The sequence below is a fragment of the Puma concolor genome, chromosome D4 (genome assembly GCF_028749965.1).
Source record: "Puma concolor isolate L17-30 chromosome D4, mPumCon1.1.hap2, whole genome shotgun sequence".
Classification (NCBI taxonomy): Eukaryota; Metazoa; Chordata; class Mammalia; order Carnivora; family Felidae; genus Puma; species Puma concolor.
In genome coordinates, this window is record NC_141679.1 from 38603551 (window position 1) to 38675639 (window position 72089).

General features: G+C 38.0%; 1 protein-coding gene across 2 annotated transcripts; it reads left to right on the forward strand.

Annotated features, from left to right (window-relative positions):
• Positions 1-9381: 9381 nt before the first annotated feature.
• TYRP1 (tyrosinase related protein 1) lies at positions 9382-29612 on the forward strand. 2 transcript variants are annotated; one of them, XM_086685290.1, is made up of 8 exons: positions 9382-9414; positions 9983-10445; positions 11550-11872; positions 14949-15153; positions 19000-19167; positions 22039-22218; positions 26950-27096; positions 28167-29612. In XM_086685290.1, exons 2-8 carry the CDS (start codon positions 10061-10063, stop codon positions 28370-28372), a joined length of 1614 nt encoding a protein of 537 aa, XP_086541416.1. In that variant the 5' UTR covers positions 9382-9414; positions 9983-10060; the 3' UTR covers positions 28373-29612. The 2 variants fall into 2 exon arrangements, with proteins under 2 accessions (XP_086541416.1, XP_025784242.1); XM_025928457.2 differs by lacking the exon at positions 9382-9414 and adding an exon at positions 9438-9546.
• The last annotated feature ends 42477 nt before the right edge of the window (positions 29613-72089 follow it).

Sequence of the window (72089 nt, forward strand, 5' to 3'; positions counted from 1 at the left end):
ATTGGTAAGGACAGCGTGGTAGAGCACTCCCCACACAGAGGCTTTAACTGATAAAACTCACTCGGTTTTAGACACAAGTCATTTTAACCGCCTGCTTAATCCAAATTTACGTGATGTTTCTCAACCATACGAAGTCCGCGGGGTGGCAAGAATTGACGATGCCTTCTCCAGGGTACAACGTGTGTCTCAGCCCCATCACTGTACACGGAGGACCCTCACCATCTTGACTCAGTCCTCCAAGGTCACCGTGCACAACCTTAAACACCCTTCCCCTGCAGCCCTCTAGTCTGACCCCAGTACTCCAGCGTGGCCAACTTTTTCATTCCCTCCCCTTGTGGTGTTAACTTCTGAGGTCCAGCCTCTGTGGAGGATTATCAGAGGGAGTATGGAGGGGAAAGAGGGTATCTTTCATTCTGGAGAAGTAGAAAGGGCAGGGGAGTCTCCACCATTGTCTGACATGACATAAGGGAAGCTGCGGGCAAAGTACAAGCTAGCACACCCCCCACCCCAAGATGGGATATGTACGATATTCCTCACGTACTCCTGGCCTGATAGAGTCTTCATCAGTTTACCAATATCTTAGTAAATTATGAGAAAAAAGGCAATCATATCAATTAGTCTAATGTCTAGAAACCTATAGACTCAGTTTCCTGGAGCCCCAACATCACCTTCCCCTCCATAGTGATATGGGGAACAAAGACAAATAACAGGTAAAATTAAATTTCTTTATAACCTGAATCCCATTGACAGATACTTGAGGCAAATATAGAGTGTAACATTTGTCCAGGGACCCCCTACTATCCCAATATTAATGCCTTACTGGAGGAAAAAATCCTTAGCTTGACAATAGCAAGGCCTCAGGTATCTTAAGAGTCTTCTTTAGTATATCAAAGTCCTTCTGGAGGCCACCCTTTTGACTTTACCCCCCTCCCACAACTCCATAGTATATAACCAGTTGCTCTTCACAACCCCAGTGCAGCTCTTTCTACCCCCCTGGGTCCTGTCCCCGTGCTTTAATAAAATTCTGCACCAAAGATGCCTCAAGAATTCTTTCTTGGCTGTCAGCTCTGAACCCCCACCATTTCAAAACCTCATCATCAAAATTATCTCAAAATTCAAGGAATTTCTTTAATGTGAGTATTAAGCAAATATTAGCTGTCTCTTTCAAACTTTTTATAGTAAAAAACAAAATAACAGAAACCTGTCTTCTTATCTAAATTTGATTTACATCATTAAAGGCCCCTCAGACCATATAAGTTTCAGGGTAAGAAAAGTGTGTGTGTGTGTGTGTGTGTGTGTGTGTGTGTGTGTGTGTGTGTAGTGTGTAGAAAGGGAGAAAAGGAGGAGTGATAACCCTTCAAAACATATCGAAACAACTTATAAGAAGCAATAATCACACATGCACACAAATCCCTCGATGTTGACAATGCTTTTCATGTATCTCTCTGAATCCCCTAATTTTAACTTTTTACATGTTTCATTTTCCCATTCTATAAATAGGAAAATTATAACGTTAATTCAATGAAAAATTTTATTTCAAATGCAGATAAGCTAGTTTCATCCTCCTCACTTCATTACTGTATATGGATTTCATCCTATTTCCTTAGTAAATTGGACACTGATTATGATAAACCTTTCCACAGCTCACTTCTGCATCTGCATATTTCAAAGTCGAGGTTTAATTTTTAAGGGTATGACTTTAAAAAAAATAATTTAACCTCTTACAGGATTTCAAAGACTTTTTTTCAAAGGAGGGTTGTCTTTTGGCCAACAGGCAGTAAACAGCCCGTCCCTAAAGGCAGTGAACTCCCCACTCCAAATTCTTCCTTGTTACCTACTCCTGAGTAAACTACTTTCACTTTATCAGTAAATTCTGAGCTGCTCCCTCTCTGTTTGAATGTTTGTCTGACAGTTCCCAAAGCTCATAGTTTTTTCCAGCCTCAGAATTCTCTGATGTCCTTTAGCAGAAGGGATGTTTCTACAAAAGTCCCGTAAATAAATAAATAAATAAATAAATAAATAACCAATTGTCCTTCAAATGGTTATTTTGAAGGAAGGAGGAGTTGAATCCAAAACTTTGGATGTCTCCTTTGGGTAGCAGAATTTAATTTCTGGTAGCACTGACTTTATTGCATTTTATTGAAGATACTTCTAAAAATCAATGCCCTAGTCTGGTCAATGTTCCCAAGAGAACAACCACAACCTTTTGCATATCTTTTAATGCTTGTCACTGCATTATTTGTGAATGGGGACCAGGAGTATTCTGAAGTAGGAAAGTGATTTTTGCCACCACTGAGAAGTCTCATCCATCTCCGGGCTTCCTGGTTTGGTAGGGGTAACTAAGAGATGATAATTGATTTCTCACAGTAGATAATGTCCCTGGTTTCTCTAACCCATGTAATCCACCCCCCCCCCCCCAATTTTACAGACTAGACCAGCATTTGAATTTCCATTTTTTAGTCAACATCCATTTGTCCAATGGGTCACTGAGTTCCTCACTTCTCCCTGGGCTGCTTCTTCAGTGGGGACGGTTATCACAGAGCCATTAATGTAGCGTGCTACCAGACGATGTTACAAGTACATGATATCCATTCTATTTAAGTAACAGCAATATAAGCAGAGAATATTATCTTGGCACGACAGCAGCACTACAATCCCCAGGCATCAGTACTGTTTTCTTCAGACTCCGCCCAGAAAAAGAATGCCAACCATGCATCAATCCATAATGATCTTACTGTTTGCCAAATTTCCACTTCTCATGAGTAATTATCAGGTATTTCAGCAAATGTATTTTGGGGATCGTAATTCTCTCAGCTAGATGTAAGCTCATTGATGAAGAGGGCCAGTCCCTACTTTTCTTTTATGGTTGAGACATTGGCTGGTATATGAAGAATTTTACCCATGAGATAAATCCACCGATTTAGAAATTCTGTCAGACAACTTCTAATGAGTAGCATGAGCATAAGTCAAAGAAAAAAATGATCAAACATTTCAAAAATATGAATCAGCAGCTTAATAAATATGTATTTATAATTGTTATGCTGGCTATTTTGGAACCTTAAAAATACTTCATGGCTGGTCAGTGTAATGGAGACCACTAGCTATGGGTATTTCCTCTTTTTCATTGGCATATAGCTTGACTATATTCCCCAACCTTCCTTGTGCTACTGGGCCACTGAATAATGACTAATTTCTAACCAATAGAATTTTGCAGGAAGTGGTGAGGCTCCTTTCAGGTCTTGCCCATAAAAAAAATCTCCCATATAATAGTCCATATTCCTTCCCTTTTCACTATATTGATGCCAATATCCATTGTGATCTTTGAAGCCATTGTGTTGAAGACGGAAGACTCACACCTGGAAGGAACAGAAGTTCTCTCACTTAAAGGGGAACCACTGTGATTAGGACCATCCATTTCACACTTCGCATGAGGAGGAAATTATGATAGATTACTGAGTGTCTGAAATTTGTCTGTAACTATAACTGGAATTAGAAAAAAATATATGGCACAAGTAATCCCATTGAAAGAAGAGAAAGAAGAAATGTCACCTCCAGCCTCACCCTCGTCCACGGTGCCAGATTTGTATATCACAGATGTTACGGTGCTCTGTTATGTAAGATAGATCTCGGAAAAAGCCTCAATGTCCATTTTACATGTGCATCAAATTACATACAGAGACTCATTTCCAGAGCAGTCACTTCCACTAATTATATATGTATACATATATTTATATCCTGCATATTATATTATATATAGATATTATGTAACAGACATCTATATGTGAAACTATTATAAATAGTACGCTGTGTGTATACATACACATATATATATCTCAAAATTATAACATACATATACATTAGATTTTTGAAGTAGTGAGCAAGAAAAAAATGGTTCAGTGTTCATTATGTATACATTGACATCTTTTTCACTATGTGCCTTCTTAAATATTTCTTTCACTAGTAAAATTTATCACTATCCCTTTACCTTACATTATGAATAATATAATAGAAGTTAAAGCAGAAACAAGTGTCAACAATGTTGATATAGATTATATAAGCTTGATATTTTGCTCTTTCCCACATAATTTCAAAATATGGTTAAAAAGGAATAAATGAGCCAATGTGTGCTCTCGCTCGCTTGCTCTTGTGCACGTGCATGCTCTCTCTCTACATATATATATGTGTGTGTGTTCTTACACAACATTACATAGATGTACAGTTAATTAACTACTTTATAAGCACTTGACGTATAATGACTAGACTGCCCATCATTTTCAAAGCCTCAGCCTTGGTTCAGCCCCTTGCACACAGTACACGTTGAATAAGAGGAAGGTGACTATTTTGACCACAGAAGAAATAGGTTTAGAAATGTCAAGGCCACAGAGACTGTATATTTTACCAATATTGTCGTGCAGACATAATCTTTGGAAACGAGCATTCTAATCATAACTACAGAACAAACGCGCTACGTAATTTGATTCCAGACATAAGTACATCTGCTTGTTTTGACTCTGATGCCTAACATGAGTATTTAGAAATTTTTCTGCAGGGAAATCTTATAATATCATTGGCTGAAACAAGAAGAATGTAAATCATCAGTAAAAAGAAATTCTTTAATTGCTTTAAAACTTTTTTTTTTTACTGTTTATTTATTTTTGAGAGACAGAGAGAGAGAGAGAGAGAGAGATAATGGGAGAGGGGCAGAGAGAGAGGGAGACACAGAATCCGAAGCAGGCTCCAGGCTCTGAGCTGTCAGTACAGAGCCCGATGCGGGGCTCGAACTCACCAACTGTGAGATCGTGACCTGAGCCGAAGGCAGACGTTTAACCGACTGAGTCACCCAGGCGCCCCTAATTGCTTTAAAATTAACTTAGCCAGAAAGAATTTCACTAGACAGAAATCAAATTATTGCTAATTGTCCCATACCAGTATTTGCAATGTCGTGTAAAGATCTGCAAACTCAAATAAGAAATTAATGGCAAGTCTCGTCAGAGACTTCAACTTCAACCTGAGACCTCAACTTCAAATGTTCTGCCCTAAAACAGAAACGTTACGTTTCACTGAAACTCTGCTTAGTGACACAAAAACACAGGCCTAACATTCTTCCCCATTGCTTTCACTGAATTTAAGCTTCTCCATGAGGTAAAAGCACATGACTGGTTCAACAGACGACTTTGAGTTGCCTTAATGCCTTTGGAATTCTAGCCATTAATCTAAGCTTAGTACAAGTAAGCACATAATTTAATAACATGTGAACCAATTGGACAATGAATACGTTCAGTGTCATTTGCCACAAATGATCACTAAAGACATTAATATTCATTAATAAGTCTTCTGACAAAATTAAGATGCTCCTGAAACTTTTTTTCTTCTCCTCAATTTGACCTTAATTCCTGGTCCTTATCATTTAGATTTCTGGTAACTTCTTTTATAAATGATGTTGATAAGTCTTGAAAGGAAAAAATAGGAAGTAGGGATCGGTTCCTTTTCCCCAAGAGGTGATTTTCACATCCGGTTTGAATGTATCTCACACACCAACGGTGATTCCTGACAAGTCTTCTTATGCTGCCAACGTGTGTCTGTTGCATATGTGTTTTAAAATTCATTTCTGAACTATGCTGTGAATAACTTTGCCGGATTATGGCATGCTAACCAGTCCACAGTGTTCAGTGAAAGAGGAAAGGCGTAAGTACATTTTTCTTTTTACACTTTGCACCAGCCTCCCACATTAGAACACATGAGAAAGCTAAGAAATGATGTCAGCGTATGTGGTACAATATACTACTTGTCATCTACTTCCAGGTTTTTACAAATAGTAGACACTGCCATTTCAGCTTTTCGCCTCTCTTCAGTGTTTAAAATTCTTGCTCCACAGGACTCCTCGTAGAACTGATTGGATATTTAGTAATAATAAAGACACGGCATACAATGCATTCTAGGCTACGAAGTTAGTTATGAATATGGTTTTAATTTCAGTATTTTTCATCTACTTTAAGATTTCTTTTATTCATTTACTTATCACACTATTTTTTTTTTTAATTTTTAACGTTTATTTATTTTTGGGACAGAGAGAAACAGGGCATGAACAGGGGGAGGGGCAGAGAGAGGGAGACACAGAATCGGAAACAGGCTCCAGGCTCTGAGCTGTCACCACAGAGCCCGACCGAGGGCTCGAACTCACAGACCACGAGATCATGACCTGAGCCGAAGTCGGATGCTCAACAGACTGAGGCACCCAGGTGCCCCATACTACTATTGATTGACAGTCTGCATTCTGCTGGCTATTTTTATTTGAGTTTTTCGCCCCAACAATATTTCTTTATTACATATGACTTACAGATGAGGGACTGAGACTCAGAGAAATGAAGGCCCTTGTTTACCAAGGCAAAGCTGGTATATTTTATGACTCAAAATACAGCACTTTTTCCATTCTCTGGTTTTCTTTTTTTAGAATGGGAGCAGTACTTGCAAAGCACAGTTAGTCTTGGAAACAAACTAAGTTGAGTTCAAAACCTGAAACTGAAAATTACATGAATTTTAAAGAATTTTTGATCTCCATAAACTTCTGTGTCTTCATCTGCAACACAGGCATAAAAGTAATATTTTAATAATATTTTTGAAGAAGGGTATATAGTGTATGTATAACATTTAGGAAATTATAGATGTTCATTAATAGTAACTAATAAAAATACTGGAGGTAGGTTGTATTTTTTCTTTTAGTGGGAATACTGATGAATCTTTAGATTAGGAGTAAGTCAGATGTCTAGCCCAACTTCACTGAAAACAAACAAACAACAAAAAAAAAAATGGCTAGGGATGCCTGGCCTGGCTGACTTAGTCGACTGAGTGTCTGACTCCTGATTTCGGCTCAGGTCATGATCCCAGAGTCCTGGGATCGAGCCCCACATCTGACTCCAATTCTCTCTCTCTCCCTCTCACCCTATCCCCTACTTGTACACTCTCTCTCTAAAATAATTTTTTTAATGCTTATATATTTTAGAGAGAGAGAGAGACAGAGAGACAGAGCATGAGTGGGGGAGGGGCAGAGAGAGAGGGAGACGCAGAATCTGAAACAAGCTCTAGGCTCTGAGCTGTCAGCACAGAGCTCAACAGGGGGCTGGAACTCACGGACAGTGAGATCATGACCTGAGCTGAAGTCGGACACCTAACTGACTGAGCCACCCAGGCACCCCAGAAAAAAAAAAAAAAAATTTTAATGGCTATGTGATTCTCTAATGATTTCTCAGGTCAGTATTGAAAAAGAAAGACAAAAACTTGCCTTACGATGAGTGAGAGAAACAATAAGTGAAAAATTAATATGGAACAAAAATTATAGTCAGTGTTTAGTACTTTAAAGAGTAAATCTTAAAAAGGAAGTAATAAATGATGAGGTTAGGAGCTGACAGGTGGGATCATCAGGCAAGACCACTCTGAAGAAATAACATTGGAATAGAAACCTGAATGAAGTGAAATAGAAAGTTGCACAAAGACTTGGGGACAAGGCCAATGGCCAGTTGGCCATTGAACAAAGGAGTAATGAGGAGGATGCTAGCACGTTGTAAGAGATAGGAGGGGCCTGATCATATAGTCTCCAGTAAGCATTTGGATTTTATTCTATGTGTATTTGGAAGACATTGAAGGGTTTTGTTGAGAGCAGTGGTGATCGGGTATCAGTAGTAAAAGTTCTTTCACACTGCTAAGTGGAGAATAAAATCTTCCGTGGAGAATACATTCCTGTGTGGTGAAGCATGGAAGGTGAAGAGATAAATGAGGTCATGGCCACAGGGCAGGTGTGAGCTAAGGACGGCTTCCAATTAGACCCTGTCGGTCCAATTGATGAGCGCAGTCTCTGTGAAACAAAGAAGAAAAAACAATGACTTTGGCGTGTTGTTTTTTTCCTAAGCAATGGGCTGAACAGTGATTCCTTTTACTGAGATGTGAAAGACAGAGGAACACATTTTATAAATGTCTGATGAATCTCCTAGGCGTCTAAATGGACTTAGCGAGTAGGCAGTTAGATATAGAAGTCAGGACCTCTGGGGAGACAGTGTTATTAGAGCTACTGACTTGAGATTCTCTAGCCCATAGATGAATTCCACGTGGTAGGATGAGATCACCCTTAGCAGTGATCTCCAGGGTGGGATTCTCACAGTCTCCTAAGGGGTCCAGAAAGAAAATATCAGAACATCATTTTACATTTATTCTTATATTTAATTACTATTAGGTGATTTGATACAGATGCCCCCACATTGTGCCTACCAGTCAGTTATGTATCACACTGCACTCAGGGTACCCTGAGGTAACTGTAAAAATTATATAACAAAGAGGTGTAATGGGCAAAGCCTCATTTTTTTTTCTTTCAACGTAATATAACACACTGTGGTATACTTATATCTGCACACATGAATATATATATGAATATGGATGAATAACTTATGATATATGAATATGGATGAATAATTTAAAACTGTTTTAAAGAGTTTTTTAAAATACATATTTTATTTTGTAATAATTTTAGATATACAGAAAAGTTACACAGATGTTAACATCCATGCCTTTAGTACCTTTGTCAAAATGAAGAAACCCACCAATGTTACATTAATACTACCTTTATTCCAGAGAGAAAAATGATAATCTACTTTGATCCAGTAAGAGGTCGGACTAAAAAAAGCAGAATGACCAAAAAGACTATCTAAATATCATTTTATATGCATTATTTTCCACAATTAAATTTGCCCTGAATGGATATGAAACCTTGAGATATCGATTAATGATTAATTAACACTATGGCAACATTTTAAAATTTAAAATTAGTGTGCCATTGGCACAAGGAAAGAAGAAGCCATTCAGCGGTCATCTTCTAAACAACAGAAGTAGTAGTGAGCCTGTGATGCTTGGCCACGTAGATGACACTACCCCAGTGGAGGTAAAGGAACTGGAGTACCCAACTCTCAACACCAGCGGGCGCCATGAAGGCCAATGCCATGTAACTCGGGGAAGTTGTATCTGATGGCTTTTCTACTTCAGTTATCCCCTATAGAAATTGTAAGAATGGCAACATCTGTTTTCAAGACCAAACACAACTCAAAGCTACCATCAGATACAAGTACTTGTCTAGCCCTTGTATCACTAAGGAAATGTAAGTAATCTCATTCATCTTCTAAAGATATAAGTCAAAGGAAAAAAAAAAAAAAAAGCACCTAAATCTCTACAACGCAAACAAAAGCTCTCTAGTTTCTCCGACTTGTGTTCCAAATTAGTGCCTCTGACCTTTTCTTAAAACTTTAAGCATCACAAGGAAATCAGTGGGAAGGGAATCATGTGCTAACAAAGTACTTAAAGGGCAGAAAAACGCACTGAAGTGAAAGGGGATTAGTAAAGGGTGGGGAAGAGGACCAGCCCCTCCCAGTTTGGGTGAGCAGATTTGGGATTAGTTATCAAGCAGAAACTCACATGCAATTAACAGCTCTGACATCAGGGGACAAGCAAATATAAAACACTCAGCTCTGAGAGGGGTTCATCAGAGAACCCGCTCTGGAGTTTAAGGTACTGGAGGGAAGCTCTATGGGGAGCAGGTGGATGCCCGCCAAAACTCCATTAGGATGGGAGATTTTAAGTCACGGAAATTAACTAGCAGGAAATCTGCTTCCAATTCTTTCAGCTTCATGGCTAAATGTAATTAATGGCCATGACCTGCTAACGAATGCTTTGGATAAGAGACATCTATGATAAGTATTTTTTTTTTTTTTCATAAATAGAAATTTAAAATAAAGAAAACTAAATGCTAGGGCAGGGGATTTAATTATGTAGTTATTATCCATGTCAAGTTTTTCCAGGTAAATTACTATTTTTACTATTTGCGAGAAATGTCATTTCACAGATATGAAAAGCATTTTGCGGGTGGCTAGGGAGGGCTCCTGCCTGTTTATAACAGCACAAAAAGAAAACTTGCACTAATGCCATTTTGCTTTCTCCTTTTCAGCCTGATTTTTATGTGTTTCAGTCTCTACACAAAGGGCTGCAAACCAGAGATCTGTTCTTCACTCTTGCTTCGAGCAGAATGAAAGCCCATAAATTCCTCTCTCTGGGATACATCATCTTGCCCCTGCTGTGTTCTCAACAGACCTGGGCTCAATTCCCAAGACAGTGTGCCACTGTTGAGGCTCTGAGAAATGGTGTGTGTTGCCCAGACCTGTCCCCACTGTCTGGGCCTGGGACTGACCGCTGTGGCTCCTCGTCAGGGCGGGGCAGGTGTGAGGCAGTGACTGCAGACTCACGACCCCACAGCCCCCATTACCCGCATGATGGCAGAGATGATCGGGAGGCTTGGCCCACGAGGTTCTTCAACAGGACATGCCGATGCAATGGCAATTTCTCAGGACACAACTGTGGGACTTGCCGTCCTGGATGGAAAGGAGCTGCCTGTGACCAGAGAGTTCTCATAGGTAAGTGGGGATCTGTGTGTATATACAGTTCTTCATGAGACTCTATGCATTTAATAGGAACCTAAATCAGTTGAGCTGGAAGCACATCTGAAAATCATACAACTCATTCTTCCCTCTTCACAGTTGAGGAAACTGAGGCTCAGAGAGGCTAATAAGTGTATTTAAAGAGTTGAGGTTAAGGCTCAGATCCTCTGACTGACAAGATCTCCTTCCAAAACATTTATGGAGCAACTGCTCCATGCAGGGAACCATGGTAGGTGTTCATGACTAGACCCTTCAGTGACTTCTCAAGGTAGTTATGTTAATTGTAGTAAGTGAGGTTCAGAAAGGTCAAATCCTTACAGCTGGTACTTGAAAAACCTCGAATTTGCCAGTGAGGTCGGTCTAGCTCTAAACCATGATCTACTTCTACTACACTTGCTAACCCACAAAGAAATTTCCCCTTGTGATGATCAAGTTCAGCCATTTCAGGTGACAAGCCTGGCCTTCACTCTACTAAATGGCAATAAATAATAAAGCTTTAAATAGTAAATCCAGCGATACATCGTTGTTTTCTATGTGCCAAGCATTGGGCCAAGGGTCTAACAGAATGTTTATTGAGTCTATTTTATGAGCCACGCTCTGATATAATTGCTTTTTATGTGTGTATTCTTTAACCTTTACGACTCTATGAAGCAGGTGTTATTTTTATATACACCCTTTCAGATGAGAAGGTGAGACTTAGAAACACGTGTACAGAGTCACAGAGTAAGTCCCTGGTATTAACCACTATGCCATGTTTTTTACGAGGCTTATGATTTTGAAAAGATAGAAAGTTCCAGAAAAATATACCAATGATGAGCAGAAATAAATACGAGATCACAGAATCATAAAGTCCACAGTCATAATAACGAAAACTAATGAAAACCCTAGAGTAAGTTGGCAGGCAGGGGGCGGGGGAAGGCAGAAAACAGGCCTAAAGAAGAGATTTGGGTGAGGGGAATTTTAAAGGAGTATAAACTTATTTAAGCATATATGCAAATTGCATTAATGGGTACATGGGACGCAGTGTTAAGACAATGCTCATGTGGCACATTTTCACGTTTGAATGTTGTATCCTTGAAGTCAGGAGAAATCTTCTGGACTTGAGTGCAGAAGAAAAGAACCACTTTGTCCAGGCCCTGCATCTGGCCAAGCGGACAATGCACCCTCAGTTTGTCATCGCCACCAGGAGATCAGAAGAAATATTGGGGCCAGATGGCAACACGCCACAATTTGAGAACATTTCCATTTACAACTACTTTGTTTGGACACACTACTATTCGGTCAAAAAGACTTTCCTTGGGCCGGGACAGGAAAGCTTTGGAGAAGTGGATTTCTCTCACGAGGGACCGGCTTTTCTCACATGGCACAGGTACCACCTTCTGCAATTGGAGAGAGACATGCAGGTATGTGTGACACGTTGCACTTTTCAGGTCCCCGACAGACAAGGTGGATTGTTTGGAAGCCGTTTTCATCCACTACGCTCTGAGTGATCAAAACATGTGATGGCAAAGCGATTTCATGATATTAATCTGTCTTTGACATTCTAAATTTCTCCCTATTAGTAAATTACTTACTCATTAATTAGTCTTCATCTTTTGTGAAGGGAAAAGAAAGTAATATCAATGGTGAGGGAGCCAGTTGAGACATCTCTAGGTGTGATGTAACGTGATGGACATATGCTGCAGCATAATTGAAAAAATGATCTTCATATAGCTTGCAACAAAAGAATCTCAGTTGATGGGCTGGCCTTCCCAAATGTAAATCGATACCCCCTCCTCCTGGTTTGGATAAAAAAAAAAAAAAAAAAAAAAAAAAGTGTGCATACAGTTCTCAGTCTACCAAGTCCCAAATATACACCTTGCTATGCCAGCAAATGATTCTGAGTTTATGGCACAAAATACAAATTATGAAAAACAATATCCTTTATACTGTCATATGTTGATTGAACTCTGTTTTGTTTCCATGCCTCCTACCTCAGAAACCTACTAAAAGTATCACACCATTCAGGTCTCATTTTTACTTAAAAGGCATCAACTTTTGGGGCATATAGTAGACCTCAGCCCAAACATAAGTATTTCCTGCTTATATTTTAAGCGGAGAACCTCAAACCACATTAAAGTATGTTAACATAGATACTTTTTTATCATTTATTTTACCAATTGCTTTTCTTGAGAAGAGTATTGTAATTTTAAAATGAAATTTGAGGGACGCCTGGATGGCTCAGTTGGTTAAGTGTTTGCCTCTTGGTTTTGGCTTAGGTCATGATCTCAGCGTTCATGAGTTCAAGCCCCACATCAGGCTCTGTGCTGTCAGCACAGAGATTGCTTGAGATTCTCTCTCTCTCACCTCCCCCCCACACACATACTTGCTCTTTCTCTCTCTCTCTCTCTCTCTCTCTCTCACAAAATAAATAAACATTAAAAAATAAAATGAAATTTTAAATTACTAGATCTCAACTAGGAAATCCACAAAATGAACGTGTTTTCTAGGTAAATGGATTCCTTCCCTCAAATTAAAATATAAAAGTTAATCTAAAAATATCTGAGGGTAAAAAAGGTGTTTAGATTCATTTATTGATTTGCAGTATGCTTGTGTCCAGCACTATCACAAGAAAATAAATGGTGAGGCGAGAGAGAATTAATGCACTAAAATACAGAATAAAGCATTGGTATAAAAGTGGTCCATCCATATTCAGTTTGAGAGTGATTAAGTTAATTCATCTGATACTCTGAACTTCATATTTTATAGCTCTTATTACAAGTAAGACATTTAGTAGATTATGAGTAGATAAATCTGTCATTTGTAATCAACTCCAGATCTCCATGCCTCCAAGTCATTTTCTCATGGGCACACCAAAATGAAAGGGCAGGTGGAAAGTATCTAAAAGCTTCGATTTTGCCTGTGTAAACTTCAACCTCTATGCCTTATATTTTTAAAACCCAACAGCACAAGGGATCCAAGGAATTACAGTCTAAATGTAATGCACAGTTGAAATGCCACATGAATATTCTCCAACTCCCAAATGTCAATTCTGAACTACAAACTGACTCTTAATGATCCCTTGGAAGCTGTCACTAATTTTTGTGAACCAGAACAATGGCTTCTAAACAAGGACTCTAAACCCCTGGAGATCAATAAAGGAGGATGCTTTGGAAAGCTTTTGGTTCTCTAAAATACCCTGGGGACCAGGAAATGCTTCCTAAAGGGTTTAAAGTGAAAAAGCAGAAATGTACGAAATGCTTAGGAGGTGAGGCACAATGATGGCAATCTCTACACTTAAATCTCACTCCCTAAATATAACTCCCCAAAGGTCTAAAGGAAATAGAACAAATACAATAAAAATATGTTTTAAGGAACTCAATAAAATAAGCATGTGACCTTGAGTCCATTACTTTTTCTTTTAAGGTTTTTGTTTGTTTGTTTTGTATTATTTTGTTTTTTGAGAGAGAAAGAGATCTCCACATTGTCAGCGCAGAGCTGAAGTGGGGCTTGATCTTACGAACCGTGAAATCACGGCCTGAGCCAAGATCAAGAGTAGGACACTTAAACCACTGAGCCACCTAGGCATCCCCTGAATCCAGTACTTTTAAAATTGTTGAGATCAGCTCTGAAAGGAAACTATGTCTCTGGTCTAAAGAACTGTGTGCACAAAGAAATACTCTGCTTCATTTCACATTTCCCGTTGGTATTAGTTTTTAAGCAGAAACCCAAGTCTTAACAGTTTAGATTCTGAAGCGGGGGTCTTTAAGTAAAACGCCTTCAGTATCCAGGCAGATACGGTGATGTGAAAGAGATTGTCTGTGTAGCCTGTGAAAAGTCGAATCCATATAGCTCATATTTGGAAAACCTGGAATTCACATGGGCTTCTTCCACTACCCTTGCTAACCCACAAATAAATTTTAAAAACCAGAATCTAAATGCCTGAAGTCATTCATGTTAAATGGAAAGAAAGAAAGAAAGAGAAAGAAAGAAAGAAAGAAAGAAAGAAAGAAAGAAAGAAAGAAAGAAAGAAAACAAAAAGCACTGCTCTACATAATATATTTAAAGACTGGATCTGGCTCCAGACCAAGACTCCATGATGCTTGAATTAGAGATATGGAAACAGGAGGTAAAATGTCAAGGAGCGAAAGCTATTATTGATATATATATTTTTTTGGTATCACTAATAGAACTTGAATTACCTACCTGAAAAAAAAGGGGGGGGGAGACTTCTTTCCCCAAAAATAGCATTTGTAGAAACTTCTGTATGATGAGTTGAGTTTCATTCTCTCTAGTGCCTCAATAACTCTTCATAGTATGTGATAAGCTTTGTTAAGTAAGATATTTAATTCCTCTGGCTACTCAGACACCACTGATACACTGACTGGTTCTAATTACCAAAAGAGAGTTGATAGAAACAGACAGCCAGGGAGAAAACCAAGCAAAGGGGGAGAATTTTAAACAAAAGCAGAGAACGCTAACAGAGTTTCTTTGATCTAGGAAATGTTGCAGGATCCTTCATTTTCCCTTCCTTACTGGAATTTTGCAACCGGGAAGAACATCTGTGACATTTGCACCGATGACCTCATGGGATCGAGAAGCAACTTTGACCCCACTCTTATAAGCCTGAACTCTGTCTTTTCTCAATGGCAAGTGGTCTGCGAGTCCTTGGAGGATTATGATACCCTGGGAACACTTTGTAATAGTAAGTTCCAAACCCATCTAGGATTCAGAATTCCCTATTACCTAAAGAGATTAAATGTGCTGTCTGAAAGCCCTCATTCTACTAAGGACTTCAGAATAAAATATTTTATTAGAGAGAATCGATGTACAGACGTTCATTGAACACCTACGCTACTCAAGGCACTCTATAAGGTTCCCGGGGGGAACAGAGAGTGTCTATACATTTTTACACTGCTTTTCTTGAGAAATTTGGCCAGTGCCTTGCTCACTCTCTTACTTTGGAAACGTATGGTTTTATAAGATTAATCCTCTTAGCACATACAGCACTCCTGAGTAGTCATGTGTCTTGAGTTGAAATTTCAGAGCAAATTGTTTCCCTAGGAAACCTGAAATATGCCGAAAGAGTTTGAAGTGACCTGAGAGTAAAGTTCTAGTCAGAGGGTCAAAAGCAAAAGGTGATATGCAGGGTATCTTTAAGAAAAGGAAGATACCTTATGCAAGATGTCTTCCAGCTAACTGCTTTGCACCTCTGTCAAAGCGAACACAAAAAGGGAATGCTAAACCAGCTGTCCCGGCGTCCTTTCTCCAGTGATGTATAGGCCACTGCTGCCTTAGATCAAGGTTCTGTGATATGTGGGTCTGTTCCTGAGTGTGTTGTTCTCTTCCTTGGATCACATTATTACCTCTCTCTGTGGCACCAACACAAGGTCTTAATTATTAGTCACCTACCCCATCCACTTTCCTTCTTCAGGCATGTTTGGTTATTTTAAACTTGTTCTTCAATGTAAAAACTGGATTCATGGGAATTTATTTTGTTAACGTCTTCAAAATATATTTATTTCCATATATACTTTTCAGCTGAAAATATGAAATTCCTATATCAACCTTAAAAAAAAAGAATATCCTTCAAAAAGAATATTCTAAATAGAACAATTCAGTAGATTTTTTTCAGCATTACAAGAATTTTTAGCTGCATATAGGAAAAAGAGAAGTGATAGTGTATGGATTTTTTTTTTTCGGTTGAAGTTTAAAAATTAGAATAAATTTTGTATTTGTTTAGCAAGCTGAGTGAGTGATCCCACCTTGAAATGACGTTGAGAATCAATATATCTTTAGATACGAAAGCATTAATCCCTTTCTGAGCAGGCTATTGTATTTTGTCCTAGGAATTTTTTTCCAGACCTTTTCTAACGATACTGGTGACTGGATGCCAAAATATAGCACAGTTTAAGTGGGTAAATAAAATTATGGCAGAGGAGAGAAGATTCTATTTTCATCACTTGTTCTTGTCAAGAGGTCTCATAACCAAGACACGTAGTTTCATGAAAAATTGAAGATTGTGTATTTTAGGGAAACACATTTGAGGAATACTTCTTTTCTTAGTTTGTGATATAAACACCAAGAATTTTCTTTATTAGGCCAGTGAAAGATGAAAGGAAACTAACAGTTTATTGAACACGTACTACGTGCCTGATATGGTACCAAATGCTTTCATATATCTTATTTAATTCTCCTAATTCCGTTCTTGGATGAAATTATCCATTCCTGTGGTTTCATTGATCATCTTTTACTGGACAGCCATGCGCGTACATTTTTAGAACAAACCTTCCTTACATATCCCAATCCTGTATTTTCATGTGTTTGTTGCACAATGCCTCTCCAGCGTCCCATTAAAGCGCCAAACTTGGTACATTGCAAGAATGAGTTATTGACACCTACGACTCTTCTAGCCACTAAAATATCATCTTGGATTCATCATATGAAGAATGTTGTTCCTTCTACACAGTATTTCTTAAATCTATTTTCTCCTTCATACACTCAGAACTTTTCATTCATTCCTGCATGGAAACTCCACAGGACTCCAATCCATATGAGGTTAAATCAGGTGCACTGGCAGAGGCTGTCCATGTGCAAACAAATCTAAAAAGACCCAGGTTAAATTTAACTCGTTTAAACTAGTTTCTTTACTATCAGAATTTTCCACTGTGAAACTCCATGAGGGCAGATTAGGGTGTGATGTTTTCAAAACCCATGTAATCTATCGTGTTTTTCTTGGAATGTATTGATAGCTCCTGAACAATAATCCTTAAAACACAAGCTTGGATTGATAGTTTTAGCCGGTGGAGTCTGAAAGTTTTAATAATAATGCATACCTAAAACAGTGTGCTATCTCCTTCCCAACCTCAAGAGTGGCATATGTTTTATTTTTATATTATATAAAGTTGCTATGCTAATTCATCAGGTACTAATCGTTACGTTAATTATAAACATTACAACATAGTAAGCTTTATGAATGAGGTAAAATGAATACAAATTGAGATTGTAATATCACCTCTCCCACCCCAGTGGATTATTCTGCATATCCTCTTAGGACACACACATGCTTCTCTCGAGATCATTGGAACAGAAAATCCAAAATATTCCTAACCGATCTCCTCTTTTCCCACCTACCTAAGACTTCTCTTCATTTCCTATTGAATTAAACATAATTTCTCCACAATATGAATCTGGTCTAGCTTTACATTGTTCCCACCGTCCCTCATCCTCTTGCATTGTCCTGTACTCCAGGCAAGCTATTCCCCAACCAGCCCTCTTTACAGCCCAAACGATCTTTCCATATATCAACATACACCAGACAACTATTTAGCATCTACTATTTGCCAGGCCCTGTACCAAGATTAAGGGATATACTGGTGAGCGAGAATAGGAAAAGTTCTTGTTCTGAGGGAGCTTATCTCATAGGATAAGGCATATCATCGTTCTTATTACCTCTGTCGAAAATGTTTGACTTGTAACATTTCCCCTATTTACCCTGAAAATTCTTCTCAGAGAATCAGGGTTCTTTGCAATATCTCTCTCTCTCTCTCCTCTCTCTCTCTCACATTTATTTGTTTTTGAGAGACAGAGCACAAGTGGTGGGGGGCGGGGCACAAAGAGAGAGGGAGACACAGAATCAGAAGCAGGTTCCAGGCTCTGAGCTGTCAGCACAGAGCCCAATGCAGAACTTGAACCCATGAACCATGAGATGATGACCTAAACCGAAGTCAGTTGCTTAACCAATTGAGCCACCAAGGCGCTCCTGCAAATCTCTTTTCTTCAATGACATCTTTCTGAAACCACACACCTGGAAAGGATTGATATTCTTTCTCAATCTCTGTCTTTCTGTCTCTCCCCTTCTCCTTTCCACTCTCCCTCTTCCTCTTTCTCTCCTTCCCTCCCTTCCTTCTTCCTTCTCTCCCTCCCTCCCTCAAGGCACCCATTCTATTATCCCTAGTATCACAGCTCTTTGCTTGCCTGTTTGTCTTAGTGCCTTTTAACAAGTGCCTTTTAACAAGTTTAATTATTTCTCACATTAATTGCTGAAAAAATATGTATGGATTGAAATATAGACCAGTTCCCAAAGAAATTGTAGATTGTTTTTCTTTATTTCTCTGAAGGCTTGAAACAAACAGTAATTGAATATGAAATTTCACACGTGTGAAATATAGATTTAGTGTGGGATTTAGGTTTATGAGACTATTTTGGCAAAATTCAATTTCCCATGGACTTTTGATGTTAATATATTTTCAGTAATGAGGTATACGTTGATTAAACAAATAACAGGACCTCTATCTGTTATTGTGATCATTTTTTTCTTCCAATGATTTTATGTATCACACATCTAACTCTGTTCACAGACATATCACAATGATATGAATGTGATAACTTAAATCTTCTCACTGTAATGCCCCTAAGTCTGCCTTTTCAAAATGTTCTCTTCTACCGGGGAGAACCTATCTTTCAGTGATCATGCTCTACATAAAAATGGAAGAGCAAAGAGATCTGTAAATATTCTGTAAGTGTTCCTATACCCTGTATTTTTTTCCAGGCACTGAGGGGGGGCCAATTAGGAGAAATCCAGCTGGAAATGTGGCGAGGCCAATGGTACAACGTCTTCCTGAACCACAGGATGTCGCCCAGTGTTTGGAAGTTGGTTTATTTGACACCCCTCCTTTTTATTCCAATTCTACAAACAGTTTCCGAAATACAGTAGAAGGTAAGTCAAAGAAGTCAGTGCTTTGTTTTTATCTAGTTGTCACAGTAAACTGAACTATTCACATTCAGATCTCCTTGAAACATCTTTGGAAGCCATATTGATCTTATGAATTTATATGAATGTTGCCTCCTATGATGATGTAGTCACAATTCCCTGCTCAAAAAAGAACTTCTTAAAGAAAAGTGTCAGGCCATGCAACTCTTTTAAATTATCATAGTAGAATCCTTGGGAAATTAGTCTTCAATCTCTAAAATACCTGAAAAGTATTAACTCAAATCTGTGAGGTGGCTAATCATTATAACTCTATCAAATTCTGGTAGAGGCAAATAATTTTCAAGACTTTGAGAGCCTAATTTTTTTTCTTAAAAAATAACAATAAAGTTTCTAAACAATTAGTTGACATCCAATAATGCCTGGCTGGGCCATATATTTCATTTAGGTTTGTATTATCCTATGAATGTTTTTAAGGACTATAAAAATTCAAACTACTACCTAATGATATTTAATGTGATTCTCCTTATTTCATTCAAAGTATTTTAAAGGTGAGGAAACTAAAGACCAAAGAAGTGAAATGAATTTCTCAAGATAGTTTGTAACAGAACACAAATTCAAATCAAAATTTTTTAAGTCCATTGTCTTTATACAATACATTTTAATATCTCTAAATCATCACCAATACATATTTAAAGTTTTGAAACAACAGAATCACATTTAATGTATTATAAACTTCTTATTGTCACAATGTACATTAAATATAGCATTAAACATGTTAGGCTCCTCCCCCTGAGGAAAAAAAAAATAGGAACAGATCTCTCTGTCTCCATGATCTGAGATACTTGACATAGAAATCTAATCATTATTTTCCTTTCTCTCCCCTATTATCATAAAAACTGGATGCCATTCTATTCTGTCTTTATGTTAATATTAATAACTAAATATGAATGCACTGATTTGGAGATTATTCAATAAATAATCACTATGTTTTGACTAAACTGGTGTATATAAACTAAGGCCATAACCATTATATCCTTTTTTTTAATTTACTTTTTAAATTTCAAGTTAGTTAACACATAATGCAGTTTTGGCTTCAGTAGGACACAGTGATTCATCACTTCCATATAATACCCAGTGCTCACCCCAACAAGTGCCCTCCTTAATGCCTATCACCAATTTGGCACAGCCCCCCCCCCACCTCCCCTCCAGCAACCCTCAGTTTGTTCTCTGAATTTAAGAGTCTCTTATGATTTGCCTCCCTCTCTGTTTTTATCTTATTTTTCCTTCCCTTCCCCTATGTTCTTCTGTTGTGTTTCTTATTAAATTCCACATATGAGTGAAGTCATATGATATTTGTCTTTCTCTGACTGATTTATTTCGCTCAGCATAATACACTCTAGTTCCATCCGTGTTGTTGCAAATGGCAAGAGTTTGATCACTGTGTAATATTCCAGTGTGTGTGTGTGTATGTGTGTGTGTATATGTGTGCACACATACACATATATATATACCACATCTTCTTTATACATTCATCAGTCAATGGACGTTTGGGCTCTTTCCATAACCTGGCTATTGGCCATAAGCACTAATTTCTACAAGAATATGTAGGTTGCATCTTAATGATGACCAATCAAAGGACAAATTATACTGATTTCCTGACAGAAGGTCTGAAAGGACCAGTGCCAACCAACATGCCGTGTACGTTGCAGTCTTTAAACATTTCGTAAATAAAAAAAAATAATAATGGAATAAATGTATACAAAATGACTAAATAAATGAGTGTAATTGTACAAATGGGTTAATATATTTTATCATCTTTAAAAAACAAAAAAAACAAAACAAACAAACAAAAAAAAAACACAGCTCCACACCCAGTGTGGAGCTCAATGCAGGGCTTAAACTCACGATCCTGAGATCAAGACCTGAGCTGAGATCAAGAGTCAGACACTCAGCTGATTGAACCAGGCACCTTGGGTTAATGTGTTTTAAATTCTAATTTTATTTAATAATATGTAATATTTCCCTGTTCTTCCACCTCTGATTCTTAAAGCCAACCAGGTACACTTATAACTCCATCCTGCATCACAGACCCTCCGTTTTTGTGATCTATCCTTACCTTCTGCCTAATATATATACCTAGTAAATATCATTTGGAAATATATATGGAAAATATATACAATATATAATATGGGAGACATACAGTATAAGAAATACATAATACATGAAATGTAGGAAATATACATATTATATAGAGATATCATATACATCATATAGAATATGGGAAATAGAGGATACATAGGAAATTATTAAATATTATATAAATGTTTTGACAATAGGCTTTCCAGATGTTTAAAACTAGTACAGACATGATAAGCATGCTCTGGGAAATTGTGACTTTTCCACAAACATAAGATAACTTTCCCGAAATAAACATGGTGACAGTGAAAAGGAATGAGGTAGGAAACTGAAGTAATATCTGGCAATTTAAGGTCCAGGACAATCAGAGTGATGTCCTCCCAACTGTGTTAGTTTTTAGGAGAAGGAGATTTCCACTGTCTTTATTTCCACTGAACCAATGTTTGCCTTGTCAAAATAGAGTGCTCTATATACTTTGGCTGGCATCTTTGCAGGTCATTATTTTTAACCTTGAGGCTACATTTAGAATGTCGTGCCACTGGCTTAAAGCTAACCTAGCTCTGGGTATAGCAAGAAATGTCACCAACCATAGGTACGGAGAAGCAATGCTATTATATCAGGGCAAAAATTGGCCTGACAAACTGCGGAGAAACTGTTTCCCGATATAATCGCTGCTGTTGATTTGAAAAGCAAGATATTGGCAATGGTTTTCATTCTTCTCACCCCTCTTTTTATATCTAGGTTACAGCGATCCCACAGGAAAGTATGACCCTGCTATTCGAAGCCTTCACAATTTGGCTCATCTATTCCTGAATGGAACAGGGGGACAAACCCATTTATCTCCAAACGATCCTATTTTTGTCCTCCTGCACACTTTCACTGACGCGGTCTTTGATGAATGGCTGAGGAGATATAATGCTGGTGAGACATTCTCCTATGCTTTTTTGCGGGCTCAGCAAGGAGACCGTTCAGGTGGTATGGTTATCACTATAGACTACGCACTTAACACATGTGAACTACACTTCAAAATAAGGAGAAAAGAGCTGTGATATCTAGCTGTTTCCACATGTCCCAAACGACTTTGAAAATGCAGATAAAAAGTTATAAAAATAGTTACGAGACAGTATTATATTATTATCAGAGTAAGCACGTAATCCCTTCTCATTTTTTAGTTTGAAAAGATGACTGTCATGTTTCCCAAATTTTTCTTCCTTGTAGCTTCCAATGAATATTTGCATGCCTTTTTTTGTCTTTTTTTTTTTTTTTTGGAACATTCTCGTGAATAAAAAAAAAATTCACTGATCTCTTCTTCGATACCTAAAAGACAGAAAAAATTATGCTCATAATCCACAGTTTTGATTTTTATTACTGCTGGCCTCTTACAAATGGAAATTCTCTTCAACTTGAAAAGTTAATGTTGGTTTTTATAGAGAGCACAGCATAGAAAATCTTTTTCAACTTCATTTTAATGGGTTTTTAAAAATATTATTTAGAAGGCCACTTTCTCTTCACTTCTACTCGGCTGAGAGGCTCAAGTCACTTTGCAAACAATGAAGTACTTCTATTTGTTAAAGCATCATACATGTTCATACTTCAAAAGTTTGTAAATTTTGGCTTCTGTGCCTTTACTTTATCCCGCACATAAACATAATATTGGGTATCTATTGACTTATCTACCCAATTCAGCCAGTCTCTTATTTCTTGGTGTGTATGTACAGGAGAAGCCTCTAATCCAACCTGATTACGACCATTCACAGATATGTTGGTCAAAATCATATGTTCCATCAGAAAATCATTCAAGAAACAAATAACTCACATATAACTATTCACTCATCCATCTGCTATGAATTCACTAATTGGAGTGCCACCTTATTTCATATGTATTCACAAGCATACCTACAGTCATAATGAATTATCTACAATTTACAATGTCTGTTTCTTTAACGAGAAACAAGAAATTAACAACCCTTGAGATGCAATCTGAGTCCAGTATGCGTCTAGATTTTCATAATGACTACCTTATGTTTACAATCCGATCGCTCACTTCTAATTCTTTACCAGTATCTCAGGCATTCTCCTTTAGCAAACCTTTCTTAGACATTCATACATTTAATATAAAACAACATCCCTCTCCTTTAGAAATCATAATTATCGTTTTGCATATGTTTAGCTATATTACTTCTTATGACAATAGCAAGTCAAGTGGAGGTCATAGGTTTAGGAATGAACAAAAACTTGTTAAACACGCACTTCTCAGAACTAGGCAACAATGCACAAGCTGTAGTTATTCAGCCATTCACAAGGCCATGGCTGTTAGTAAGTTGTTCTTACTTAGGACTTAAGAAGTAAAAGGAGGTGGAGAATCTTGGGTAATCTGGAGCTTTCTTTCAACTATGCAAACAAGTATTCCTTTGCCTTACATATCCTGATTGAAAAGATCATTATTTGACATCTATAACAAGTTGTTAAAGGTCATCGATGAATCAGATAAATACCTTTGTTATTTTCTCCCCACTTCCTTTGCTTGTACTATATAAATTGCATAATAGCTCTCAGTTACTTGGATAGTAGTAGAGGGAAAAGTACCATGAGCAAAAAGTAGGGAGCCTAAAGCATATTTTTGACAAAATGTGGCCATAAAATTATAAGACAAGTTAATGTAAACACTTACAAATTGCAGGAACACTGAACACTAACGATTAACCTTCTGCTTAAATATTCCATGTCCCTGCAAATGTCCCTTGGAAAAACAATGTCATAGAACGACTACATAGGAGGAAAATAAAAAGATTAGAAAAATGTCTAAAATGATGCATACAGCAGAAGTCTTTGTTGCAAATAAGTCTATGAGTGGAGGATGGAATTAGTTTTCAAAATGTATTGAAAGGTTTTATAATAAGGCAGTATCTTCAAAAATCATAGGATTATAAAATTATTAGGGTCCGAATGGAATAAGAATTGCATTTTACAGCTGAAGGAAAGAGAGTCATCACATATAATGAGATGTCTCATTAGACATGAGGTGGTATAATATAGAGCACGCAAACTTTATTCAATATGATGTTAAGTTTTATTCACTAACATTTTGTATCCATGTGCACATTTAATTCAATTTTCTATTTTTCCCAAATGCGAGTCATGTGAATGAAGTTTTATATATAGCACTAAATATAGTGAGCTTTACAGAAGAAGCAGTGTATACGTTTCGCAGACCAGACCCTACTTATCCTGCCCTGAGAGAAATGAACTAATTACGCACACACTCAAAGCCTTTCACAAACAGTATCTGATTCCATATCTTTGCTATTATGGATAATGCTGCAGTGAACATGGGTGCAAATATCTCTTCGAGATACTGATTTCATGTCTTTTAGAGATATACCCAGAAGTGGGACTGCTGGATCATATGGTAGTTCTATTTTTAATTTTTTGAGGAACATCCATACTGTTTCCATACTGGCTGCACCAATTCCCACCAACAGGGCACAACAGCTCTCTTCTCTCCACGCTTTTCCCAACGCTTGTAATCTCTTTTCTTTTTGACCACAGCCATCCTTACAGGTGTGAGGTAATCTCTCAGGATGGTTCTAATTGGCATTTCCTAATTAGTGATATTGAATACCTTTTCACGGACCAGGTGGCCATTTGTAAATCATCATGTCATATACCTTAAATACATACAATTTTTTGTCAATTGTACCTCAGTAAAGCTGGAAAATAATACTATTTGAGTGCCTACCATTTCCTACATAGTATTTTAGGTACCAGAAATACAGTAGCGTACAAAACACACAAAAATATTTTCCCTCCTGGAACTCCCCTAGTTGTTAGTTGAAATGGCAGTAAAAATAAGTAAATAAATATAAAGTATGTTAGATGGGAGAAAGTGTTTGCAAGCTAAGAAAATCAGGAAAGGGGATGGTGAATACTACATAAATACATGGAGGAAAATCATCCTGGGATGAACAAAGGAACCCACTGTGGCCAGAGCAGAGCAGAGAGTGGGGAGAAAATGGTGGGAAATAACAAGGTCAGAGAGGTAACAGGGGAAGATCCTGAAGGCTGTTGGCTATAACACTGAGTTGGGAAGGGTCTTGCATAGGGAAGTTTCATGACGATTCTACTGTTCTTGTTTGCTATTTTCACAATTATTCCTCCATTCAGTTGAATCGATGTAACTTTATCACCACGCTGATGCTGAATGGGATTGAGGCTGTTCGAGTCAGGCTGTAGTGGAAAGGTGAAATAGAAAGTTAAAAAAAAAAAGTTTATCTACATTATTAACTTTAATAAATAATTAACGAGAATACACCAAAACGTGGATTCCTTGGGCCAGGCGTTCTGTCTGTTCTGTGCAGTGCTGTAGCCTCCATGCCGAGACCAGTGTCTTACGTTAGTAAGAGCTCAACAGATTTGAAGCAATAAATATTAAATTAGCATGAATACATAGTAAATCTAAAGTCGCAAAAATATGAACACTACATGCCATGCTATGATCAGTTGTTTTACAAAGTAGACGCTAAAATACTTTTCTGTGCTTCCCAGGATCACAGGGACTGTCCAGGTGATATATTTCTTGCAAACAGAAAATGTAATACTCCGCTAACTTTCTCACATATTCTAGCTCTTCTACATAGTTGTCCACTCGTGTCCAGCCCAAGCCCGATTCCAACTCTGGTTTTGTGATATCCCACCTCATTTAGTTGTATCAACATAAATGTAGAACAACAATAATAGAAAAGAACAATCTTGGGTTGTCGGTTGAGCATCCGACTTCGGCTCAGGTCATGATCTCACAGTCCATGAGTTCCAGCCCCGCATCCGGCTCTGTGCTGACAGCTCAGAGCCTGGAGCCTGCTTCGGATGATGTGTCTCCCTCTCTCTCTCTCACCCTCCCTGCTTATGCTCTGTCTCTGTCAAAAATGAATAAACATTTTTAAAAAATTAAAAAAAAAAAAAACAATCTTCTGCCACAAAGAACCTATCACTCTTTTTATCCCTGATGACAGAAACTCACTAATAATATAAATGCCTGTAACTTGTATTTAAGTTGAAAGAGGAGAAGTGGCAGGAAGGAAATAATATCCCAGGAACTTGATTTAAAAATTTAAGTGTTTTTTCTAACAGAGTAAAATATAGGGGATAAGTTCATATTTATATTTCGGGAAGTAAACAGAAAAAAATGAAGAATACTAAACAGAAATATTCATATTCAAGGACAAACCTCCATTAGATATGGCACCTCTCAAATTTATAGATGAAGCTTCAGCAAACTATATGTCCATCTTTTTTTAGCCTTGAAAGAGAAGTTTAGTGAATTTTTTTCAAATAAGTTTCTGTAATTTAAAAGTAAAACAACTAATGATCAACATAGATGATAAAATACTACAACTTCCCTGCTTTTAAACGTTCTTGATCTATTGGATGTTATGTTAGTGCTGTGTTCAAAACATTTGAACTCTGTTTTATGCAATTTTCCCTGTTCTGCTATATACAGTAAAACTATTTTTATGTCTTTATCCAGTAAAAAATTAAAAAAAAACATTTTTATGTTATCCTAGAATATTTTATTTTAGGTCACCTTCAGGACATAATAATCTATTAATACTAACTTTATTATGTTATTAACAAGATGTCTTTGGCATATTTTAGATGTATCCACATTTCCATTGGAAAATGCCCCAATTGGACATAATAGGCAATACAATATGGTGCCATTCTGGCCTCCAGTTACCAACATAGAAATGTTTGTCACTGCTCCAGACAATCTGGGATATACTTATGAAGTTCAATGGCCAAGTGAGTATTGAAAATGTATCTTTTCTGTGGAAATTACCAAAACTACATTTGCTACCTTTCAAGGTAATCACAGTATTCTGAGGCCTATACTTTCCACTCAGATTTAGAAGGTTTTATTTGGATTTTTATTTTGGGATAAAGAGATTGAATGTAACATTTGTTGAGAGCCCACTCTGATCTGGAATTAAGCTGATTCTATAGCATACTATCTCATTTAATCCATACAACCCTCTGAGCTAAGTGTTGTAATCCTCATTTTACAAATAAGGAAGATGAGGCTAGCTATGATTAGCTGAGAAAGGGTCATTGTCACAGGTCATATTTCTAGTAGGCAGAGATAATGAGTTACGAGCTTAAGTTCATGTAATACGTCCCAATTTTTCTACTACATAATGGTGCCTTCGTCTCTTTATTCTAAAAAGAAAAAATGGAATGAGATACTCTGTGCTGCTTTTTCTGAGATTTTGAAATTCAAACATTCTTATTTTCTTTTCAATCCCTTCCCAACAAAGGCAACAGGGTATAGTGAAGAGCACAGCATGTGGGTTTTGAAAGACTTGGGCCCCTAAACCAACTCTGGCACCTACTGGCCAAGTGACCTTGGACAAGTGGCTCAAACTCTATGGCATCATTTTCTCACCTTTAGAACAGAAACAATAATAGCTATCCCAATAGGGTCCACTTAGTAGGAGAAATTTGGTAAGTGCCTTCAACATGACAGGTGTTATCATCAGCAATGTGGACAATAAAAAAGTTCTATATGGGGGCACCTGGGTGGCTTAGTTGGTTAAGCGTCTAATTCTTGATTTCAGCTCAGGTCATGATCTCAGGAACCGAGAGATTGACCCTGCAGGCTCTATGCTGACAGCACAGAGCCTGCTTGGGATTCTCTCTCTCTCTCTCTCTCTCTCTCTCTCTCTCTCTCTCAAAATAAATAAATTAATAAACTTAAAAAATTACATATGAAGATTTCGGTAAAATGCCTGCCACAATGCCTAAGTTTAGGGTAGCTGATTTTTGGTGGCAACTATTATACTGTTTATTTTTTGTTCTCCTTTTGTTTTTCACAGGTCGGAATTTTAGTATTTCTGAACTTGTTACTATAGGAGTAGTTGCTGCTTTATCCCTGGTTGCGGTCATTTTTGCGGGTGCTTCTTGTATGATTCGTGCCAGAAGCAACATGGATGAAGCACATCAGCCTCTTCTCACTGATCAATATCAACACTATGCTGAAGAATATGAAAAAATGCACAATCCTAATCAGTCTATGGTCTAATGACAAACGACCAATTCTCTGATACATTAGCATCACAAGAACACCTGGTTGAAACATAACAGATGAAATTACTTTATGTTCTTTTCCTCCATTACTTTCTTTCTTATGCACGCCCATGTTGGAATTAGAGCTCTACATATTATTTGCTAGAGCACAGAGAGTCACAGTCTTTTTAATACATTCTTTTTTCCAACTCTATTTCAAATGGTAGGTTGTATGTTAACAAACTAGAATTTAAATAAAAACTTGAAACATTAAAAAAATAAAAAAATAAAATAAAACAAAACAAAACAAAACAAAATAAAATTGTAGGTTGCAGGCATATACCCCTGTCCTCTAGCCCTAATTCCCAACCCTAACCCTAACCCTCTGGAGAGGTCTCTGAACTGCAAAATACCAGACACATATACTAACCCTAACCCTGAATCTGAGAATGTGGCCTCCTGAACACATGATAAGAAACGCTGAGAAACAGCCTAGTTACCCTGGAGAAGACTCCAAATACTTAAGAATTGGTGGGATTTCTGGAAATTGGTGTTGAAGGTAGAGATTTAAAAAAAGAGTGAAGGAAAATAAAATGGTAGTTTGCACCAGCTCTATGATATTTAAGCAGAGAATGTGAAGATTTGGGCGTGTTTTAAAGACCAACTATATGACAATGTAAATAAGCTGTTGTGCTTTGTTTATGTATAAAGAAAAATCATAATAGTAAATCTCTGATTAAAATACATCAGTAGGCATCTCTACAATGTGAAAATGCAAACACATTTCCGTTCACTGACATCGAACAACGGATATATAGGAAGCCACATTTATTAATTAAAATCCATTATGTGGAGCTACAAATGGGATCCCAATTAAGTTTTTCAGACTAAAATTCCCCTTGGGCACCAAAGTTTAGTTTAGTTTAAGGTTTAGTCTGAGGTTCAACGTCGCAAAAAAATCCTGATCTTTGTCACACTCTATAGAGGTAAAGACTTCACTTTGTTTAAAAAACAGTTGATTCTCTATTTGCCACCATGTTCTACCTGTCAATGGACTGGAAGCCAACAACCCATTCATACATTTCACGTCCCCATTCCTCTTCCAATATCTTAGTGACCCAAAGCAAGGCATAAAGTGGAGAATACGCAATACCGTGCTCTACAAACACCATTCAATTCATTGTGTTTCAAGTAGCCTTCTCGTATCACTTATCGGTCTTTCATATGTTTTCAAAATAAAATAATAATAATATTATGTCATCAGGTGTGTGAGGCTTTCATGACGCAGTTGTGTGAGGCTGTCATTAATTTTTCTTCTGCCTATCTTCTAACCTAAAATATTTTTACTGTTTTTGATCTTGGGTAACTAAAATAATATTCTCAATGAAGAACTTGAAAGGCTGGTCACTGGGAACAAACATTTTTGGCAAAATCGGTGAAAAGAAATATGAACAATAGTAATTATACACTATAGAAAGTGGGGAGTCTGATATTCCCAACTCAAAAAGCAAGATTAAAGTTATGTACACAATTGGTTATGGGTTTCCCCATATTAAGCAATCTTAAGGCTATGAACACAAGAAAAACAGACAAAATGTGTTAGTAAAAGAGAATGCATATAATAATAGTATCTTTTTAACTTTCAAATACCATTCCTGAATTGATTTTTGACTACATTTTATTAAAATATTATATACTCGGGGCGCCTGGGTGGCTCAGTCAGTTGGGCGTCTGACTTCGGCTCAGGTCATGATCTCGCGGTCCGTGGGTTCGAGCCCCGCGTCGGGCTCTGTGCTGACAGCTCAGAGCCTGGAGCCTGCTTCAGATTCTGTGTCTCCCTCTCTCTCTGATCCTCCCCCGTTCATGCTCTGTCTCTCTCTGTCTCAAAAATAAATAAACATTAAAAAAAAATTTTTAAATAAATAAAATATTATATACTCATTGCTTTTCAGATATATTATTATATAATGTAAGATTGATTTAAACATTAATAAAACTAAGTCTGCCACATCATATTTTTGGAGATTTACTAAGTACTCATTGCATAAATGTTTATTTCTTTACTGATATTTATTTATTTATTTTTATTTGAGATAGTGTATAAGTGGGGCAGAGGGAGAGAGAAACACAGAGAGAGATTCTTGAGCAGGCTGCACGCTCAGCATGGAGCCTAATACTGGGTTTGGCCCTATGACCCCGGGATCATGATCTGAGCTGAAATCAAGAGTAGGACGCTCAACCAATTGAGCCACCCAGTTGCCCCTTGTAAACATTTACTAAGCACACCTAGATTTCAGACATACTCCGAAACTGTGGAATTGGGGAAGGGAAGGGAAGGGAAGGAATAGAAAACTGAGATGGTCATTTTTGACTTGGCCTTCAAAGAATGCTAATGGATTTACCAAACACAAGAGTAGAGAAGGGCACTCCATACAGAAATGACAGCAGGGACAAAGTAGCAGAAGTTTAAGTGACATGGAACATTCAAAAACATAAAGTAGGTCAGTGTGGTTAGAGCATAGAGCAATATGGATGCTACATCACCTTTTCATGGAGAGGAGTAGAAAGATAAATCAGGAATAAAATCAGAGTGTCCTATATGCAATCCTAAGAAATCTGGAGTTCATTCTACAGGTAAGAGGGAGCAGGAAACACAATAAAGTATGTTTTACAAAGATAATAATGATGATGTTTGTAAATAATGTCTATTAAGAATAATTTGGAATGGTTAAAATAGAAGCTAAGAGACTAGTTAATATCAAATAGTTCATGGGACAGAGGAGGAAAAAACTTAATTATAAGAGAACCCATTATATTATAAATGTATCTTTCATTATTTCTCCCTAAACATGTTGCTTTATTTTTCTTGTACTCAAGGACTTCTGTTTAGTTTGTGTGTGTGTGTGTGTGTGTGTGTGTATACATATATATATATATGTGTGTGTGTGTGTGTATACATATATATATGTGTGTGTGTGTGTATACATATATATACACATACATATATATGTATACAATAAATATATGCATATTTTATATACATATTTATGTATATGTATATATATTTTAGTTTAGTATATATGTATTTATGTATATGTATATATATATGTGTGTGTGTGTGTATATATATATATGTGTGTGTGTGTGTGTGTGTGTGTGTGTGTGTATCTTAATCAGGTGACCATTACTCTTCCTGTAATATATCATATTATTCACTTCAAATAATAGTCATTTGCAATCTTGGATATTTTCTACTGTTCTCAGTCCTTCATTTCCCTTATAAAACGTAGTCAATGAAGTTATTATGCACTTACTGGAAAGCATATTTCACACCACTTAAACAGATTCTGTCTTGGTGCATAGACCCCCATTATATACCAGTGCCACCAACTGAGCTAAGCATTATAGTCTCAACAGAGTAAGCATGCCCAATTGAACATTCCTATACAATCAAAAATGTAAAGCTATTGTTTTTGTGCCCCTCTGAAGTTACATACTGTCTTCATCCCCAGAAGCAAATTTCAGACACAGTGCCTACTGACAGCTACGTGTAATCTTTAAAATTGGATGCAGGGGAAAAGACTTGGACTTTTAAAATATCTGTTTCAACATTAGGTTATAAGACAGTTGTGCTAAGTTCAGCCCATGAGTACACAGCTATGTTATGTATTTTGTCCTTAGCCTAGTCAAAATTTTTATTAACCAACCAACCGATGGAACATCATGTTGGGCTGAGAGAGCTAATATGAAATAGAAAAAGAACAACAACAAAAAATAAATATATTAACAAACCAAGAACAGGACCTGATATAAAAGAGATACAATTTTAAAAGGAAAAGTGCAAAATCCGGTACTTCTAAAGCACAAGTGCAAAATTAAAGGATGAAGGAAGACAGGAACTGTCAGTATTCTTTACAAAATAACCAGGAGCTTTTAGTGTATTTCAAATTCAATAGAAAACATATTCAAATTCAATATTTAGGGCAATGAGACCAAAATAGAGACAAAATGCTATGCTATGAAAGTGGGGGGAAGTAGTGTGCAGATATTGATATATTGTACTTCATTAATACAGAAACAGAAATCTGTAGTGTTAAGAATCACATCTGGAGTATTTATTTAACTTTAGAGCAACTGTTTAAGGGAAACATTGACACACTGTTGCTTATTCATCTTCCATGTGATACAATGATACAATTACAGGCCTAAGAGAGAAACTTTGAAGTCACGCTTAAATTCTACCATCTATCTCAATCTTCATATCCAATTAATTACTAATTTTGTTAATACAGTCAATATGCATTGACCACCGTATCCTGAGCACTAAACCCATGATCTACAGTAGTGGTTCTCAATTGGAAGGCTATTTACCCCCAGGAGTTCTTTGGGGCTGGGATTGCTACTGGTATCTATTGGGTCAACCCAAGGGTGCTGCAAAACATCATACATTGCCAACACGTTGAAAAATTAACCAATCCCAATGTCAATAGTACTGAGGTCAAGAAAATGTGATCTAGAACTACAAGGATAAACAAGTTTCACAGTGTCCCTGACTTCGTAGAGCTTAGTACTTAATGGGAAAGAAGGACGAAACCAATGTACTTTGTTAGGAATACATTATTTCCTCACAAAATAAATTTAAAAGATACAGAGTTCAAGGTAGTTAAGCACAATGGTACTTTCAAGGACTCAAGCTCTTTCTATCTTTTTCCCATTACATTTAGTATGTGGTCTACATCATTTTATTTATACTGTTGGGGCTGCAATATGGATGTTACATCACCAGGTTTTGTATCTACTCCACACGGAAATTTTCCATTTGTTCAAAAGTGGATATCCACCCAAGAATTCTGCCTATATCTCATTAGAAGTTTATTACATGGAAAGGGAGTATAGAAAATTAATGGTCTTTTTGTTTTTAAAGTTTATTTATTTATTTTGAGAGATAGAGAATGGATGTGTGAAGGAGAGGAGAGAGAGAGAGAGGGAGAGAAAACCCCAAGCAGGCTCTGCATTGTCAGTGCAGGGTTCCAACTCATGAACCTTGAGATTATAACCTGAGCCAAAATCAAGAGTTGGACACTCAACCAACTGAGCCATCTAGAAACCCCTCTTTTTTTTGGGGGGGGGGGTTGTTTGTTTGTTTTTGTTGTTGTTGTTTGTTAGCTGGTTACTATCCTGAATAAAGTCAGAATTCTAATAGTAAGGGATAAGAGAGAATATATTTGGGATTGTGGCAACTTGGAGTATTGCCACAACAAATAAACAAGCAAAAAATCAAGACAATAATTATAGCAGTATGAAAGAAACACACAGTGTGTTTTCCTTATAAAAACAAAACAAAACAAAAACAAACAAACAAACAAAAACCTCCAGTGGAAGCTATTTAATTTAAACAAATGAATTGGAAGATTAGCTGAATAAGTGAAGTCGGGCTGAATGATAGGACAAGAACACTGCTGGAAAAGTTAACCAAACAGGGCTAGGATAAAAGCCATGTCCTCATTATCCACAGTGGAATGTCAAAACATGTTCCTCTAATATTTTTTAAAAATTAGAAATAGAAACTTTAATATACTATTTAGAAATATGGAGGCAAAAACAGAAGCAGCAACTTAAGATGCAAATTATTATATCCAGGAAGAGTGAGTTGCGTGGGGCATGGATTGGGGCAGCAGAGCACCTTTGTGGTTCTTCGTGAATCTTGACTTTTTGAAAGGAGGTTTTTAATTTGTTCATTTTTGTTTTTTAAGAGAGAGAGAGCATGTGAGTGGGACAGAAGGGCAGAGGGAGAGAGAGAATAAAATTTAAGCAGTTTCTACACTCAGCACGGAGCCCGACACAGGGCTCGACCCCACCACCCTAGGATAATGAAATCAAGAGTTGGTCGCTTGACTGACTGAGCCACCCAGGTGCTCAGTGAAGGGCAAAAAGAAGAGAGTGATTCTTCTGGAAATCTCAGTAAAGAATGACTGAGTCAAAATTGACATCATTCAGCAAAACTTTATTCTTAAAGTTTTTTTTCCTCTACGAAATAGGAAATTTTAGAACTTTAACTTTGGGGAGAGGGTAAGAAAGGACAATGAATCAAATCTGTCATAGTCTTCAAATAGAAACTGTTCGCAAAATGAGTAAGACCCTTATTAATCAATTGGATTAAATAAATTACACATGAAAATACACTCTTGTGGTCTCGGTGTGTAGGCTTCAAAATACAGGTTTCTGACATGTCCTAAAATATATTTCTGCAATGTGCTTTCCTTTTGGTCTTCAGATTTAGCCAGACATTTATCAATATAGCTGCTAAAAATTGAATAGAACATTACCACAAGATGGCAGCTTTGAACGTATTTGAAAATGTTGATTATGAACATCAAAATGCCTCCAACTGAAATGAACAGTGAGACATCTGCCATTCCTCTTCTGGTTTAAAAAATGTTCATGTGATCTTTGAAAGCAGAATAAATGCAATTTTTTCATTTTGTTGGAAAAAAATGGCTTGCGAGGTTAGTAGTCTGCACATGGCTGAAAGTCTCAACCAAATACTAATGACCAAGATGTGTCTTCTTATTGACTAGAACTCTCCTGTATACATTATCCTCCTTCATCATGATCACTTATCATTAGGCCCTTCCAGGCCACAAAATGAAGAGTGAGTGGCATATCACCCAAATGGTTTCGCATACAATCGATTAGTATGCCAGCACCAAAGACACTGATCATTTGTGACAAGGGTGAAAGGGCTAGTCAGCTATGGGAATCAGCTCCATTCAGCCACTGAGAGTACAAATAATGAAAATCATGGTTAACTCTGTAAATGTACACCTAATGTTTTTTAAAAAATGGTCTAATAGAAGCCTACAAAAAATATTACAACTCATTTTTAACTTACTCTGAAAAAATTCCCATTTATGGAACAGTTACAAGAATACAATAAACTCCCACATACACTGCACCTAAATTTACCGATTGTCAATATTCTGCATGTTTTCCTTGTCACTTTATTTCCATATATACCTATATGTTGTATATATATTTTTTTCTTTTTTCTGAACAAATTGAAAGTAGCAGTTATCAGGACCCCTTGTCCTGTATTTCCACGTATCTCTTAAGAATAATGGCATTCTCTTAAATAACCGCAACACAGCTGTCAAATTCAGGAAAATTAGCATGGTACAATACAATTTTCTAATATATAGTCCCTATTAAGTTGGTCCGATAGTTCCAATAGAGTCCTCTACAGTGATTTTTTTTAAAAAAAAACATAACTGCTTCAACTTTTTCAAGAAGAAATAAAAATAGCATGACATAAAAATATCAAAAACATAAGAAAGAAAAACATATCACTCGAGTTGGATAAAGCCAATAAAATCCAAAGAGGTGGGTAAAAGAGAAAGATGAGGACTTTCTATGGAATTCTCTTGAAGAAGGAGAAGGAGAAAAAGAAGAGGTAGTCAACATCTGTATGTGATGGGCAACATGAGAGAACCAACCAAGTTTGCACCCAAACAGTCCTGGGTTGGTTTCATGTCTATTAGCAATATGTCATTGAACAAGTTCAATTGCTTCTAGAAGCCTCAGTTGTCTTGTCGATAAAAGAGCAGTTCTTACAAAACAGGGATTTTTAGAACACTAAAAGCGCAGTTCATGGCAAGTACATCTCCTGATGCCTGGAAAGTAGTATGTGCTTAATAAATTTTCACTTCCCTCCCTAGAATCATGAAAACTTCACTTTTTCCAACAACTTCCATAAAAAAAGGCCTGGCCAAAAAAAAGAATTTACACCCGAAACTTAAATCTCGTGATTCACGATGCCATGCTGCACACTGGTTTCCAAATGAACGCTCTCATCCCACTGCCATCGAGGGGCATGTCACAGCTAATTATCTGTCATCGCGCCCTGTTGCATAGGCGGTACCTTGCCTGCTGCTGCTGGGACCTCCGTGCTGTCTGTTGATTCATTTGCATTGCCTCCTGAGTGTCTCTGCTGTGTATGGATCACACAGAATGAAGCCCAGGGGCCAACTGGCAGGCCCATCTGAATTGTGGAACATATCTGAGGCCCCTCCTCATTACTTAGTGAGTAATGTGGGGGATGTTCGCCGGTTCACACACCCTGGCAATGTAAACGGTCATCTGCTGCCTCATCTGCTTTCCTGCGTCTGGGGTGCAGGACCAGATCGGCTGAGGAACTTTGCTAGCACTTATGCAAATAGCTATGGGAGCTCCTGGGTTTGGCAACATTTCCTTTCAGAAGCCTCATTTGTGGCGGCACCGTCTGCCTCTTTTGTGCCTTCACAGCTTTGTGAGGCAACCTCAAAATAGATCTTTCCCCTACTCTTGTTGTATTTATGTCCCTTTGCCACGGAAAAACTGAAACTCTTCTCAGTACATTTAATACACCCTGTAGAGTGGAAACTCCAAAAGAACATCTATTTAAGACAGAATCAGACTACACATACCAAACTAAGGGGAAACGCATTTCCTTAACTGACTCCCCCATTGAGTTTTAAAATACATAAATAAATGCTTAAAGCATGTGTAGACACAAAATCCTAAACTGTTAGGCATACGTGTATGATACTATAATTTTGTTCTATTACAAACTTTATGCTTCTAACTATGCTGCATAACAAATACTTAAAAAGTAAAACTAACTTGATTCGAATTTTTAAAATTATCTTCAAATTACTAACTTCCCAAAGCACTGTGGAATCTGCAATAGTGCTTTACTAAGTAACAAGAATGTGGTTTAATTTTGGTATAAATTTTTATTCCATTAATAAATAGATCAGGTTTCTTCATTTTGCCCCTCTCTTTTCGCTGTCTTATGCTATACTTTATGATATGAGATGCTTCTACAGAAACTAAACTCAAAGTTTTCTTAGAAAAGAAGGAAAAACATAAGTCATTAAATATAAGCCCCAAGGGTGGGAAATTTACCTACAAGGGACTGTGAAAACCACTGCCAGTGTTGCTTAAGACTGACTTCCTCTAGGTGTCAGTATAGTCCCAGAACTTGCAAACTTTAGTGCTAATGAAAAAAAGAGCACAGTAAAATAAATATGTTTATGCCAGTCTATACTATTTATACATTTGAAAGATTTTTCTTTTGAAAACTGAGCTAAAATTGCAACCGTGAATGTTCATCTGCAGATGACAGAATGGATTTTGTACTAGAAGGAACAAAATGTGGCAATGATACATTTTTGCAAACACACATTATTTTCCATACCTTTTTTGGCATTGTAAGGCCCTATCATTCATTCTTAGGCATCATAAATTATCTTCTCCTTTCCAGACACATAATGTTTTAGAAACTCACTAAACCTTATTGAGGTCATTATTGCTATCAATTACAGTAATCGGACTCAATTCAACAAGCCCATCAGCATGGAGTCTTGAATTACATCTTTCTCACCAAAAGCACAGATTTGTTTAATGAGACTAACACAGAGTTTAAAACGTAATGCAAGGTGAAGGGGATTAAGAGTACCCTTATCTTGATGAGCATCAAGTAATACAGGGAACTTTTGATCACTAAGCTCTACCCCAGAAGCTAACAAAGCGCTGTGTGGTAACTCTGCTGGAATTAACATAAAAAAATAAAAAAGTAAATAAAAATATTTTACATTCAAAAAAAGTAATACATCCACATACAGTGATTCGGAAGAGTATGTATTTGATACGTATCAAAGCATGCTCTCTATGAAAACACCCATCCCTTTAGTCAGGTCATTTTTTGTTTCCTCTTCTCTCCAAATTAAGTTTCTCGGTCGGCTGTATCTGTCCTCTGGATGCCTCCCAAGGATCAAACCAGAGAAGTCAGAGTGACCTCTCTAAACTTACAGATCTAGTGCATTTCAGAAATCCACTAGAGCTTACCTCTTCATTTTTCTCCAAACTTTATTTGAAAAAACATCAAGTCCTCAGATGATTGGAAAAGCAAAACCATGGCTACTGACACACATTTCATCTTCAGCCCATTTCTGAGACCACATGACACAGGAAGTCTGCATGTATGTATGTATGTGTCCAATTACAGTGGTATGATTTGTAGCTGCCCCCCTCCCCCCCCCAAAAAAAAAATAGCTGAAGATCTGAATCAGGCAGATAATGACACACAAGGCAGTCAGGAAACAAGAAGGCGACAGGATCTCTTCCAGAGCTCGCACAACCACGGTCTCCTCCAAACAGCCAGGGCACTTCATGTCTTACATCACTAACATTATCTTATCTGAGGAGGGAGACAATTACGGAGAAAGCTAGATGGCCTGGGTTACCGAACTATAAGGGTCTGGAAGACATCACTGGAAAATTTAGAAAGGTGGTTCTAATGACATCACAGGCAACTCCTTTCATCTACAGCAAAATGTAAAGTGTTCCCTCTCTGATCAAATGTAACAAAAATTTCAAAAAAAAAAAATTTTTTTTAACATTTATTCATTAGACAGAGAGACAGAGTGTGAGTGGGGGGAGGGGCAGAGAGAGAGGGAGACCCAGAATCTGAAGCAGGCTCCAGGCTCTGAGTTGTCGGCACAGAGCCCGAAGCAGGCCAAAAACTCATGGACCGTGAGATCATGACCTGAACTGAAGGTGATGTTTAACCCAGTGAGTCACCCAGGCGCCCCAGTGACAGAAATTTCAGGAAAAAAATAAAGAAGGAAAAGAGGAGGGGAGGGAGATGGAAGAGAGGAGGAAGAGAAGAGGAAAGAGAAGAGGAAAAAAAAGAGGAAGAAGAGAAAGAAGGAAGGAAGGAAGGAAGGAAGGAAGGAAGGAAGGAAGGAAAGGAAGGGAGAGAGGGAGGAAATAAATAAAATTCCATGATGGAAGTGACACTGTCTACTAAAGAAATTAATATATATTTATTAATTTGTCTGTTTGAATGGCTGAAAAATTATTACTCTATCCTGGACACCAAATCTTCAGTTATTCAATTTGCTTCCATAGCCCTTTGGCCAACTCTACTGATCATGTCATTCTTATAGCTGAAGGTTAAAGTTCATTTATAAAAGTTCTTCAGAGAATTAAATTGGAGCTATGCCCACTTTTTTTGAGGCTTTATTTTGTACTGTGCCAAAACACTTTTAAAAATATTTCTATGTTTGCTTAAGTAAAGGATTTTTTCTTATTTAAGAATATTTCAGGAGATCTCTAGAGAAGCTATTTTATAAGTTTAAAATACTTGTTTCAGTTTCCTGCTTGCCACTGTAACAAATTACCATAAACTTGATGGTTTACAGTAACACAAATTTATTTTCCTACGCTTCTGGAGGCCAGATGTCCAAAATCAGCTTCACTGGGTTGAAATCAAGGTGTGGGAAGAATTGTGCTCCTTCACAAGGCTTTAGGGGAGAATCCTTTTCCTGGCCTTTCCCAGCTTCTAGAGACTATTATTCCTTGCATTCCTTAGTTTATGGCCCCTTCTTCCGTCTCCAAAGCCAGCAGGCTTCTCTCTGGTTATATGGCCTTCTTCTCTTCTATTTGTCAAATCTTTCACTTGGGATACCTGTGATTGCATTTAAGGACCACCTAGATAACCTAGGATAATGTCACCATCTTGAGACACTTAATTTAATCAAGACTGCGAAACCCATTTTGTCATGTGAGGTAACATTCACAGTTTCCAGGGATTAGGACCTGGATATCTTTGAGGGCCATTTTCCAGCTGACCATAAATACTTTCTTTGTGTGCCCATTTTGAGAAATTGGCTTGCTTGTTACCAATAGAGAAAAATTTAGCCAGTTCCAAATTCTACATTTTTCTTCATTAAACTGCCATGAAAATTTTATCCTTAGCCTCTCTTTCAGCAATGATAGAGGACACTGAATCAAGATTGGAAAACTGACTGAGGATTTCCACTATATCCTCATAAATCTTCCACGAAGCTTCCTGCTCTCCAATTATTTTCCCTCCTCTCTACCTGGATTCCTCATTTTCTGCTATGTTTCTTTTCTAATACTTCTAGAATACACATTTTGGTTTAACCATATAGCATAAATGTTGACATTCTTCATCTTAATCCTAGTTGTTTTTGGGGTTTTTTTTGTCCCCCTTTTCTTTAAACTTCCATGCAATCAAGATGGCTTTATATATTACAATTTTCACAAGAAAGGTAAGTCACTTGCCCTTGTAAAAATATATTTCAGACTTAAAAAGTGTCCCAAGGGGCATCGTCATTCCATTGCTCTTTACAGACTACAAACTCTCCAAGGGGTCTCAACCCTTCTACTTTTCATTTCCCTCTCAATGTGGCTAATGCCCAAATCTCTATATTTAACCTTAGCCCCTGCCATGAGCTTCAGTTTCATATATGTAACTGCGGGCTAGACAAACCCATTCAACTTGCTCTAAAGAGCTTCAAAGGCTATATTTCCAAAATGCAACTATTTCATTTTCCTACATAAAAATGCTTCATCCTCCTTCAGCCTTTGCCTCAGGTAAAAGTTCTGCCATCTACAAGTCACTTGGAACCTTGGGAGCCATTTTGGATTCCTCCTTTCTCCTTCATCTGCTAGCTAGCCACCAATCATCTTTATAGCTAATCCACACCATATCTGCTCATTTGTCCCTCAAAATGGTTTTCATTGCCCTTTCTTTAATCATTTTACCACTGCCTAGCTGAATTTTTCCAGAACTTGGATATTTTCATTTAGTGAGACTTTCAGAATGTTAACAAGCCAAATCAGTTACAAACCATAAAGCATTTATTAAATACATAGGTTGAGTAATGCTTTCAGGGCAAGTAACACTGTGCTATTTCTGAGAAAATTATAGGACTTACTAAAAATTGAGACTCTATTATAAGAAATATGTCTAATATTGGAACACAAGTTTAAAACTGCTTCATAACATATTCTTTCAAACCTGGCAGTGTTTACCTGAACCTGAATGCATAATTTTACTTGGAGATGATATTAATCTATGTTTGAGGTTCTTTGTGAATGTGAGTCCGATATGACACCTCCTTCCTAGAACTTCCCTCTGCCCTGCCTCTCCCTCATTGATAGGACCTGAAATTTAATCAACCACTGTTTCCTTCCCCCTCTCACTTCTTCCTCTTACTACCAAACTGTTCTGCTAAATCTTAACTATGTCCCTGCCCCACCTAAAATAGTCAGTAAAAGTGCAATCTCCTTAGCATGCCTTTTGGTGCCTTCTGCAACCAGTCTGGGACAGCTTTGCAAGCTGTCTCGCCCTCTTCCCATAGGTTAAATTCTAGGGCCACCAACCACTGGCTTTTCTCAAAAGAAAGCATGTTTTTTCTTGCGTCTGGCTATGGTTCATGCTCTTCTCTCTGCTCCACCTTTTCTGCACCTGACCAGTCTTACTCTGCACTGCAATTTGACCAAGGCTTATCCTTGGCAGTTTCCATGCTAGCAGCCTTGCCATCCTACATATTCTTTGAGAACAGAAACTATGTCTTACTTGTTTTTTGTGACCAGGTACTCCGCAGATTACCTAGTGCAGGGTAGAAGCAAGTAGATACATACTAAATTGAACAAAATTGAGCAGAGTGAACTTAAAGGAGCTGCTCACACAACTCCTAACTTCCACGGGGTGGCACTATTCTATTTTCAACAGAGACCAAAAACAGATCCCCACACCCGGAAGTACAAGGGCGGTGTTCAGTGTATTTGTATAGATCCCGCACGTGTCTGTGCATGTGCAGAGTGGAACTCTCCTCACTGATACCCACTTACATCAATGCAAAATATGGACCGTCGTTTTGGTGTCTCCTTTTTGATCTTTACAAACGCAGAGTTTTAAAAAATATTAAATTACTGGGCAGTTATCATAGCCAATCTACCTAAACAGAAAGGACCTGGTATATTTTTTTCTTTTATAGCGTTAGCCCCCAAAGGTTTTCAGAGTAGTTATGACAGTGAATGGCCACTCTTGCGATAATTCAAGGTATTCCCAACTAGAGAGACAGAATGGAAAGACTGCAGGGGGCTTATGAGCAAAGAGCCTTTGCTGGGTACAACTTTACCTCTCTGACATTCACAGTCTCAAGTACAAACACTGGACAGTAATGCTTAACTTTAAATTCTGATGGGAAACATTAAACATTGCACAACCTATAAGACACTGAAAGTATTGGCACAGCAAAGAAATAGAGGGTACGATGATTATTATTTGAGGAAATTAGATAGATGAGGAGATTTACAAAATTCATGCAGCCTTGATGTTCGTTCATTGATAAACTGATACATATTAAACATTTTTTAAGAGTTTGACCGAAAATCTATTTGCAAGCAGGGAGTGCCAAACTGAAAGTGGCAAGGGGCACCCTGCCTGCAGGAACCAGGGTAAAGACCTGAGTGAAGAAAGTACGGAAGCAAAGAAAGGAAATTATTTGATTGGTTACAGCTTAAAGCCTTTGGCTGTTAATGATTGGTTGTCCTTAGTGTTTTGATTTCACAACCTTGAGGCGTTTACAGGCTTTGACCAATGTGGGTATCTAGATCACATAGCTCTACTGAGCTACAGCAAGCCTCCTTGTTTCTTTAATTTAACAAGTTTAAAGAATCGAAGTGCTTTTTCATCTTGGCCGGTTGCCTAGGCTGGAATCTATTTTAGCCACTTTTTTTGATGTGTAACAAGTCATGTAGGCCTCATTTTTATCGGCTATAAAATGGATCTTAAGGAAATCTCTGCCTCATTTGCTTGTTAGGGGGGTTGACTTCAAAATAAGCTACAAGTCTAATGGTAATGGTGGAGCAGGAGTGCTAGAAATACAGGATGTGGCAAAAGCTCTATTTGCCCAAAGCTCTATCCATTAGTCCCCATAGTCCAAATCTCACCTTTCAGTTCAGAATGCTGATTCCGGGGCGCCTGGGTGGCTCAGTCGGTTGAGCTTCCGACTCTTGGTTTTGGTCACGTCATGATTTCACTGTTGGGTTCGTGAGTTCGAGCTCCCCATCGGCTCTGCACTGGCAGGGCGGAATCTGCTTGGGATTCTGTCGCTCTCCCTCTCTCCCTCTCTCTACCCCTCCCCCACTCACACTGTTTCAGTTTCTCTCAAATAATAAAAAAATAAACTTAGAAAAATCTTTAATAAAAAAAATGTTGATCCCACTGATTCTGGATTCAAAAAATAATGTTTAGGATCTTTCAATGAGCTTTAAAAATAAAGCTTATTGTATATTCAGTAATCTCTCCCACCTTCAAGGTGTTCTTTCCCTTTAAGGAGACAAAGCCCTTGGCTTACTCTATATATATTTATTTACCTGGCAAATTCCATCCTACAGATGCTGCCTTAATTTCTGTGCTGGTGCTTCCCCTAGTTGAGTGAAAAAATGTTTGATAACAATGTCACTGTTACCAATAGTATTTTATTTTGGAGTTCTGCCCTTCTTCAACAGAGATTAGGCACTTAGGCAACCATAGAAGGAACAGAAGAAACCCGGTGTCTTTAAAATAGAAACATAGGCAATCATTTTAATACTTTAAAATATTTTAATATTTAATACTAATAGCTACTATTATTTTCAATAATATTTTAATTTTTTTATTTTATTTTTTAAAACTTTTTTTTATGTTTTTTTAAATTTATTTTTGAGAGAGTGCAAACGAGGGAGGGACAGAGAGAGGGGGACAGAGGATCCGAAGCAGGCTCTAGGCTGACAAGCTGACAGCAGTGAGCACGATGTGGGGCTCAGACTCACCAACTGAAACTTGAAATCGTGACCTGAGCCACAGCTGGATGCTCAACCCAGGTGCCCCTAATGTTGTATTTTTTTTTTATATAATATCTTTTTATGTCCCATACCCATTATTTGGTTAATGGCTACTGGAAGCATGCAGACTGCCTACCGTTTGCATGATTGGAACACAAAAGCATGGGGAAGTGAACATCTGAGCAATGAATATCTCCCTCAATCAGCAGTTAATTCCTAAAATTCCACAGTTAAGATTCATTCTTTTGACTTAAAACCTTTGACCCCTGGTAAACACATCCAAGGGCAGATGACTCTTGAGGCCTTATCAAATATTTGCATCTAAAGATGAGTGATCTTATCAGATCCCTTCCCCCACTGAGCACACTTTGAAAACACAAAGGTAAAGAAAGCAAAAAGGTTCCAAAACCTGCAGGACAATGGGGAGACTGTTTGTGGTACACTAACGCCATGATTTTAAATATTCCCAGCCACGTTATGAAGTTCATATTTTTAAGATATTTATTGACATCTTACAGATAAAATGAAGCTCAGAGAGGCCATTAAACATCAAGTAGCAGAGCTGGCATTCAGATGAAAATCTGTATCTCTAATATATATATTATATATATATAATATATATATAATATCTGTATCTCTCTATATGTATATATATGTGTGTATACACACACACACACACACACACACACACACACACACATATATATATATATACATATATATATATAATCTCCAAAGTTCAGACTATAAGACCAAGACAAGAATGACTTTATCAATGTCACAGTCCAGTGTAAGATGTAGTGCCTGTCCCATATCATACGGCCAGAAAGCTGCCAGGTTATGGACAGTTCAGAGAAAAGGAACTCTCTAAACAAGGAACCTTTTGTTAAAATGGCAACCTCAACTTTATAGCTCTTACCCATACATCTAGATCTTTCTCCCTTGTCCTTCCACACAGGTTAATAAGCTTGATTTCATATATGTAAGGATCTTCAAGAACATGTTTCAAATTCTAGGCTTTTGGAAGCTATGAGTGTTCACAGAAAATATCATAACCAGGAGTTACTTTATGAACTTTTCCCCGCAACCAAACATTATGTCACTTGCTCTCCAGCCTTTTCCTCCCCAACTTAAAACAATTATAATTATAAGAGATGTTGTAAGGGAACCTAATATGATACTACACTGCCTTCCTTCACAAAATTAAATATAGAAGTTGAAACTGACTACTGTTAAGATTCTTTCCCCAAGTTCACCACTGTGAACCCAGCTTGACAGAACTAATGGCATTTTCCAAAAGTGATGGCGCTATCCTGGAGTTTTCGACATTTCTGTCACTGTCTTGTTTTCCAGGCGGTAAACACATTTCTACCAGCAAAGGAACAAAAGTGAATTCATCCAAACCTTTGTAAGCAAATAATATTTGTTAGTTCAATGGTAGATCAGATCCCACGTATCACCTTTAAAAACCAACCACTTCGTTGAAATTCAACGATACAAGAGGCATGTTCAGGAATCACGATCCATGATGCAATTTTCCTATTTGTGTACGAACGTGGCTTTCTTATATGCTTTCTCCAGTTGACTAATCAAAGTAACTGCAAAAAATCTTTTTCAGTTAAAGAATTTGTAAGATGTGGCAAAGGTTTCATTTATTTGTTCACTGGTTCGTTCAGCAAGTAATGAATTACAAGCCCACTGGGCACTAAGTTTACAAATATGTGCAAGGCATGGGTTTTGGGCCCCAAGAAATTTACAGCTTAGGATATCTACATATGAAAAAAAAACATGCAAAGTAGCTTAGGATATGCAAGTAAGTACCAAAATAACCTTGCAGGTGCCATAGTCCCACAATCTATGTTAGGGTCAGGAGGTCACTCAAAGGAAAGGGTGCTTCAGGAAGCATTTGAACTTGCAAAGGGCAGCTGCTGTCCCATCTCAGCTGACTGTCTTCGTCATCCTGCAGGTGTGAGGCTATCAGGTCTCACTATTTTTCAAAAGAAAATCCAGAATGCTTATCTTATGAGGAAATCTCCCAATATTTAATTGGTATTGCCTACATATTAAAAAAAAAAAGAAAACTATACAAGTTAAAAAAGTACATATATACACAAAACACAAAAGAAAAAAAAAATCAGCTTGCCAATTCTATTCATATAGTTTTCAAAAGAGCAGGGAACCACATCTGATCAGCATGGCCTGGAAAGGCTATATATGCAAAAGGCAGTATTTTAGTTGTGTCTTGAAGAGGAAATAAACGTTTCAAAAGAGAGTAGGGAAAATAAGTATTTCAAATGGAAGCGAATGCGTGAAGAATGAGAAGTCAGCTGGAAAATGCTTTTAAGAAGCAGATAGGCAGGGGTTTTATCAGAAATCTTTATGTCACAGTGATGTATTGATCTTTGAAAAGTAGATGATGATGGGGTGCCTGGGTGGCTCGGTCGGTTAAGCGTCCGACTTCGTCTCAGGTCATGATCTCATGGTTCCTGGGTTGGAGCCCCACATCGGGCTCTGTGCTGACATCTGGGAGCCTGGAGCCCGCTTCGGATTCTGTGTCTCCCTCTCTCTGCCCCCACCCCCCCCACTCATGCTCTGTCTGTCAAAAAATAAATGTTTAAAAAAAATTTTTTAAAGTAGACAATGATGATAATATAGTAGCATCTAAGATCTAAACCATTTTGAAAGAGGTGTTTTTTTTCTTACTGTTACAAAATGAAATATGTTAAAGTTAGAAAGTACAGACAAGCCAAGATAGGAAAATGATGTCTTCCATATTGTATCACCTAAATATGACTATTAACATTGTGTTAAATAAAATAATAATAGGTAACATTTTCTGTATATTTGCTGTACTGTAAGCACTGTACTGAGCACTCTTTAAGTCCTCACTCATTTTCTATGAAAATATAGATGTTAAGCCAAGACTGATCATATGTATACTGTTTTCTAAGTCATTTATACACAAAAATATTATGAATATTGTTCTATGTCATCTTCTACAGTGTCATCTTTAGTCCTGCTTACTATTCTATTGTATAAATAAATAAATCTGTGATTATTTATTGAATCAGTTCTCAATTGATGGGCATTTAAGACATTTGTAGTTTTTTTTTCCTCTATCAAGTATCAGCTTGATGGATTTGATCAAAAGAGGGCATCCAATTTAAATGGCTAGAACAACATTAGGTGGGTTATTAAAGCTTACACAATCGGTTAAAATCTACCATTCAGCTGTGGTTCAATCAGAGCTAAGGCTCCATTCCTATGAGACGCTTTTGGCCCTGCTTTTCTCCAAGGGTCTGCTTAGTCCTCTGGCTGGCAAAGAGATGAGATCAGCAGTTCTGGGCCTCGCATCAAAACACAGCAACAACCGGAACGGAAACCAGCTCTTCGAGTGCCCCAGCAAGTGCTCTATTATGTCTCATATACCCATTTGTGAACCATTTCCTGTGGTGGGTCAGAAGTCATCAATACTTTAGTAGAGACCAGTGTTTCTGAATTAATGCCTGGAAATAAAAAGTGGATTTATCCTAAAACCTACAAGGCTCAACTTCAGGACTGGAACAGGAAAATATCAGCCCTGAAGCAATAGGGCTGAGGTGGATGACGGAGTGCAAATAAAAAAAAAAAAAAAAATTGTTGAGGAGAAAAGAAATTAGATGAGCAACCAGTTGTGTGTACTACAATAAATAGCAACACAACAAACACCTTTAGGAAAGGAAAGGTAGAGAGATGGAAAGGTGGTTGGATATAAAAATCATGTCCTTAGAATTCATTCCGAGAAGAGGAATTGCTAGAGCAAAGAAGATATTTCTGAATGTGGGTTTTATTTGTTTTTGTTTTTTATGCAATGCCAAGTGGCTAATGAGAATTGCAAAACCAATGTATAGTCCTTCCGAGAGTGTCTGAGTTCCAGAAAGGGTATATTTGGCTGGTACAAAAATGGCTAACACTTGGGTAGATTAGATACTTAGACTGGACTAAAGTATAGACATCCTTTTCTTTTTGAATTTTTTATTACTTTTACTTATTTTGAGAGAGAGAGAGAGAGAGACAGAGAGAGAGATCAGGGGAGGGGAGAGAGAGAGATAGACACAGAATCCGAAGCAGGCTCCAGGCTCACAGCTGTAAGCACAGAGCCTGAAGTGGGACTCGAACTCACAAAATATGAAATCATGACCTGAGCCGAAGTCAGACACTTAACTGACTGAGCCACACGGTCACCCCTGAACTATGGACATCCTTAAATGCAAAAATGAGGAATTTGGGGTTTTTTTTGTTTTTTTTTTTGCATGCTTTTTCTTAAAAGGGTGTTGAAAGACCTTAGAGTCAAGGACAAATGCACAGTAATGTTAGGTAGTTAATTAATGTAGCAGAATGAGAAGACAAGCTACAAACTGGGAGAAAATACTGGCAAAAGACACATCTGACAAAGAACTGTTATCCAAAATATACCAAAAGACTCTTACAACAACAATAAGAAAACAAGCAACCTGATTGGAAAATGAGCAAAAGGACTTAAAGAAGATTATAGATGTCATATAAGCACATGAAAAGTTGTTCACCACCATGTCATTAAGGAACTGAAAATTAAAACAAGATACCACCACATACCTATTAGAATGACCAAATCCAAAGCACTGACGACATCAAATGCTAAGAAGGATGTGGAGCAACAGGAACTCACATTTATTGCTGATAGGAATACAAAATAGTACAGCCATTTTGGAAGATAATCTGGCAGTTTCTTACAAGACTAAATATACTCTTAGCATACAATCCAGCAACCGTGCTCCCTGGCATTTACACATATGAATCTGCACGCAGATGTTTATATCAGCTTTATTTACAAATGCCAAAATTTAGAAGCAATCGAGGTATCTTTCAGTAAGTGAGTGGATTAACAAACCATGAAATACTATTCAGTGCCAAAAAGAAATGAGATGTAAAGACAAGGAGGAAACTTAAATGCATATTACTACGTGAAAGAAACCAATCTAAAAAGGCCATAGACTGTATGAATCCAACGATATGACGTTCTAGAAAAGGCAAAACTATGGAGACAATAAAAAGATTAATGGCGGCCAGGATTTTTGGAAGTAGGGAGGAATGACTAGGCAGAGCTCAGAGGATTTTTTGATCAGTGAAATTACTATGTATGATGATATAATGGTGGATACAGGTCATTATATGTTTGTCAGAACCCATAGACAGTGAGTAGTATAACACCAAGAATGAACCCTAACCTAAACCATGGACTCTGGATGATAATGACGTGTCAAGGTAGACTCAGTTGTAACAAATGTACCACTAGTGGTTTGACAAGGGGAGAAATTACAGAAAGTGGTGACAGGGGGTATATGGGAACTCTCTCCACTTTCTGCTCAGTTTTGCTGTGAATTTAAAACTTCTCTAAAAACTAAAGTATTGTATACACACATGTATACACACATTGTATACACACATGACAGAGAATGGCACATGCTTTTGAAAATGAAACACGCCATACTTTTGAGGAAGAACTGAAAAGTCAATGAAGCTGGTGGAGAGAGACAGGTAGAAAGCTGTTGTAATTGTCCAGGCAAGAAGTCATAAAATTCTGAAGTGGACGGTAAACAATGAGCTTTGACACCTGACTGCATGCTAACCCATTTGGGGTAGGTTCCTACCAAATGTTCACAGGCTTTGAGGAAAACTGGATCAAATTCCATAATTCTCAGCTGTTGAAAAGTCACCTGGAGCTAACCTTTGTCTACCTTCTCTTCCTCATATCCTGTAAGGTCTCATGTATATTTTTACTCAAGCACACCAAATTATTCATCGTTCTCAAACAATAGCATATTCTCTCCTGCCTCTGTATCTTGCACAATCTACTCCCTGAGAATGAAGTAGCCTGCCCTAACAGAGTGAGGTTAAGATATCTGCCTTTTATTGCTTGTGTGGCCTTGGACAAGTTAATTCTTTTTTGAATCTCACTTTCTTTATCCATGAAACTGAGGTAAGAAAATAAAAATTATGTACCTCGCTGGATTGTCAAGGTAATTGATTAATTTAACACAATATGCCAAGCAGAGTGCCAGGAGCATACTCAATGTAAAATACTTTTTATCTTCTCCCTTTGCAGTAACCACTCAGCGTGTGCACGCACACACACACACACACACACACACACACGGGCTGACTCCAACAACCTCTCTCTCCAGCTTCATTAAAAAGCTTGCTCTCATGTAAAGACCTGATAAAGTGATTTACCAGGTTACATAAGCTTTAAGCCAAAAAAAAAAAAAAAAAAAACAACTCTATAATAGTGAAATTTAAGCATCAGGTGATGACTGCAAAAGATATTCTCGTAGACGGGAGATCTTTTCCAGTGTTCCTTAAATGCTCTCCGCTCCTCACTGATCACCTCCTCCCAAAGTCACTCCAACAGCAAATTCTTCCTTAATACCATCCAGCTTTCAAGCTCTCCTCTCTCTGCACTCTCACCTCCTGGTAGCATGGAAGAAATCAAATAGCATTGCTACTGTTTGCATGTATTTCTTTCCTACCAGCTTGCAAGCTGCTTGATGGAAAGGTTTTGGTTTTCTAAACTGGCAACCTCGGGCCTTGTGGGGAAAGTAGAAACCCACATTATCAACATTTATTGGATAAATGATTTAAAAAACTATTGAGAGCAAAGCAGTGGTCATTTTACTAATTTAGCACAAGGGATTTCAACCCTTTTTTCTCTGTAGGCCCTAACTGTGAACATAAACATTCAGGGACTCTCATGGAATTGTCCTGGATACTTTCTGAATGGTTTCCTGGCTTCTTTCTCAAGATGAGACATGATGCTCTTTCTGGGGGTGCTGCTTATGGGAGTACTGGGTGAAACCTAAGTTTCTCTTTTATCGATCTTCATTTTAGATATTTCATTTCGTATTTTTCTTTTGCATAGATTTTTCTTTTATATATTTATTTTCTTTTACCTTTTTATTGCATTTCTGTACACTTTGTTTTATTATTTCTGAAGCTGTCAGAGTCAAGTGTCTCTCAGAGATTACAACTTTGTTATAAAGAATCAAATGGATAATATGGTGAGCTAAGAATGGCTCCCAAAGATGTGTCTGTATACTTATCACAACAATATGTGAATGCTGCCTTATTTGGAAAAAAAGGGTCTTACATGAGGAGACTGAGTGGCTGAGTCAGTTAAGTGTTCAACTCTTGATTTCGGCTCAGGTCATGATCTCACAGTTCACGGGGTTGAGCCCTGCATTGGGCTCTGCCAGTGCGGAGCCTGCTTGGGATTCCCTCTCCTTCTCTCTCTGCCTCTCCCCTGCTTGCTCTGTCTCTGTCTCTCTCTGTCTCTCAAAATAAATAAATAAACTTTAAAAACAAAAAAGAAAGGAGGAGGCAGAAGGAGATTGGACACACACAGAAGAGAAGGCGAACCGAAGACGGAGACAGAAATTGGAGTGATGTGGGATGACTTAGGCCACCAGAAGATGGAAGAGGGAATGGAAGGGATTCTTCCTCAGAGCCCTCAGAGGGAGCATGGCCCAGCTGACACCTTATTTCTGACTTCCGGTCTCCTTAAGTGTGAGAACATACGCTTCTTTTGTTTTGAGCCACCAAGATTGCAGTAATTTGTTACAGCAGCTACAGGAAACTAGCATAAATAGGAATGCAACCGAAGCAGCCACGCCATCGGTGATCTGGGCGGCTTCAGAAATTGTTTATTCCCCTCTATTTCTCTTATCCAAATGCCTTGCTTTCTCTATATCCTGATCTCTTTTTCTTGATGGAGTTTTTCACCTCTGTCTCAGTTTCCCCTTGCTCTGACCTTGTGGCACCTCACAATTTTAGCTTTTCATTATTTCTCACATAATTGATTCCACATCATGGAATCACTCTTCTCATCCTTTCCGTGCTAATGCCTGTCCCCAGCTGCCGAATAATTTCCTTCTTTTCCAGTTTAAATCCTAAAAGGGTGAACAGAGTTGGCCCAGCATACCATAAGTTACTTTGGGTTTGTTTCTCTTGGGTCAGATCTCAGCTGTAGCCTGGGTCTCATGGTACCAACATGGCTGCCTCCGGCCGGTCCTTCAGTAAGGATCCCATGAATGTACAATTACCCTTAAATATGGCTGTGGGTGTGACCCTCTCTGGAACAGACAACCTACCATATTTATTATGTCCAGAAAGTTACAAGCATGCTGAGGGAAGTATAATCCAGCCACCATCATGAGCCCTCTAATGACCCTTCCCTTACTATTGGGAAGGCCAAAGGGGAATTTTGTATCCTCATACTATCACAACGAAATCCATTTTCCTAGACCTTTGCACAAGAATTTTGCATGTGCTTCACTGTAGTAGTTTTAACGATAAAATAACATTGCTTTGGCAAACCAGTTCTGAGTAGCTTTGAGCATCCTTAAAAAGTAAATGGAAATGTCCATCTGGTCAGTTTACAACAGACTCAAGTGGGATACCTGAAAGTCTCCTAGTTACTGTGAAAAACAGAATGACTAAATATCTATTACCAGCTGCATCTTTAAACACAGCTTTACATCCTTCTGCTTTTGGGAGGTCATTTGATTAGACTGAACAAGCAGCAAAACTATCTGGGTCAGGACAGGATAAGAGGTTCTAAGGATTCTTCTTTTCTCAAGATATCCCAAGTAAAATTGCACTCAGGATGCAGGAAGTTACAAAAATACTTTTGGGGGATTTCCTGAAGGCAGTTATTGAGAGCCAATTTTAATTTAAAAAGCAGAGCCCTTGGCAAGGAGGACAGGAACAACAGGATATAATGCTATACACAAAAGCTCGTACACATTCAATAGCACTAAAAATGGGTGATGGGACAAAGATCATTGTTCTTCTTTTCCAGTTCCATCTGCTTACACTGAGAAGACAATTTGAAATGCTTTACATATGATACCTGTAGGCATCAGAGACAATGAAACAAGGATGGAAAATTTAAGATTATTTAAAATTTAATTGCCCCAATATTTTGATCTTATTTCCAAACTTGCACATTTAATCATCAGTTTTTAAAATATTTAAACACATCTTTCCCTAGGCCATTTCATTTATTGCTATTTAACTTTTGTTTTTTTGTAAGAGAGTGCCAGCAGGGGAGAAGAGCAGAGGGAGAGAGAGAAAGAAAGACAGAGACAGAAACAGAGAGACAGAGAGACAGAGGGGGGGGGAATTTTATGCAGGGTCCACATTCAATGTGGAGCCCCACATGGGGCTCAATCCCATGCCCCTGGGATCATGATCTGAGCCAGAATCAAGAGTCAGACACTCAACTGACTAAGCCACCCAGGTGTGCTTCTATTTAACTTTTTAATAAATAAATCATGCATCAAAAAAGCAAGCACCATGGTGAATTATTTTTAATCTATCAATTTAATAATAAACAATCAGGGGCACCTGGGTGGCTCAGTCAGTGAAGTGTCTGAGTCTTGATTTTGGTTCAGATCATGATCTCACAGTTGCATGAGTTCAAGTCCCACATGGGGTCCCACATCACCCCTCTGTGCTGACAGGTGTGGAGCCAGATTGGGATTTTCTCTCCTCCCTCTCCCTCTCTGCTCCTCCCCCACTTACACTGTTTCTCTCTCTCTCTCTCTCTCTCAAAATAAATAATAAACATTAGAAAATGAATTAATAATCAAGAAGTATATTCAATCATAATTTTGATGAAATATTAATGGTTTATTTTTTTAAAAAAATTAGCTTTTCCCTTATATATTTATTCTGCTAAACTCAGTTCATTCAAATCGCCTTTTCAGAGTGTGCATGTGGGTGTGAGCTACTCTGCATGTGCATTAACCTTTACATCAGTGGTCTGGTATGAGATTGAACTTTGACTTGACATAAGCACATCTGTGGCTCCATGGGTAGAGACGAGCTCTGAGCAGCCCTGGAACTTTAGAATCACAGCAGCTGATCTGACCTCCAAGTCTCCTCATCAATGGAATGAAATCAGCTACTCACCTCCCAAGAAGCTCTCTTGTAGACATGTTGGCACCTCCAAGGTTAAGAACTGGAGACCCCCTAGAAGTCCCATTAGGGCTTTCCATCTCACTTCTGTTTTCCCATCTGAATAAACGAGTCCTACCAGGTGATTGTCCCAGCAAGGATCTCATTTTGAAGGTGGGCCCCCAAGGCTTTCGTCGACAGGCATCCCATTATGACTCAGGCAGAGTCTTGTATTTGCAGCCTAAGTCGGCACCTCTGTGGTTACACTCATTCAGGTGGCCGAGCCCCTGGAAGTGATGGGTCATTGAGCAACACGCTACAGAGTATTTGTACATGGTTAAAATAAGCAAATGCATCGTTGTACTCTAAATGACTGGCAGCCTCACGATAGATGTGTGGTAGCAGACATTAAAGGTTTGAAAAACTGATAGGGAGAAAAATTCAAAGTTAAGAAAATTCTATACATGCATGGGCTATATTGGTTCCCTGAGTATAAGATTCCTGTTGCAGAATTTTATGTCATCAGGGAACACAAGTACTAAATCTGAACACAGTTGGCGAATGACTTCAACCTAATAAACACAGAGTAATGCACACAGGGACGTGGGCTGAAAGTGTGGCGGCACCTGTGAGAGTAACTGAGAAATTACAGAAGGAAGAGTTGTCCTTTGTCCATAAGGACACTGAAAATGGATCGATCTTACAAAACGGTTTTTTTCTCAGCCCCAAGGTTGGGCCCCAAATCCACTGCCCAATGAAGCTTAGTTCACCTGCTTAGGTTTAGTAAAATGAAGCCCCATCACCCTATTTAGAGCCGTGACATAATGTCAATGCAGAAAATGTGTGGTAATTTAGGGTGATAGCAACTTTTGAGTCTAAAGATACAAAGCCTTTTCGGTTGAGTTCATTTTAAGCCACAGGGCTTGACTGTATGTGAACGGAAGGTGTGGCCAGGCTAAATTAGTTTGGCAATGCTGATAATGTAAATACTAGAACTGGTTTTATGTTATTATTATTATTATTATTATTATTTTCATTTTGATTTTTATTGTTATTGTTATTGTTATTGGGATTAAATGTATTAGCCTCCATTAAGGAGCTCATTTTTAAAGTGAATCTGGCCTCTCTTCCCCTTACAGATCCTTTAAGAGTCTTAACCATGTGGTTACATGTGGGTAAGCAGCACGTGTTGCTCATTTTTACATGATTTTTTTTAAGTTTATTTATTTATTTTGAAAGAGAAAGAGAGCATGAGCAGGTGAGGGGCAGAGAGACAGAGGGAGAGAATCCCAAGCAGGCTCTGTGCCGTCTGCACAGAGACCATGGCAGAGCTTGAACTCATATCATTTTTATATCTTCTTAATGGGGCTTTTCCAGCTCTTAACAATAGAATGAGATCATCTCATGTGTAGCTTCAGTCTTCCGTAGGACTCTCTAACAAAGAGTATTCAAAAGTACTCTTGAACTACTTGTTTCATTTAAAAGACTGTAGCTTTGTGGTGTCTGGGTGGCTCAGTTGGTTGAGCTTCTGACTCTTGATTTTGGCTCAGGTTATGATCTCAGTCGCGGGATCCAGTTCCAAATTGGGCTCCATGCTAAGCATGGAGTTGGCTTAGGATTCTCTCTCCTTCTCTCTCTGCCCCTCTCCCCAGCTAGCACTCTTTCTCTCTCTCTCTCTCAAAATAAATCAACATTAACCAACAAAACAAAACAAGAACAAAAACCACACACACACACACACACACACACAAACAAACAACAACAAAAAAAAGATGGCAGCTCTCCCTCATGTTCAGGTATGGGCTGAATGAGGAATGTCACAGACCAATTTTGGGATAATGTCATTGTCTTGTCAGGGAGTAGATTTGTGGTTCATCTTCTCACAGAGTCTGTAAAGAAAGAGAAAGCTTTTATTTCAGGACTGCCATAGGTCTTTTTAAAATTATTGGGGCGCCTGGGTGGCTGAGTCTGTTAAGCGTCTGACTTCAGCTCAGGTCATGATCTCGCGGTTTGTGGGTTCGAGCCCCGTGTCGGGCTCTGTGCTGACAGCTCGGAGCCTGGAGCCTGCTTTGGATTCTGTGTCTCCCTCTCTCTCTGCCCCTCCCCCACTCACACTCTGTCTCTGTCTCTGAAAAATGAATAAATCACAGGAAGAATTTTCCCAACCAAGCCCTAATTGCTGGAAAGCTGTGCTCCCCCAGGCCACTGCCCTGTCTCTGGCCACCCTGGCATCACACAGGCCTGGATGAGGAAAGATTGTGTGCCACATGATCATTGCTGGCATTGCAATGTTTCCTCCAACTGTGGTCCACAGAAACCTGCATCAGAATCACTCGGGGGCTGCTTGCTAAAAATATAAAGCACTGGCTCTCAACCCCAGCCTACTGAATCAGGCTTTGCGAGTGCTTCCCAGGAATCTGCTTTTTGCAAGGCTCCCAAGTGAATCTTTCAAGCATTCATTTGAGAACCAGTAGAGGAAATGTAGAATGGTAATATTACAGTCCAGAGATACACTCGTTATCTGAACATGCTGTCTAGTGGTCCTCAGAAGACAAACTTGGTCTGAAAATGAATTTAAACAGAGAGGGTTTTCTATTTCTGTCTGTGGGTTTAGAAACTCTCTACTTCAATGAAACCCAGGTCTTCACGGTAGATTTAGATCTAGCTGACTGAATACTGGTCCGTCTGAATTTTAGGATTTCAGTGCTCCTATTTAAAATTGACGTCAACTCGACTGCAGCAGAAATCTATGTCCAACTATGATATTAAATCTGTTGTGTAACAGTATGGCCAATCGGAACATCTGGGAACCAAGCTTTATTACAAGTTAGGTTTTAAGTTTGTTGCCATTGGCATCAAGGAACTAGTTTTATGCTGGTCTAGGAGGCTATGAGAAAAATGTGAGTAGAAAGGATGCTTTAGTGGTGATGCATGATTATGTGCATGTTTTATAGCCCTCAGTACAATGACTTGATTATTTGTGGGGAGTTATACTACCTTCGCTTAGCAACCATTTTTCTTATGTGGTCATTTTCATGTTAACATGCAGCTGGTTAAATATTTCTTTAACTACCAGTAAAAAATAAACACTTGATACAGTGAGATTATAGCCTGGATAAATTGAAGAGAGAGCAGGAAGGAATGAGAAAGAAAATGAATCGACTAGACCTCTCATTTGACACTTGGCTGAGGATTCTGGTTCCCACCCCTTGCAAATGTCGCTGAGGGAGATGGAAAGAACACTGGACTACAGGACAAGACAGCAGTCTGTTAATTTTACTCTGTTACTATTCGTGTGATTAGATAGATATTTTAAATTTCTCACTTACCATTTCCTTTTCTATAACATAAAGGGATTACACTGAAGTACCACCAAAGATTTCTTTAATTTCTAACATTCTAATACTAAATATAGAAAATGTTATCCTACTTAATAGAAAAGTAAAATATATCATAAGAATGAATTAATTTAATTTTAATTTATTTGCAACCATGTGGAAGAGTGGTTTGAAACATTTTGTGGATGGGCAGCTCTTTGGTTAAAGATAACATTATGAATCACATGTGATAGTATTTTTATTTGGGCTACATACTGATTAAAAACAATATCAAATTCTACTAGAAATCCAGGAATATGCTTTTTTTTATTGATGAATTTTCATTTTATTAATTTTTATTTTAGCAATCATAACAGCATCTATATACTCTCAAAAAATAGCCTCTGTGGACACAAAATAGAACTGATTGAATTTAAAGTAATTCTTAGTTTATATAAAGATTCTTGGACCCTTTACAATAACTCCAAAAAGAACTCCAAAAATATTTGGTAAACTACTGAAATAGAGTCTGAAGAGATAAACCGGAACATCCCTAAATAGAAGCTAGATCTTACTCACCTAAAGAGATAATAAAAAGTGTTAGGACAGAAAAGCTAGGCACACAGAGCCAGGGAAAGAGCATTCCAGAGAGTACAGCCTGTCGTCAAAGCCTTGGCTTTGGCCACGTTCTTGGCCGTGGGTACAGTGGGTAGCAGGGCTCCAGAGAGGTGAGATGTGTGCCAGTGTTTCTTCCTACTTATCATAAAGAGTGTGGATTGAGGCTAAGCACAAGGAAAGAGCAATGAAACATTTTAAGCAAGGTAGGGACATAATGCAGCTACGTTTTGAGAAAAATCCCTTCTGCTGTTACTAGGCATTGGATTGGACTGGGGAGAGAAATAATAAAAGACGAGTAAAGAGACTTGTGCGGTGGTCCAAGCACAAGATGAAGATGGACTGGAATAAAGACAAAGATTGTAGACAGAAAGAGACGGAAGAAATGGAAGAATGTGAGAACATTGAGAATTACCGAGACGGCGATGGATTGAATCCTTGGGGCAAGGGAAATTGGGCAACTGGAAATTACTCCTAGTTTTCTGGGTTGTGTAACTGTGTATCTAGCTGATCATTCTTCTGAGATATGGGAAATGGTGAATGAGGAGATAAGTGGGATGGGGGAAAAGATATGAATTACACTGACAGTTTTCTAAGAAACCGTCTATGCAATTTGTTACTTGGGAAATAAGAGAATAAGTAGGGAACACTAGATGCTAAAGGATGATTGAACTGACTGCCATATCTTTTTTTTTTTTTTCTTTTCAGGTTGCAAGCATTCAAAAAGATCTGTTCACGTTTCTATTAACTTGGACATGTGAGTCTTTAGTGAAACCCTCTTCCCATGGTTTGTTAACAGAACCTTCAACCTTCACTGTCCATACTGGCCTGATTCTTGTCCTTCCGCTTGGAGTCTGTGTTCCCAGTGGGAACTTGTGTTTTGCTTAGCTGTCAGCCCGAGGCCCTGAGGCAGCATGCTGGAATGTGGAGTGACAAGAGGCTGCCTATTAACTAGTCATGACAATATCCACCCACCCTGTGACTTCATTTCTGCTTTAATAGAAGGAATGGTGGGTGGATATGGCTCTAGGGCTGTCTGCTTAAGAGTTGTGAGACTGAATTATGATTCTCAACCTAGCATATTCTGGAAAATTGTGAGAAGTAATATCTTTTATATTTGTATTATTAAAAATATTCAAAATGCAGCAAAATTATAAAAATTTACAGTGAACACCTATATATCCACCACCTAGATTCCATCAGTAATATTTTAGCAGAGGTGCTTTATAATAGATCTATTTATCCATCTCTTTCTCCACTCATTAATTCACCTTAATTTTGGATGCATTTCAAAGTAAACTGTCGATAGTACACTTCCCACGATGCGTACTTCATCATGCATATCAGTAAATAGGATTAATATATGTGTTTTTTCATTTGTGAAAAATAATTATACATGTGATGTGCAATTCTTAAGTGTACGTTCACTGAATTTTGACAAACCTATGCGTCTATGTACCGCAAAACCTGTTAAAATACATACTATTATCATCATCCCAGAAATATTTCTCATATTCCTTCTCATGTAATCTACCTCTACTTACCCAGAATCAATCAATACTCTGATGTCTTCCATTCTAAAACTTAACGGAAATGAATTTATATAGTAGATACTCTTGTGTTTTTCTTTAAGTCAGCTAAGTGTTTTTGAAATTTATCCCTGTTATTGTGTATATCAGTATTTCATTCCTTTTTATTGATGAGCAGTATTCCACTATATGGATATACCATAATTTGTGTACCCGTTCTTGTAACAATGGTTACCTGAGCTGTTCCAGTTTTTGCTATTATGAGTAAATTGTTATGAATATTCTTTTTTCAATATATATTTATTTTGGGGAGAGCCCAAGTGGGGGAGGTGCAGAGAGAGGAGATCAAAGGATCTGAAGCGGGCTCCATGCTGACAGGCTGACAGCAGTAAGCTGAATGTGGGGCTCGAACTCACAAACTGAGAGATCATGACCTGAGCCGAAGTTGGACACTGAACCAACTGAGAGCCACCCAGGTGCCCCGCTATGAACATTCTTAAACAAGTCTTTTGGGGAAATATATTGTTATTCTCTTGTGTACATACCTAAGATTAGAATTGCAGGGTCATCACGTAGGTGCATGTTTAGATTTATTAGTAACTTCCAGAAATTTTCCAAATGTACAATTTTATATTCCAAACAGTGAGAGTGCCAGTTGCTCCACACTCTTACCAGTATTTGGTTTATCGGATTCAAAAATCCTAGGGGCACTTGGGTGGCTCAGTCGGTTAAGCGTCGACTCTTGATTTCAGCTCAGGTCATGATCTCATGGTCTGCATCGCGCTCTGAGCTGACAGTGTGGAGACTGCTTGGGATTCTCTCTCCTTCTCTCTCTGCCCCTCCTCTTCTTGCACTCTAGCTCTCAAAATAAATACATAAACTTAAAAACATAGCTTTAAAAAAAAATCTAGACTTACAAAAAAATCACTTACCAGGGAATATATAATGGTATTTCATTATAGTTCAAGTTTTGAATTTCCCTGAGGACTACTGATGCTGATTATTTTTCCTGGGTTTATTACCATTCCTGTAACTTCTTTTTATAAAGTATCTGTTCAAATATTTTGTCTATTTTTAAACTGAGTTGTATGTGTTATTATTGAGTGGTAAGAGTTCTTTATCCAATTTTAACATCAGTCCTTTGTCAGATATGAGTCTTACAAATAATGTTTTCAAACTGGTGACGATTTTTCTCATGATGTCTGCTAATAACCAGAAGTTTTGAATTTCAAGGAAGACTACTTTGTCTTGTTATTTCTTCTCTGGTTATTGTTTCCTACGGCATAAATAACCTTTGTTTATCACTGAATCAAAAAGATTCCTCCAAGTTTTCCTCCAAAAGCTCTATAGTTTTAGCTATAAGATCATAGGTATATGATCCATTGTGAATTTATTTGGGGGTATGGAGTAAGGGAAAGATCAAAGTTGTTTTGTTTTGTTTTGTTTTTCTAAATATGGATATCCAGTTATTTGTTACCATTTATTGAAAAGATTTTCCTTCCCAAGCAAGCAATTACCTTCCCACTATACATTGCTTACTTAGAACTGTACTTTGTGGGTCACCTGGATGGCTCAACTGGTTGAGCACACCATTTCTGCTGGGTTCATGATCTCGTGGTTCATGAGTTCAAGCCCCACATTGGGCTCACTGCTGTCAGCACAGAGCCGGCTTTGGATCATCAGTCACCCTCTCTCTCTGCCCCTCTCCCGCTCATGCTCTCTCTCTCTTAAAAGTTAATAAACATTAAAAAAAAAAAAAAAAAAAAAAAAAAAGAACTCTACTTCTTTAAAATGTCTCTTTTTTTTTTTTTTTTGGCAAGTATTATGTGCTTATTCATTTTTAAGGGAAATGTAAGACAAGCAGTTTTTACTTTGTATCGATACTATAAAACCTGCCTCATCCTCCCCAGCAAAAGCCAGTCATAATAGACCAGGTGAATCTGGCCCACACTGTCATTTCCCTCTCATAGACAAAGGTTGTTTATTACACAGAATAAGAAAACTCTGAAACACTCTGATGATTCAGAGATCCGGGAAAATGATGAGTTAGCTTTGATTCATATGGCAATTCCTTTAGTGCTGTTTACCAGCTGTGGTTTGTGGTTTATCTCCTATCATTCCCTATCAGACACTCTGTCCTCAACGATTCTTTACATACTGATTCCCAGAAAAGCCCAGGGTTTTCTCACTTCGAGAGATCTGCATATGCTATGGTCCTTGCCCAGAATGCCCTTCTCTTGATGTCTGAGAAACTCTATTCATAGTGGAGGAAACTTTTTTCAATCTCCTCATCAATGTTTAATATCCCCTCCTAAATGTTCCCATGGCACATTGGTCATAAATGTATTCTATCACTTACCCATATTCCTCTAATTATTCATCCTAGATTTCTGTCTCCTCCCTGCACACCGCCTCCTTAACATGAGCCTCTGGAAAGCATAAATATAGTCTTTCTTTGCACCCCAGTGAGTTAAAACAAGAAACACAAGTATAGATTTTCTGAATGGAAGGATTTGAATTTTATGACATAGTTTAAAATTCAAATCTCTTCCACCTTACCCGGAAGTATATTTATATTTTGTTATTTCATACTTATTCTTATTTTACACTGCATACAGGATTTCACATCTAATCATCTGGTTTGGAAACTTTGGCCATCTTCCTGTATCATATAATGGAGGAAAACAACTCCCTCGAAAGAATAACAGGCAACATGTGTAATTTCAGCTAGCGTATATTCTGAAGTTTCCTTATATACGGAGATCAAAATACTGATTGCACCAGGACATTTGAGGTATATCTTCTCAAAGCAGTTTATTACGTGTAGCTTGCTGTCTTCTAAATTAAATTTCTTCTAGCATGCTATTTGGGAAAATGAAAAGAAAGTGTAGTAACAAGTAATCCCCTTACCCAATTCTGCTAATCAGTGGTTGTGTGAAAGTACCAGCGAGGATAGGCTGGGTTAAGAGTGACCTTGAAAATCACAGTGATCCCCCTCACATTACAAGACTTACAATGGATCAGCCACAGTCCTATTTGATGTTGTCGTCATTCCGGGAATCAGGTTAGTAAAGCAGTCTGCATTTGGAATATTGCCAGCTACTGAGACCAGGGGAAAAGAGGCATGTGAAACCATAACCTGACTCTTGAAGCTTCTTTCTCTGAATGTTACCCACACGACTAATGGCCATGCCCCAGTTTATCAGGGCAGAATGCATACTCTTCAATTAGGAGGAGAATTTGGAATAGAGTGTTTGGCAAAAGTTTCTCAACCTACTGAATGAGTGGGAATCTTGAGGAAAATATATGTTCTATCTGTATCTCAGTTTCTTCATCTATAAAATGATAATGCAGTGTTAATAGTAATTACTACATAGGGGTTCATGGATTAATGGAAATAAAGATACAAAACACTTACCATGGTACTTGGCATACGATTATTACTCAATAAATGTTTACAAAATTGAAAAGAAAGAACCTCAGTCTCTCTGTCAAATAAGTAATAGACTAATAGAGCTGCATATATCTGGACTTTTACCTTGGTGATTTGGGCAGCTAGAGATCACTGGGATGGCTCAATGTGGGACATACACCCAAGGTCCTGGTCCTTTTCCTTATAAAGTCTTTTGGACTGAAATATGCAAGATGAGTCCTTCACTCACATGTCCAATGCCCTGGCTAAGACAGCTGTAACTTCTGTAGGCTGGACAACATCACTCTCTAGCTATGCATGGGGAATTCAAGGTAGACTGACAACCTAGAAGGCGGCTGGCTTCTCCCTGACCAAACATTGCCAAGATGTAAATTTTAGATTCAGTTTACCTACACGTGCAAAAAATCATGTTAGTATTTTGATTTGTACTGCATTAAAACTATAAATCAGTCTGGGAAGAATTGTTATCTTAACTATGTTGAGTGTTCTAATCCACAAGCCTTATACGTCTCTCCATTTATTTACGTGGTTTTTCTTCTTTGTTTTTAAAATCAGTATTTTACAGTTTTGGGCATACAGATTCTGCACATTTTGTTAGATTTATACTCAAGTGTTTTCCTATTTGGAGCTACCACAAAAGGTATTTTTTATTGCAATTGTCAATTATTCATTGATAATGTAAAGAAATATGATTGATTATTTTTATGTTAACACTGTATAACAAGAACTTATTAAATTCACTTATTAGTTCCAGGATCTTTATTGTGGATTCTGTGTTTGGAAATTTTTATGTAGAATCATGTCATCTGAAAATAGAGACCATTTTAATTTTCCCTGTCCATTTCTTTCCTTCTTCCTTCCCTCCTTCCTTCCTTCTTCCTTCCTTCCTTCCTCCTTCCTACTTCCTTCCTCCTTCCTCCTTCCTTCCTTCCTTCCTTCCTTCCTTCCTTCCTTCCTTCCCTCCTTCTTCCTTCCTTCCTTCCTTCCTTCCTTCCTTCCTTCCTTCCTTCCTTCCATTTCTTGCCCAAATGCACTGGCTAAGAATTCTGGCACAATGCTTCTGGCATGGAAAAAGTAGACATCCTGTCATGTTCAAAATCTTATGGATAAGTAATTTGGCCTTTCATCATGAAAGTATGATGTTAACCATATATATATATATATATATATATATATATATATATATATATATTTGTAGATGCCCTTTATCAGTTTAAAGAAGTTCCCTTCTTTCCCTAGTTTCCTCAGTTTTTCTCATGAATACATGTTAAATTTGTCAAATGCTGTTTGTGCATGATGGATAGTTATAAATATGTGGTTTACCTTTTTAATCTATTAATATGATTAATTACATAAAATGTTTTTTGAATTTTGAATTAGGCTTACATCACAGGATAAATCACACTTGGTTGTTGTTACGTACTATTCTTTTTATATCTGGCTGAATTTGAATAGCTAATATTATGTGGAGAGTTTTTTGTGGCTATGTTCATGAGGGAAATTGGTCTCCAGGTTCCTTGTACCATCTTTTGGCATTAGGGGAATTCCGCTCTCATAAAATAAGTTCAAAAGTATTTTCTCCTTTAGTTTCCTGGAAAATATTGTAAATTTGGTGCTGTTCTTTCTTCAAAAGTTTGGTAGAATTCACCACTGAAACCATCTGGGACTGGTGATTTCCTTTTTGGAAAATTATGTATTGTAAGTTCAATTTCTCTAATAGAAATAGGTTTACTCATGTTATCTACTTTGGTGAGTTTTAGTATTTTCTGGCTTTCAAGGAATTGATCCACTTCGTCTACACTGTTGAATGTATGTTCTTGTTATTTCCTTATTACCATTTTAATGTCTGTAATAACGTCCTCTTTTGTTGCTGACAGTGATAATTTTGTCTCTTTGCTTGCTTCCTGGGTCATTTCAGATAGAGGTTTAACAACTTTATTAATCATTTTTAAGAAACGGCTTTGGATTTCATTGGTTTTCTTTCTTTATGTTGTTTTGTTTTCTACTTATTTATGATCTTACCTTTATTATTTATTTTTTAATGATCTCTTTGGGCTAATACTGCTCTTCAATTTCTCGTTTTTTAACGTGAAAACTTAAATTGTGTGGTAGAGACATTTCTTCATTTCTAATGTAAGCATTTAGTGCTATAAATTTCCTTCAAAGCCTTGATATAGCTTCATTCCTGTATTTACATTTTAGTTCAGGTCAAAATATTTTCTAATTTCCCTTAATCCTTCATATGTTATCTCACAAATTATTTATAAGAATGTTTTTATTTGAGGATTTTTCAGAATTGTGTTATTGATTTCTAGTTTAATCCTACTATTGTCAGAGAACATACTTTGTAGAATTCAATTCTTTTACGTTTGCTAAGGTTTGTTTTATGAGATAGGCTTTGGTCTATTTTTTAAAATTTTTTAATGTTTATTCATTTTTGAGAGACAGAACACGAGCAGGGGAGGGGCATAGAGAGAGGGAGACACAGAATCAGAAGCAGGTTCCAGGCTCTGAGCTGTCAGCACAGAACCCAATGCAGAGCTCGAACTCACAGACTGCAAGATCATGACCTGAGTGGAAGTCAGAAGTTCAACTGACTGAGCCACCCAGCAGTCCTACTTTGGTCTGCCTTGATGAATGTTTCCTGGACACTCAAAATAGAATGCATATTGTATTGTTGGGTAGAATGCCCTGTGAATATCGAGTAGATCCAACTGGATGATGTGTTGTTCAATTCTTTATACTTGCTGATTTACTGTTAACTTGTCTCATCAAACACAAAGCAGTATTGAAATATTCACAGCTCTATTTATAGATTTGTCTATTTCTTGTTTCAGTTCTATCAGTTTTTGATTCTTGTATTTATAAGTTTTATTAAGACCGCACACATTTAGAATCGTTAGGTCTTTTTGGTGAACTGACCATTTTACCATTACATTATACTCCTCTTTATTCTTAGCAACTTTCCTTGCTCTGAAGCCTATTTTGTTGGATATAAATATATCCCTCCAGCTTTTTTTTTTCCTTTGGTGTTTGAAATGCATCTTTATCCTTTTACTTTTGACCTACGTCATCTGCTGAAATCCAATGGTTGGAACTACGGTTCCAACATCAGGTCACTATCCAAAGCCTTTACCGTGCCCTTTGCTGTGTCACCATCACCTAGCAGCCAGTCTGGGACCTGGGTTGTGATCTACCCTGTAAATTCAGTTCTCAAAGTATTTGATATGCTGTTTAGCAGCACATCTACCTCTGGTTTAGGAATGAGCCCAAGAGTTCATATGTATTTTATGGGATTGTTTTCTCAGGCTGTCTCCTCCATTCAGTCTCTCCACCACTCTCCAGCACTCAGAGGCCTTCCTTTTGGGTCTTCTGCCTAGAAAGTCAAGGCTTGAGTTTCCCACTCTACTGCACACTGCCCATGAATGAGTTGGCTGTCAGGACCTGGTTCTTGGAAAGACTAAAAGCGTCACTGATAAGCTTCAGAGCCTATGAATCTGATGAAATTTTAGGAATTTTTTGTGAGTGTAAATGTTTATGAACTTTCTTTCTTTCTTTCTTTCTTTCTTTCTTTCTTTCTTTCTTTCTTTCTTCTTTCCTATCTTTGGATGAGTGCTCTGTAGAATAATCAACTTTGCACCACCAGGAATCCAAAGAGTATTAAGCATCTTCTATCAGAGGCAACATAGGGTGGAGGCAGGAACACAAAGAGACTTTTTTTTCCTGACTCCAACTGTCCATGTAGCTTTTGACAAGTTACTTTTCTAAGTTTTCATTTTCTCTTCTGGAAGACCTGAAAATCTCTGATTCTGTGGTTTGGGAACTTTACCTATTTTCAGTCTTCTCTTGCCAAACTAGGACCTACAGCAGGTACTTTTCAACATTCTCAACTTCTTTACTTATTTTTAAGATGTAATCCTACCAACCTGGGAAAACATCAAACTAAGCATCCTTGTTCTTCACTCAGCTTTAGCTCTACTGAGGCTGTTGGACAAAGTCACCCAAACTCTTATATCTGTACTTCATGGACTCCCACTCAATTCCACCCTCTCTGCCTGTTAGGGATGTATTCAATGATTCCCTTTTCCTTTTCTCACTATAGAAATATCTAAACCAGGGGACCTTGGGTGGCTCAGTTGGTTAAGCGACTGACTTTAGCTCAGGTCACGATCTCACACTTGGTGAGTTTGAGCCCCACATTGGGCTCTGCGCTGGTGGTATGGAGCCTGCTTGGGATTTTCTCTCTCTCCCTGTCTGCCCTTTCCTCACTTGGTCTCTCTCTCTCTTTCTCTCTCTTTCAAAATAAATAAATGAACTTTTTAAAAAGGATTAAATTAATTAAAAAAAAAGAAATATCCAAAAAATATCAGACATTTCTCTCCTGGCCCAGTGTTCGAAATGCATCTTTATCCTTTTACTTTTGACCTATGTTATCTGCTGAAATCCAATGGTTGGAACTACGGTTTAATCTATTACCTATCCGTCTCCTGGCAATAGTGACTATTATCTGACTACGCTTTAATCTTGCTTTCTAAAATCTAGTTCGTCAGAGGAAAATGACTTCAGCACCTAAATGGATAGTCTTTCACCTTTTCCAAGGAGTGAGCTATATTATTCTTCATGCACACTAGAGATGAAGAACCCACCCTCCTCTGAACGCTAGAAATGGATTCACCCTAAATCAGCGTGTAAGTAGAAGACGCTACCTCGGTGGCCTGCTTCTTCCCTCGCCTCCGCTTTCAGTTCCTCTTTTTGTCTTCTCAGCACTTGGTTCAAGCCATGTAACTGAGCAGAATTCTCGGATCCTCAGGCTTGCCGCTGTCTTGCATAAGGGGGTGGGCGTGGGGGATTATTAGGATACATGAAATCACCCTGAACTGCTAAAGTCATGCTCCTTCAAGGGAGCATTCACATTTAAATAAGCTTGTCAAAACAGGCTACTGCTCCTTTATCTTAATTCAAGATTTTCTAGCATGTGACACTTGAAAAAAGGAACTAGTATGAAGCAAAGGCACCCCTGAAAAATCCCTTCTGCTACCATAAAGAATTGAAAGTGAGACAGTATTGTGTCTTGTTTAATTGAGGAGGGGTTCTGTATGAGTGTCTAACAGGCATCATTTGGACATTTCATTGCCCACGTATTTCTAAGCTTCCAGATACTCATAAAATCAGAGAGAGAAATGAGCGACACAAGATTTATTACGTTTCCTTAGACTGTATCTCTGATGTAACTACTCAAACTGAATGCACAGAAACTCTTCGCAAGCTGTGTGTGATGATAATGTAATAATGTTCTGCAACGATTTGTAAAACATTTCCTATTCTTCAGTCATATTAGTGGTCCTACAAGTACACAGAAAAGATGCATTTCACCCACATGTAGCCATTATAACTGATTACATATGAGTTGTATACATTTTTACTTAAACTGTAGACAGGTGGCTCATAGAGTGCTTTACGTAGAACAATTGTCTTACGAAGGGCTCTAAGAAGAAAGGAACCCGTGGCTATACAAGTTTAGGGAGAGTTATAAACTATATCCCCCTTGGAAATTTAAAATGTATTTAACCATGTAAAAGGCTCTGAGTGGCTCCGCAGGAAAGAAATCTAACTGTTTTTGGCAAAAATTTCTCCAAATTGATTAGACTACTAAACTCTTCTTTTCACTTAACACCCATTAACATTGTGAGCCAGTGCGCTGCATAGCATATTTGGGGAAACATTTTAGTACCCTCTTGTCAGTTGGGAAGGATATATTTTCCAGCTTTTACAAATCCCCAAGTTCATAAATGCCATCGCATTTATGCCATTGCATATAATTTCTATCATAAAATGCACAAATGCCAATCCTTACTGAAAAATGCACTGGAAAAGTTTGTGGCGTTGTTTTTCCTGTTCCTGTGAGGGGTGCATGGTAAATTCATTCAGGTCATAAATCCCAACTACCTCCCCCAGAATCAGGCTTTACACTGCATTTACCTCCAACTTCGTTGTTTGAAAAAACACTTTTTATTTTTATTTTTATTTATTTTTTAAGAGTTTATTTCCTTTGAGAGAGAGAGAATACACACAAGAGCAGGGGAGGAGCAGAGGGAGAGACAGAGAGAGAATCCCAAGCAGGCCCCACGCTGTCAGTGCATGCAGCCCGACCTGAACCTGCCGTGAGGCTCCATCCATGAACCCAACAATGAGGTCATGACCTGAGCTGAGATCAAGAGTCAGGCACATAACCGACTAAGCCCCCCAAGTGCCCCCAAAACACCACTTTTTAAAACTTCTTTATTTTTTCTTCATTTCTATCACAAGGATTAGCAGAGGATAATTTGGGAGACAACTTCTGTTTCTGACTCTCTATCTCCCTCCCCCATTCACACACGCACACGTACATACACACACACTTTTCATGTTTTCGTTGTGTTTTGTATTCTGTAGAGTAATAAAGAGTGGAATAAACTGTGCCCAAGGCACGACGTGTACAAAAGCAGGAAAAATATGTAAGCAAATATGTATAATCAGTCTTACCCTTTAAGCCATATGATCTACCCATAAAAGAGGAATTTGGGGGAACTGTTGGTTTCTAATCTGAGATGGTTTTGGATTCAAACAGAACTGGGTGGATTCTAGGTGACCTTGTGCAAGTTACTTTATCTCTCTGGGACATGCTGTTTTCATTTAAAACAAATTTTTTTAATGTTTTATTCATTTTTGAGACAGAAAGAGACAGAGCGTAAGCAGGAAAGAGAAAGAGACAGAGCCAGGCACAGAATCCGAAGCAGGCTCCAGGCTCTGAGCTGTCAGCACAGAGCCTGATGCGGGGCTCGAACTCACAAACCGCGAGATCACGACCTGAGCGGAAGCCGGACGCTTAACTGACTGAGCCACCCAGGCACCCCTGTTTTCATTTTTAAAATGGAATTATAATAGCTATTTGAAGAACAATTGAGATAAGGTATGCAAATGTCTGGCACATAGTGAGTTATCAAAAGGCAGTAGTAATCGTGTAAGGAAGAGTCTCACGGTAGAAGTGTCACTAAAATCGAAGTCTTTAAAAATCACACATGTGCCCATGTGTATAGAAATCATGTTTGGGGCACCTGGGTGGCGCAGTCGGTTAAGCGTCCAACTTCAGCCAGGTCACGATCTCGCGGTCCGTGAATTCGAGCCCCGCATCCGGCTCTGGGCTGATGGCTCGGAGCCTGGAGCCTGTTTCCGATTCTGTGTCTCCCTCTCACTCTGCCCCTCCCCCGTTCATGCTCTGTCTCTCTCTGTCCCAAAAATAAATTAAAAAAAAACAAAAAACAAAAAACAAAAAACAAAAAAACAAAAAACAAAAAAAAAAAGAAATCATGTTTGATTTTATCAGTACGTTTTTCAAGCTAGTTCCAATTTATGCCACATTGAAGATTCAAGGAGCATCTACTGGGACACTCTTTTCCAGCCCTAAATGGAGAGAACAACATTCCTTGATGCAAATTCTGGAAGCAAATAACCTCGCATGCCTGTCTTTTCTGAGTAGCTGCAGTTGGGCACAAATTTGACATACGTCTCCGTATCTAGTATTTCTCCAGGAATTAACAATCTTTTTCTCTGCAGAGGTATTTGGATGCCAACTTTTCTACCTACTCCTCTTTAAGTCAGAAATCACTAACCATGTACAGAACAAGGATGAGTGACTCAGAAAGAAGACAAAATCATACCCCTGTACTCATATCCCCAAATACAAATTATTCTTTTTTTTTCTTTTCATATCCTTATTTGACCCCTCAAACACTCTCTGTGTGATCTGAAACAAAACCAGGTACGAATTAAAGTGTAATAGTAGAGAACCCTCGGGGTTCATCTCCCTTTGTTCAACTTGCTGAGCTTGTGGCAGTGAAATGGGACAGAATCCCTCTGATGCAATGTCACGAATGGCAGAAATACAATGCTTAACGCAATATCATTTCTCTCGGTCTTACACGCACAGATGCACGCACACACAACAGGCACACGCACACGGAAACTCGTAGCGTAGTAGACGGTGCTTTGCGCGACTGAAGTCAAACAAAACACAAACTATGGCTGGATTACTATGACAACACAGTCCGTGCCGTGGTTTCTAGGAAGCTCTGGCAACTGTCTTCAATTTGAAGTATTTGCTCTGCTCCCTTCGATCATGTTAGCAGCTCTGTGGGCCTCACACTGTGTGCCTTGCCCATTTAAAGAGAGTTTCACACTTTCTGTGCGCTTCGAAGTGTACAGAAATAAGGCCAGAGCAAATGAGTCCTTGCTCAGGGCGAGCCATTTCCCAAACTTCCCTCAAGGAGAACCTGCAAGGTCTCCTCATTGTCCTTTATACTGTGGAAAAACTGTAATGGCGAGACTGGGTTTTTGAATTAATTACTGCAGAATTCCTAATTTCAGAGGGGGACAGTAGGGGCTTTTATGTGTTCTCATATTTTCTTTCATGGAGAAAAACATTCTGATATGAAAATAAGAGGTCACCTTTCTTCACCAAGATTGTTAAGTGGAAACAATTTAACCCTCCACATAATCCTATGAGGTAGGTATTATTAGCTTGATCTTATGAATAATGAACATTGGATTCAGAGACAGTAAGCAATTTGTAACAAACCCACAATTTAATTTACTTTAAGAACAAGAGAGCCTAGGTTAAAGCCCAGTTACTCTGAAATCCTATTCAATTCTTCCCAATTTGGACCTCTTTATGCCTTTTACTGTATTCATGAACATTGCCCAGAAAATAACATTTTGGGAACATCTTTGCCTAAGAAATATTTAATGAAGGCAAACAGCACAACTAAGAATAGTGCTCCTGTTGTCGGCTTCCACCAGGTCTGCGTGTAGAGAAGACAAAACACAAAATAGTGAATGCTTTTGAAAACTGATAGATGTATTTAAAAACCAAATGATAATCTTCTTTCACAGGTCTCCATAAATAATCTTGATGGAAAATGGGAAGATGTGAGTGTTTGGATTCTAGGTCACACTGAGGATTCTTCTAATATTACTGAAAGGTAGTTGATGAGATTATCTAATTCATGCACGTATTGGTTTTCCCAATGATTAACTCAAAATTGTACAACTTGAGTGAGCTGTAGAAAGGGTAACTCGATGGTGACAAATTTAACTTCACAATATTATTGCCTGCACAGTTTAATGCTTATACACAATCTGCGG

What these genes read in the sequence shown, in the direction of transcription:
- TYRP1 (XM_086685290.1), top strand. Translation starts at nt 10,061, where the DNA reads ATGAAAGCCCATAAATTCCTCTCTCTGGGATACATCATCTTGCCCCTG. An exon ending in CCTGGGAACACTTTGTAATA is followed by an intron (nt 15,154 to 18,999) that starts GTAAGTTCCAAA and finishes ATTTTTTTCCAG; the next exon opens with GCACTGAGGGGGGGCCAATT. An exon ending in TTATGAAGTTCAATGGCCAA is followed by an intron (nt 27,097 to 28,166) that starts GTGAGTATTGAA and finishes TGTTTTTCACAG; the next exon opens with GTCGGAATTTTAGTATTTCT.